The 72089-nt window shown below is 40.5% G+C and overlaps 1 protein-coding gene across 2 annotated transcripts; it reads left to right on the top strand.

Annotated features, from left to right (window-relative positions):
* The first annotated feature begins 17675 nt into the window (after positions 1–17675).
* Positions 17676–71246, top strand: kcnab2a (potassium voltage-gated channel subfamily A regulatory beta subunit 2a). Of its 2 annotated transcripts, none has more exons than XM_085354304.1 (14): positions 17676–18046; positions 46597–46640; positions 46860–46897; positions 47138–47217; positions 51797–51841; positions 52398–52442; positions 52719–52762; positions 54416–54502; positions 63663–63748; positions 63909–64029; positions 64698–64792; positions 65962–66082; positions 69104–69192; positions 71157–71246. In XM_085354304.1, the coding sequence occupies exons 1-14, from the start codon at positions 17676–17678 to the stop codon at positions 71244–71246; spliced, it is 1356 nt and encodes a 451-aa protein (XP_085210430.1). The 2 variants fall into 2 exon arrangements, with proteins under 2 accessions (XP_085210430.1, XP_085210431.1); XM_085354305.1 differs by lacking the exon at positions 17676–18046 and adding an exon at positions 31255–31466.
* The last annotated feature ends 843 nt before the right edge of the window (positions 71247–72089 follow it).

Here is a 72089-nt window from a genome sequence, read left to right as displayed (position 1 = left end):
TTCTTTGTGAGTATTTATTACACGGCGTGCTGCGGGAAAACGCCTGTTCTAACGTTTGAGTCTAAGGTTGTTTTTTTTTTTTTTTAGCACCTGACGACTCTTTTTTTTTTTTTTTTTTTTTTTTTTTTTTTTTGCTTCTCATCTTTAAGCACTCTGCGTCTTTCACGTGATTCAGTTTATTTTGAAAAGTCTCAACAGGATCTTGAGCTTTAATGTGAAAGGTTTATGTGGAACAAGCGGACGCACGGTGGTTTTACCGTCGTTGTTGCTAATGACAACTTATAAAAACAAACGCTTGTCTGTCTGTAGTGTGGTTATATTAAATATATGAGAAAGAGAACTTTTTAAGAAATTAATATAGTCACTACAGTGACCATCAAAACAATGAAAAAATATTACCGTAAACCGTTTATTTTGCGACACCACGAAACAAACGATTGCGTAAAATGAAACGATAGATGTTTTTATATCGTCATCCGATATATATCGTTATATCGAACAACCCTAGTAGTCACGTTAGTGTAAATCATTACCACGGGAGTCAAACATCTGAGTGGGAAGAGTGATCCATAGCGCTGATGTTTTACAGGAAAGAGTCTCCTTGGAGCGGTCTTTTCTCCGGTGTCTCCTCAGCTTTCCCTACAATCTCTACTCGACTGCAGTTTTCTCTTCCTCCTTTCTAATTCCTTATTGTCAGGCAGCGTTTTTCCCTATTCTGTCCTGTTCCCCAGAAGGTGTATGTGTTTGTGTGTGTGTGTTGCTTTCTAATCACTGCAGGCCTGCTCCTGCTGGGGCCACTCAGTCTGTTCATAGAGCCGACAGCCACTTGCTGCATTTGCGCCAGATTTCATTTGGAACTCTGGACCACGCTCGCTTTGTTTTCCCTGTCAGTTAGAAAAAGCATCCGTCAGAGTGGTGTGGAAGCTCCCAGAGGGAGACAATTTATTCCTCTGTGGCTGGAAAATACAAAACTAGAGGTATCAGGGCCTTTTATATGTGATGACTAGGGACGAACCTGTATATTGTGTTGGTGTAGATGCCGTTCGCTTTTTTTAAACTTTTTTTTTTCTCTCTATAGTTAAACTAGAAGAAGATTGGTTGGACACTAGGGAAGACATTAAGAAAATGCATAAAAGATTGTCTGAATTATTTAGCAGTTTATTTCAGTTACCATCATAATTGTATAAATGGAAAATGAATAAGCCGAAGATTGATATTGACCAGCTCCTATCAGCTACTCTGTTATCTGCGTAGGCACCGAGCAGATAACTTAAATACAACTACTGTTACTATGTCTGCGTTTATACCATAGATGATGTTACCTTGTAACCTCTGAAGATTTCTGATTGGTCTTCTCTCTGGGTTTATATTTGAAGGAATACTGTTGTAGTAAGCCAGTGAATGTCTCTTTTTTTAGTTTCTAACTAAGACAGAGCTGTGACTTCAGGCTCTATCTATCATTTATCCTTACACCCTAAGACCTGCTCTCTGTTTGGACGAAGCCAATGCAGTATTTATTAATAGAAATGTTAAGGTGTCTTTCTTTGGCTGCATCAGCAAAAAGCAAGGCCATTAGGTGTGCCACTGAGAGTGTGCACAGAGTATTGTAGTAGAGTGCCTGTGCAGGTATAGTCTGTTAAGTTGCATGTATTGTGAAGACTTAATCTTCTGGTGTCATTATATTATACTTTTAACTGCTGCGTGGGCTTTCCAAACAACTGCCCAGGTTTAGTATTGATCACCTCCTCCCTGTCGTTCTGCCCAGTTATGTTTTTGTGACGACTTAATGTTTTCTGCTCACCTATGCAGAACTAAATATTGAACTGTTCTGTACAGCCTGCCTGTGCCCATGTGTCATTACGAGTGCAGTGATGCAGACAGCCCTGATATCAACTGAGTACTTGAGCAAGGATACAAAAAAAAAAAAACCAAAACAGGGCAGGCTGGCAGGCTGTACATAGTGAATAGATGTTAAGATCATATTGGAGTCACTTGTCTTCAAAGGCAAGTCAGAAGTATTTGAACCTTCCAGAAAAGCAAGGACACAAGTCATTTCAATGTGTCTGTGCTTTGAAGTGGGTGTGGGTTAGCAGTTTTCCAGCCTGTAGTTCTCCTGCTTGGTCAGGTCTCTTCGGACATTTACGCATCAAATACCAAGTGTTGTGATGTAAAGCAAAGCTGGCACAAAATAGAGGTATTTCCTCACATCACACTGAGCTCTCCAGGCCTGAACTTGATTTGATTTATTTGTCTTTGGTTTCTAGAGGGAGAGCCGGGTTGGACTGAGAACAATAAAAATCTACCGGTAGTTTCATATTTCTACTGCAGTGTTCTTCACTGTGCTCCTGGTTCACTGCAGCATGTTCTCTCCCTGCAGTGCTAACAAATGCTTCATTACAGGTTCACAGGCCCAAGTTAGCTGCGCAGTCCCTTCGCCAACTAGCCTCACAGTATTGCGCTCATTCTTCTCATATTCACAGATGGTCTGAAAACCTGACTTGTGTTTGTAGTGAATAGTATCTCTGTGGGAGCTTTTGTAGCACTATGCTTTCATATTGGGGATAGACTACAAGTCAGCACAAAGGAACGGAAATGTTGAGCTGAGACATACAAAGTGCTGATTCATCTTCATGCTGTAAGTGATAAAAGCAGCCTGGCACTATATGTCTCATGCTGTACAATAGCAGGTAGTGGCAGGTACATAATTGACTTCAGATAATCCACAGCTAATTTATGTTCAGTTACAGCAGTGAAAGCATAATGATCAATCTTATTTTTGCTTTTTGTTGTTTTATTGTTACCTGTGTTTGACCAAAGTGTTTGCGTTGGCCAATGCCAGTGAAAAACAGTAATTGACTTTTGCTGGAAATAAAAACGAACACCATATATAGTATCAAAACTGAGGTTTGATAGAATTCAAGTCTTAAAGATTATAACTTGAGTGTAGAACGCCCTATATTAGACAGTTGCCTCTAAACTGTAATCTATTGAGGCCCAGTCACAGCAGCTGATGATGGACATGGCTTAAAATTTAACCATAATATGTGGGAAATGTCTGCGTGGACAACATCTGCAGCTGTCCTAGAATTTAATGACTCCTGACAGGAGGGCTCTCAGTTGCTCTTTTAGCTTCTTTTAACTGGGGGGAGGAGGATTTGTATCAGAAGTTTGCTGTATAAATAGGCTATTTATGCAAATTGCCTTAGCTATTTTTCCCCCCTCCCAGTTGGCAGGCAGTGACCTGCACTGTTTCTGTAATCAAGGGCCCTCCACAGCTTAACCGAGAGGAGGCCATTTATTAAATCATAAACTGTCTCTCTGATGATGAGGGTAAAGATGATGCACTAGCATGGATTCACATCTTTAATATGGGTTTGACTTTCATCCTTTGATGCATGTCGTTGAAGAAGAAGAGGAAATTCCATCTGAATCCTCTTTGTAGCCTGCCGGAGAACAAGGTTAGGTTAGTTTTTCTCTCTCTCTCTGCCTGACTGATCTCCCATGTAGGATATCCCCGGCAGTTCTCGTCTGTTAGCCTGTCTCCCTCTTCCGCAGCCATCTGCTCGGTTCTGTGTATATGTGTGTGTGTGTGTGTGTGTGTGTGTGTGTGTGTGTGTGTGTGTGTGTGTTTTCTGCAGCTGTCAACATACTAGACAGGACTATACTGTGCTTTCCAGGCCAGCAATGCCTGCCTGCTTGCCTTGCTCACGTAAGCCCCGTCTCAAGAGGGAGTTCACTTAGGCTGGGTGTAGGTGGATTTATGGATGGAAAGCATGAAGAACTGCCTTTTGTGACTCAATTTTGCATTTTGTTTGGAAAAGACCGGTGTATGAGGCCAGCTTAAGAGAGGCTATGTAGATGGATGTCTGTCACAAGAGGCACCATCTCTCATTTCAGTCTCAAGTCTCTAACCACAACCTCTCTCCATATTTTAGCATTAGCAGATTTTTGTAACCAGTGCTAAAATAAATATTTACCAGTTAAAATACATTTAACTCTTAATTGTTCTAAGCAGAAGAGGATGGATGATTGGAATACTTCATTTCTCTGGAAGTCATTTTGTTGGCCTCTTTTACATCATGTTTGGGCTGAACATAACATGGAAGCTTCTACGTCAAGTCTGAGCACTTAAGCACTGAGCAATAATAAAATTATTATCAAATCTGTCAATCCGTCAGTTTTCAGCAAAACATAGATTATGGCGGTAGTTCTGGTTCTACCCAGAGTGGTAGGAGGGACTCAAACGAGTAATCCACAACTTGTCAAAATAAAATAATTTTTAAACTGCATTGTTGTGTTATCTTAGTAAGGCCTCATAAATAACTACACATAAAAATGTGTAATTTATTTAGATTTTGTGTGTCTGAAGCAGAAAAATATTGGCTAATATCATCAAATATTGGTATCAGTGATAAAAACCCTGGTTTGGTCAGCCTGTATTTGAAACTAGCTGTGGGACTCAGTATAGTCAGTATAGGCCCCAAAATTATTGTAATACATCACAGTATTTGTTTAAAAAATAAATAATTAGTACTTTTGCCTTTTTTATGTATTTATTTGCTACAGTGTCTGTTTGTGTGCATTACCATTATCTTTCAACTGTAATATATGAATTCAGTTAATTACCTCTGTGATTAGCTTCCCATGCTGTTTGCTATTTGCCACTGAGAGTTTCTTCTTCACCATGGGTTGCTTAATTTAATTTGATCACCATCAGGGGTTATGAAATATTTCTTCATAATTTTATTTTGGGTTTTGTCAAAACGACAGGGAAATTTGTTTAAAAGGAAACATCCATACTGTCGCTGCAATGTATTTAATAAATATTGCACAAGGAAACCATAAGACATATTCCCGTATCAATAGTCTGTCCCACCACTGTTGTAAACATGTATTTGGAAAACGCATAACTATCGATGCTTCAGGCAGTGTTGAGATCACCTGAAACACTGCATCAGAAAAGCAAGGGGCTGCGTTGGTGTGGGTGTGTTGCTGCTTGCTACAGGGCACCACTGAAAAGATCAAATACAAACTAGGAAGTCTGTTTTGTTTGTTCATAATGCACATTGATTCCTTTGTTTCAAATGTACTTGGCATGAGCAGGAATTTTATCAGGAGCGTATTAGAGTTTGAAGGTTGTAGAGAGGACTTGACAGCAATCGTAGTAAATACTTCCAGACTTCGTCATACCCACAGTTTCTTTGCTTGTCTAATCTCGCTTGTTACAACAAGAGCCATCTGGGAAATGGGACAGTTTTTCTGCAATATCACCTCCTTTTTTTTTCTCCTTTAACACTCTTTCCTTGTCTGTAGTTTTAATCTGCAAAGTGCACCTTGGCCCATTAGTGCAGCAAATCCGAGCCCTCTAACTTGAGCCTGGATGAGTCTGTAGTGTACCGCATTGCTGCAGTCAGCAGCAGCATCCTCTCCAACTGCAGCTCTCTACAGGCATCTCTGAGAGACTGGTGCATTGCTCTACAATCTGCTACAGTCGCACAGTAAAAGTATTTTCTTAATGGGTTTAATATATAATAACCAACTACATAAAACTACAAGTCAAACCTCTGTTCCTTATTTCTGCTCCCATGTTTATTGAACAAAGCAAAGCATAGTAATTTCTGTTCCACTCTTCTATCACATCACTTCACAAATGTTTGTTTTGTGACGTAATGGAGCTTGCAATTGCTTTACATTAAAATTTGGAGGCTTAACCAGACAGTGGTATCCTGATCTAAACTAGAATAGCTACCAACTGTCTGAATAACTGTTACACAGCAGGTATGCATGAGTTCTGTGCTATTGTTATGATTGTTACTTTAATTGTGTCTGTGTGGATCAGATCACTGATGTCTTCAGCATGCATTATATCCTGTCCTCGGTGTTAAAGATTTGATTACTGCTGTAATTTCCTGTCTTCTCATATTGTAATTGACAATGATAACTGTGTTGCGATGTAGCATTTGTCATAGATTTAAAAAATCTGAAATGCTGCATTAAGTGTGATGCTTGCTTTAAAGGTTAACTGAATTACGAATGTTTTGCTCTTGTCTTAATGGGCATTTGCTATTTGTGCTTGTATACAGGTCAGACTCCTAGAATGGAGCGTTGCTTTCATTAATTTTTGATTGGGTTTGACTGGATTCATTGTTACAGTAAGAGTTATGGCCAGTAAGATATGAGTGCTTTGACGATGATGATGTTCCTACATGGAGCTATTGTTCTTTCCCTTTCTAACCATTAAAACAATCTGATTTCTGTTTATTATTTCATATAAACTCCAAACTACTCTCAAAGAATTCTGAGAATCACATAAGCTGTTTGCTGTAAAGGTTAGAGTGGAAAAACTGAAAAACTCTTACTTCTCCACATAGTGCAACATATAATGTACAATAATATATTCTTAAATAATGTTTTTGTCCTAAGCTTGTCAAATATTGCAAAATATAAGACTGCAATAGCATCGGAGTGGCTTTTTACAAATGCTCTTTACCTTCAACCTTGCTGGAAAACTTAAATGTTGATAATCATCTTACATGCAACATGTATTTATTGGCTGTCAATCCGAGTCAATGGGGTTGTGTGCAAAACAATGTGTACTCTGATCCACATCAGTGAGAGATGATGATCCCCAAGGACTTTGCTGTGCTGTTTAGTAAATCTACTGTCATGCGTTTTGCCCATCAGGGTCATGCCATCATCATCATCATCATCCGATAGCTGGAATGACCTGTGATCCACTGTGTCATGATCGAAATGAATGGGTAGGGAGCGTTAAACGCGTCCTTGTGAACATGGGACATGTATTCGCTGCCTGGGAAATTGATGGGAGGAGAAAGTCACCTTCACGTTAACATTACGATGTCCGTTACGAGCCATGAGTCACGTGAGTGCAGCCACTGGTGAAATAGGGTAACGTGAGGTTCTCCGCTCACAGCTCTGTCAGGGTGACATAGATGCTTCCTCCTCTATACCCCTCTTATGTCCACAGAAAACTGGGTTAACATCAGTGCCGCTCCTCTTCATCACAGACTATGATGTCAATGTGAAATACTTTCTTGTTTTTAACTTACGGTAATGGCTGTTAATTTCAATGTGTGTGTATACATAACAACCCACCCAGGCTTTGCCCAGCTCGCTTGTTACAGACCTCTTTACAGCAATAGCCTGCTTTTCCAACAGACATGTGAATTATTCATAGAATCAAGTTGCTCTAAGCAGTGAATCAGCTGTGGTTTGCTGTAGGGAACACTCAAATGTACAGTACGAAGCAGGTTGATGAACTAAGGAGTTAGTGTGTATGCATCTCGTTTTCTCGGCCTTAGTTTTTACTGTATTTTATCAAAGGACTAGGAGCATTTAATTATCCTGCTGTATGAACTGGTCATTTCCTGATTGCTCAAGATCTCTGTTAGGATATTCACTTTGTATCACTGAGCTGGAGGAAAATAAAGAGGTTAAATTGGTCTGGTGGTTTATTCATTCAGCTCATGTCTACAGAATGAGGACGTGACTCCATCTAGTGGTGTAGTTGAGAACAAATCCTGTGAAAATTGGAGGTGTCAGGCTTACCCAGCTACTTTGGGCGATCGTGGCTCAAGAGTTGGGAGTTTGCCTTGTAATCGGAAGGTTGCCGGTTCAAGCCCCGGCTTGGACAGTCTCTGTCGTTGTGTCCTTGGGCAAGACACTTCACCCGTTGCCTACTGGTGGTGGTCAGAGGGTCCGGTGGCGCCAGTGTTCAGCAGCCTCGCCTCTGTCAGTGCGCCCCAGGGTGGCTGTGGCTACAATGTAGCTTGCCATCACCAATGTGTGAATGTGTGTGTGTGTGTGAATGGGTGGATGACTGGATATGTAAAGCGCTTTGGGGTCCTTAGGGACTAGTAAAGCGCTATATAAATACAGGCCATTTACTTTTGTTAAGATTCTTGTTTTACTTAATACAGGATGTTTTCTAGGTTTGGGTTCAAACTGTAAGCAAAAGTGGCACATTTACTTGGCATGGGATAGTTGGGGCAAATCGGATCTGGAGAGGTGTTTATTCGTGACTACGTTTTACCTCCGATACACCAACCAGCTTCAGCGCTCAACTGACGTACTAATTGGATCATTCAAGGTCATTATCCAGTTATACGTGCTGCTGCTGTTCTGGGAGGGCTTGTGTGCCTTTGTTTAATTAACCTGTTTCCTCCTGATTCTTTCAGGGGTATGTGGTTTCAGATAAAATCTATTTGACCTCATACAGTCTTTTAATGTGGGTGGTCAAACAAGTGTAATAGGCTTCTGTAGCTGGAAATGTGGCAGTGAATGTGACATGTTGTGGATTATGTGTTTTATTTAGTGTACACAACCCAAGCATGCGGTTCTTATATTCAGCTATTCAGGGAAAAATAAAATGAACTGCAGTGTTGCAGTTACGGATGGTATTCTGTATAGTCCATCAGTTGTATGCCACAGCGCACATCATTTCCTTTTATCAATGTTGGCATGTTTCTCTGACACTGACAGGCAAAACAATCGCATCAAAATCACGGCAGTGATTCACATGGAACTCTTTTCTTTTCTGTTCTGTTTCTTAAATGTGTTCAGACACAGAGATAACAAAAGACTTGTACTGAGGCTGAAAAACTGTCTAGGCCATTTTTTTTTTTTTTCCATATAGATAATTGGTCTATAAGGGAGCTGATTAAGAATAAGGCCAGTTACTGGCATTACTATCGCTAAAAGAGTGCCAGTATTGTAGTTCATTTTCTGATTAGAAAACCTAAAGTTTTCTGAATTGTGTGCTTCAATTTAAACATGCAACGGATATCTGAAACATTTGAATTGCTGAGATGAAGTCTCAGTCTGATGTAATGGCTTTACAGTTAAATGAGGGTGGGATTTTATTTATTTATGTTTATTTGTTTTGTTTTTTTATTACTATTCTAATGTTGACAAAAAGCTTGTCAATAACCAGTGCACACGCTTGCTCTCTTTCAGAGGCACTGAGAAGTGATAGACCCTGTGGTCCCTGTGAAAGAACTCCACCCCCGGCAGGTTGGCCACATCCCCCTTCCCTCCTGCCTCCATGTATCCTGAATCTACCACAGACTCCCCCGCTCGCCTCTCCCTTCGACAGACTGGCTCACCGGGCATGATCTACAGGTAAGCTGATGGATGCGAACACAGACAGACAGATGCAAACACATTTTGTCACATGTAAGTTCATGTTTGTCAGTCAAATTAAGTGTATGAATTAGTATAGATATTAGACATGAAAGATTTACCTGTGGGCGTTTAATCATATTCCCTCAGACGGTATAAAAGACAAACTGTGACGTCACCTATTGGTTTGTAAAGCCTCAGGATGAGTGGTTTCACTCTTGCCATCTGGCTATTTTAAAATCAGGTGTGATGTAGGGGGCGGAGCTGAAAGTCAAGCTACTTGCTCATTTTCTTACAATTTGTTAATCGCAGGTTAGCTAAAGCTTGGGTAATTCTTCTTTCTGACACAAAGAATGAACAGTTTTACCAAAATGAACAGTGTTTCAGTTAGTATGAACCAAAATTAGTCACTTCTATAGGACTGGAAATCTTTTTGCAAACACAGATATCGCCTATGGTGGTTATTAGAAAAAATGCAGGTTTAAGGCACTTGCGCTTTCTTTAAAATCTGTAGCCTGTGTTATTGTTACCGAGAAAGTAAGTACACAAACTGTCCCCCATTTCACATGCATGTACACAGTTACCAGTATTTCCAGTTGTGGTCAGAAGTTTACATACACTCATCATGGACATGAATGAGTTTTAATGATTTCTTTGAACTGTTCTCTTCCGAAGGTGGAAGGAGTGTACAGCATACATTTTAAATTGACTTTAAAAGGCAAGAGTTAGGTGCATTTTGGATTTTAATTTAATCCACACAAGGTCAAAAGTATAACTACACCCCCACTAATGTTTGGTTATATGTCCCATAGGAGCCAAACACCTTTGGTAGCCTTCAGCAAGCTTCTAGCATATTTCTGGCTCGCTACGCTCAGCAAGCTCACATTAACCATCTGGAGTGACCTTCACAAAGCCCAGAGCTCAGTCCTATTGAAAATTTGTGGACTACAAATACTACTGCTGAGGTGGCTATAGTTCAGGTGGTAGAACAACTAATCAGAAGATTGGTGTTTCAATCCCTGTCTGCTCCAGTCTGCGTGCCAAAATATCCTTGGGCATGATAATAACTTATTAAGTTGCTCTCCGATGCATCCACAGATACCAAAAATTGTCCAGTCAAGGAGCAACTTGCTAAACAGTGGGGATGTATTCATGACCCTGTATGTGTACTTTTGACCCTGTGTGGATTAGAGAAAATCCAAAATATTTTCAGACTTGTGCACCCACTTCTTCTTCTTCTTCTTCTTTTTTCTTTTTAAGTCATTAAAGATGTAATGCTGAACAGTCTTTCCACCATGGTAAGAGAACAATTCAAAGAAATCATCAAAACCCCAAATTACCAAACATTCATGCCCAGCATGAGTGTATGTAAACCTTTTCTGACAACTGTATAATATGTGTGTGCATATATAACCTTTTACTGTTCTCTAAAAATGGCTTGTACACCTCTGCTAAAGTGAAATGGACACCTAATTTGTGCTATAGGGCACACACACACACACACACACACACACACACAGAATTAATATATATCTGTATCTTTTATCTTTTTTATATTGAAGTGATTTTAATCTAAAAATCTACATACTGCTAATGGAGAGATGCCAAACTGTCTTTCATTGGTCTTGTAACAGTGTAACAATAAAGATCTATTCTATTCTACTCTAATGGACTAAGTTGTGTGTTATCATGTACTATGGAACTTCACCAGCAAGTGGCGCCAAATACTCAAGCATTTCATTTGTTCATTTTCGTTAATCAGTTCTCTGTGTGAATTTAACATTGCATTCATTATGAACTGATAGGATGCAGGAGCTGTAATATTCTGCGATCTGCACAGCACAGAAGTTAAAGAGCACTTTTTGGATTCATGTAATGGAACAGTGGAAGTGGATGAGAGGAAATCTTTACCTACCATTTTTGTCTTTACTGAGTTTAACTGTGGTCTCTAACTAGCGCAGCTGTGCCTTTGAGCTTTTCACCTGTACTAGCTCACGTCCACAGTTTCACAATCATCAATAAGAGTCACTGCATAAGTATTGCATTTGACTAAATTAATGGCTTAAAATGGAGCAACAACTTCAGCTGCATTATTAGTGTTGCTTTATTTCTGATGATAGATGTAAAGTAATGCCATGGTTACACTGATGAAATATTGATAGCACATCTATATATTTTTTACTAAACGGTGTTTATTTTTCATCAGTACTTGTTTAATATGAACTTGCACAACAAAACAAAATGTACATGGTTTTTCAGTGTTATGTAGTCATGTAGATTAAGCAAACACATTCATTATGCATTCCTGCATAATGCTTCCATATAGCTCCCAACAAACAATGATTTATGATTTTAAACCTGGTGAAGGGTTACTGTGTAATTACTACTTTGGCCAAATAACTAAATTGTAATATATACTAATCAAAAATGGTAAATGGCCTGTATTTGTATAGCGCTTTACTTAGTCCCTATGGACCCCAAAGCGCTTTCAGGCATCCACCCATTCACACACTGGTGATGGCAAGCTACATTGTAGCCACAGCTGCCCTGGGGCGCACTGACAGAGGTGCCACCGGGCCCTCTGACCACCACCGGTAGGCAACGGGTGAAGTGTCTTGCCCAAGGGCACAACGGCCGAGACTGTCGGAGCCAGGGTTCGAACCGGCAACCTTCTGATTACAAGACGAACTGCTAACTCTTGAGCCACGATCGCCCCGCAGTAAAAAATGCTTCTAGTTCAGTTGTTTCATAAAACTATATTGTGTGTGTTAGGGGTTTTTTTTGGTTTGTTTTTCTTCCCCTGGTACTTGTTGGGAACAGTTTATTTCAAGGCGTAAGTCATGTTGCCTGGACTCAAAAGAAAATAAAGCATTAAGTATTGTATGTGTACATAGCTACAGTATGAATTTGTTATGATTGTTTTATGTTTTGTCCTCGAACTCGCATTAATAACGTCATCTCAATTTGAGTGTTATACATTATCTGTATACATATCCTCATTGAGCCAACATATAGAACAAACAATGTATTGGGAAAGCTCCTTATAATGCAGTATTTACTTTTGTTCCCTCTCTGGCTAACACTCAACACCATCTTAGTGTCTGCATCTAACTCTTTGCCACTGCTAACACTACTTTCCTTTCCTGCTTTTATTAACTAAAGCTTTCCTTTTTCCTCCTTTCCCTTGCTATCTTCAGCGCTCGTTATGGGAGCCCCAAACGACAGCTGCAGTTCTACAGGTACCTTTGTGTGTCTGACATTATTTTATTCTCTTATGTGTGCAGTGTAAATGGGGTTTTTTTTCTTAGTTTACTATAATATTAACCTTGCTGCAGAGACTTGCTGTTCTGATATTTAAAACCATACATCCATCCTCTGCAGTAGATAACACTTATCATCTACTATTTAGCTGGCAGTGCACTATCCAGTTTAAACCTGATAGGGGTGGTGATGGATTTCTTTGCAAGGTTGCGCATAAAACCTTTGAATCGACAATACTGGTCTTTAGTCTTTTTTTTCTTTTCCTTTCTTTTTTTTTTTCTTCTCAGCAGTGACACCCACAGTCTCACTTCTCAAGCTTCAACATACAATTACAAAGTTTGTTTTACTGCCTTTTTTTTTTTTTTTACTTTGTGCACAACATAATTTTTCCATCCATACTCTTCAACCTCTTTTGGACCCTTGAGAGCTGAACATGATGCGCCTTAGTCTAAAAAACACATGCTATAGATGCAGAGATGATGGTATTTGGTACTCACTCCGACAGTAGTGAGGTTTTAGATGGTCAGTATTTAGGCTGCTTTACTGTAGGATCATATTTTATGGTCTCATATCAGGCCATATTCTGCTGATCCAGTTATAAAAACCCCTGACTATATGGATGTGCTTGTAATGAGCTCCCTATCGGATTTTTATCTTGGCGCCTTCTACATTTCTGTCCTTTTAAAGTGCAAATGGTCCCTCTAGCTGTTCCCCTGGCCTATGTGAGGGTATTGATTAAGCCCCCCATCTTCATTTGTCAATCACTCTGACAGCCAAACGGCCTTATGCTGGGAAAGAAAGTTTCATTCCTGTCAGTAATCTCAACATTGTAGCACACAAACTGCAGGACTGGGACCATGATGGCTAGTACAACTTCTACAGTGGTACAGATGTGCTCTGCAACCTTTATTGTTGGAACCCAGAATACCCACATTCATAAGGTCACTGAATGGTTTAATGGAAATAATGTGACTTTCATAGTCACAGTTAAGATCTCAACCCAGTTGAATACCTATTTGAGATTTTGGAACAATATCTAAGTCTTCACTGTTGTCATCAAAACATCAAATTAATTAATTGTCACGTTTCTGTAGTCATATACCGTAAATGTCGGGCTATAAGCCGCTACTTTTTGCACAAGCTTTGAACCCTGCGGCTTTTAGTCAGGTGCGGCTTTTCTATGGATTGTCCGTGATTTTTGTCATATCGTAAGACGATTTGTTTTGTGTGTTCCGCTGTTGTACGGCACTACGTTGCCTGGCGGAAGGATCGGGGTTCAAGAGTGGTATGTTAGTCACATGTCCGTCCGCCAGGCAACGTAGTGCCGTACGAAGTAGCGCGAAAAACAAACTTCAAAGTAGCGCTACGCATTCAGCGGGAGGCGTGGATGATGAGCGGCGATAAACTTGCAAGTTATGCCCAAAAAGCAAGTTATGCCCAACTCCACCGGTGGATTCTGACAGCGTGGAAAAGTGTGAAAACATCCACGATCACCAACGGATTTTGAAGGGCTGGACTGCTGCATGATGGAGAGGAGGACACCGCCACGGCCCTTCTGAGGGTGTTCGACTCTGACACTGACAACGAGGATTTCTTTGGTTTTGAAAGTGACAACGAAGGAGAGAAGAAGAGTGGATGACGAAGCCATCCTGAGCCTGTTTGTATCCGACACTGGAGAAGAGGACTTTGGTGGTTTTAGTGCGCAGGAAGAAGAGAAAGATGGTGGTGAATGACTGACTTTTCTTCTTGTTAAAGCTGTGTCACTGCACCTGAGCCTAAAAGGTAGGCCGAATCTATTTTTCTGGTGTGCTGTAGGCTACTGTTATGTACTACATGTGCAAATATGTACCCATAACTTGTTTTTCAAAATATTAATAAAAGTGATGTCTCCAAACAGCCATCTCTTTCCTGACAATTCCCTTTGTGCATATTCTCTTACATATGATAAGTCAACATTGAAACACCTGCGGCTTTTGGTCAGGTGCGGCTAATGTATGTACAAAACAGGATTTTCCCCTGATTTTAGCTTGTGCGGCTAATATTTAGGTGCGCTTTGTAGTCCGGGAAATACGGTAATAACAATTCTGCTACACACAATTGATGCTGTTGATTAATATAGCTGTTAAAAACTTCCTTGTATCCACTAGTGCATGACTGCTCTGTTTTAATGTGTCAAAATTTTCTTCATTTCAAGCACAAGCTCTACTTTGTGCATACTGTTTGCATCTACTATAAGACTTAGCCAGTCCAGAGCTGGACTATGATTATATACTGAACATGCTTTTTGTTAACGCAGCAAAACTGAAAAAGATCTGTCTTGTTTTAAAGCATTTGACAGTGTTTAGCGGACTGAGTTATTTCCTGGTAAAGGTAAAGATGGTTGACTGAAAGAGAAAATGTAAATGTTTAATTTAAGCATGCATTACAGACTTTCTAAGAATATGTGCTATTCAGATTTGTAACTGGAGTTCAATGATTTATTTATTTATTTGTTTGTTTATTTTTATGAATTTTTAGTGACCCTTTTAGTTTGATAAATGAAGTTGGATAATGTGTTACTTGTAAGATCCTTTCAAATGATACGTCATGTGCATATGGAAAATGACAACATACATCCCATCCCCGGGGGACTTCACGTTTAAAGAAACCAAACAGAGTTATACATTAATGCTAAAATAAAGAAAATATTGTGTAGTGTTCAGGAGTCCATGCTCTAGTAAAAACGATCTGTTCCTTATTAGTAGTACTTACTTATAGTATTACTTATAGTGCAGTAGTGATTGTATGAAAACTTCCATATACAGATATGAGCCCCCCCCCCCTCGAAGTAAAACACTGCTTGGCTTCCAAAGTCGTCATCTTCAGTGGTGTCACTCATCTTATCTTTCGAGTCATTATGCCAAAGTAGCTCAGCAGGTAGATGGGTTCATAGTGGCTTTTTCAGAAAAATGTGTGACTACACAGTACAGAAAGAATGCATCCAGAGGCATTTGCATATTTTTCCAGCATATTGATGTGGATCACTTGTGTTTGCCACAATTGTGTGTGTTAAAATTAAAATTTCATGTTCCCTTGTTCTTTGTAAGGCAGACACAGATATCATTGTTTAGTTCTGTGTTCAGGCGGTCATTATAGTCTAGCACCCTCTAATTTTGCCTTTGGACTCAGCACAAGGCTACTGAGATGTAGAGAGATGCTGCAAGGGTCCTTAACTGGTGTGGTTTTCATAAAGCCTTTGTTAGAGAGTACTTGAACATGCCCGGTGGTTTGTTCTTTTCTGTGCATACACATATAGTCTGTGTTTGCTTGACTGTGTGTGCGTGTGTGTGTGTGTTTATGTTTTGTGTGCGTGCAACACTCAGCCACTCATTACTGTCCAGCTCTTAGTATTCTTTCCTGTGGAACAACAATCAGAGGCTTTTAGTGCAAAAGCTTTGGTGAATAATTCAGGGCTGATATTATTTGCTGCGGTGAGCAGAAACAAGACGGGCCACTAAACGACATAAATGGATTTCTTCTATGAGATCTCACAGGGAGGGGAAGAGGAGAGGTGTTGGTTGCAGTGATAGACGAAGGTCCAAATGGTGAGGGGAGGGATGCACTCGCTTATTCACTAATTGGTTTAGACGTTTCCTAGTAAGACACTCCCAGTTTGGGTGGACCTGCTCCATCGCTGTCTGCAGTGTGTGTTTATAAGAGCAGACTGGCACTCCATAACCTCGCTCATGAGCCGACCTTCAAGAAATCGGGTGAGTTTGAGGAAAGATTTGCACTCATGATCACACGAGTGCGTGTGTGTTCTGTGTGTGTGTGAGGGGTTCGTGGACTGAAGAGTGTGTGGGTGTGTGGATGCATGCTGCCTAGCCTGAATTGTCTTCCTATATTTATGTCTTAGTAGTTTAAACCAGTAGTTTAAGGGAAGAGCCCGAGATATCATAATGGTGTCAACAATTTGACATAAAAAAAAAAAAAAACTATATCAAAATCTCACTTATTGTTGATTTTGAGTTTGTCGATGATTAGTTGGTTTTATTGAGTTTGTTGTATATGGTGTGAGATTATTGCTTAAAAAATTTTAATTTTAGAATGAGGGTTTGTTCTTTGCGCCAAAGTGTGTCCAGATGCAAGGAGGCTACTCTTCAAGTGTATTTGTCAGTGAAATGTGATTTTTTTTTTTTTTTTTTTTTTGGTGGGGGTAACAGAGAAAGTACAATGACTTAGACAGAATGTAGTTAAGGATACAGAAAAGATCCGTTTGTAGTGTTGTAGGTTTTATTTAGTGTTTATTTATTTGTCCTATTAAATGTCACTAAATTACTTTTTTTTTAGCCTTTTTTTTTTTAGCCTTTTTTAAAAAAAAAATGTTTTTCAGCACCCATTTATTTACCACGTTGCTGTTTTGTGTATATCTAGTGTTGTTTCCTGCTTTCAGACCTATGTAGCAATAATGTTCATATAAAATTTCAGTCTGACAATGTGATACGTGGCTTTTACTGAGAAAAACTGCTTTGTGGTCATTGCTGACTGGTGCATTTGGCATTAAGTTACATTCTTGTAGTGATAGTGGACTTGATGCAGTGCTGCCCCCTGTTGATTAATTTCAGCATAATATTTTTCTTTAAGATCTGAATGATGCAGCAGTTGAATGGAGGATGAGGAAGGAGGACTGTGTATTTCCAAGGGGAGCAGAGTTGCCTTAAACTAATCTCAAGCACCTTCAATGAATCCCAGCTTTATATTAAGCATCTGTGGCATGTGTATATTCTGCAGTTGTTTCAAATTATTTTTTACATTTTATTCCAGTCCTGATCTCCTGCTTACACCTATTTTCAGTGATGTGCTCAACTTTATTGTGGGCTACTCAGAAAGCTTGGCTCTCCTTAATAGTCTTGCAAGAAGTTGGAGAAGGAATGTGCCCCCTCCTGTTGCTTGGTGCATGTTTAAATGCTTCCTCTTTTGCAGAGAGCATGTGCCCTCTTGCGTCCTGCTCCTTAATCACCAGCAAGTCACCTGAATGCTCCCTGTGTAACCCTGCCATTGTAAACCTGTCAGGGGAGGGTGGTGCTGGCTATGTTGTGCGACTCTGATTACAGGATGCATGGCCGTGTGCTGCCCCAAGCAGGAGTTCTGTTTTTTTTATGGGAGCAGGTGCTATTTAAGGAGGTGGCTGTCCCCTGTCGGCCCTTGCCAGCTTTGTCCGTGTCACTACTTTATTCTTCTCTGCACGAGTTGCCTCAGCATCAGAAGGAGGAGGCGAAGGAGGGAGGGGTGGCATGTTTGCGGGAGGGTACACCGGTGTCCCCCAGGGGGTTCCCGGCAAGCGCAAGTCCAGTTACTGTCCTCCTGAAAACCTGCAGATCACCAAACCGCCAGCGGCAGGCAGCGGTGTTCGGAAGAGCAGCAGCAGCGGCAGTGGCAAGATGCTGTCTATGTCATACAGCGAGAGCATCCGGAGCGGGATCAACCGCTACCACTCGGACCAAGGGCTGAATCAGCCACCGGTCAGGCCCACTGATCAGGCCGAGCTGCAGAGACTCCGGGAACAGAGGGTCGCCGCTCAGATTAAGAACATGGAAGACTTCCTGAAGATGAATGGCCTTGCCCTGGAGGAGTGTGTGTCCTATCAGACAGGCATGAAGTACAGGTAAGAGAGAAGCAGAGCTTGAGAGGGACTGAGATACTCACCAGACTGGGACAGTGGTGGGTGCTGAGAAGCTGCAGGTAAGAGCAGCTTTGCAGCTGGAATAGACAGATCAGGTGTGTGTCAGTGTGTGTGTGTGTGTGTGAACTTATAGCTGCTAGTGCTTCTGTCGAAGTTTTTTAAGTAGACAAATGAATTTCTGTCACCACAAACGTATATGTCTTTAGAAAGTGTTTATCTGCCGCTTCTTTGTTAGTAGCAGCACAGTGTTGCTGTGTCCTCTGGTCAGGCTGCATTCATGCAAAGGTACTGGGGCTCAGGTTTTATTTTAATAATCTAGGTCGGTGGCATATTTGCCCAACTGCATGGGAAGGACAGACTGCTCCGTAAGGAGTTACCTGCCCCCTTAAAATCTCACTCAGACTTCCTTTTCCTTTCCCTTGATCACATATATTTTGCCTTCTTCTTCTGTTAATCATTCCTGGTGACTGTGCAGAGAACTCTGCCTCACAAGCCAAACATGAATAAGTAACTACTTCAAGTGTGTTCAGAGTTACCTGGAGTTGCCAATTCTGCCCTTTTTAATATTTGATTTGACATTGTGTATTTGTTTTGGCTTGGGTAAAACGTATTAAATTGCAGGTTTAAATGTTTATAGAGTAATAATATTACCTTAGTCTGTTTCAGTGTGAAGTGACAACTGCCTTCTTGGCATGAGGACAATGCTGATTTCAAATTCAATTTAAAATTTCTATAATGTCCCTAATCTAAGCAATTTAAACCTTCTGTGGTATATGAAAAATCCATCCTACATCACAAAAGCTTTAAATATTAATATATATGGTACCATGCAAAATATTATCAGATTATCAACAACACTGTATGCAGGCCTTGTAACACAAATGTTGATATTTGTCACTGTTGGTCCACAGACTGACAAAAGTAGAAGGCCATGACTTAAATTTTAGAAATATTTTTATTTTTTGTTTCTAAAGTGTAAGCTTACTTATTTAAGCACTTCTAAAAGCTGTAACAGGAAGACAAAAAAAAAGAAAAATTTGGACCATTCGCTCCTTTTGTTCGTGCCGTCTGCAGAGTGACAGAAAACTATTTTCTGGACTGTTGGGCTGACAGCAGCCGGTTTAGCGGCTGTTGTGTTGGCTAATATGGCCTGTTAAGCTGATGATGTTATTGTCGCGGACACGGATAGGTTTCATCACACTCAGGCACGGCTGCTGTTGTTTTTGACTCTGACCAGTGACTATGCCTGGCTGCTGTTACCGTGCCTGGGGTGAGCAGGTTTTACTGTCGTCTTCAGGTAGCGTTGTATGTCACCATATCTGGCATGTTACCTTGCCTGTAGTTACCCCCGTGTTGTGTAAAAGTCAGTCACTGATCCATGACAGGCTTAGCTGCAGCTTTGCGAGGATGCATGTAGACAGGGAGTTTAGTCATGCAGACGGCGTGTGCAAGTCTTTGAGTATCAGGATTAAAGAACATCGGTACTGATTGTAAGTTGTAGCATTACTATATGAGTTGTTGTTGTTTTTATTATTTATATTGTGTGCAGTCCAGAAGTCTTGAAATATATCTGTGGGATTTATTTATTTGTGCTGTTGTATTGAATCAATATGAATGGTTAAACAGGATCTCAGTAGACAGAGGAAATCCTGCCAGAATACTGTGTTTCTTGTACTGTGATCTCCTGCAATTCCTGTAATTAGGAGTGTAATTGGGTCAGCAAGTACACACATCCTCTGACTCAAACTCATCATTATTTCAGGTGTGTGGCCAATAAGGCAGGCCAGCATTGCAACTGCATCACAGTTAAACTGTTCTTACTCTTAACTTTCTGACATCTGTACACACGATCCCTCTTCACGCAGTCGAATGCTAATGAAGGGTGGATTGTTTTTCATCACAAGACAAGGGTGGGGTTGTTGTTTTTCCCAGGTTTAAATTAATTTAACAAATATCTATGGTCTTAATCAATAGACTATTAATATGTTCAAATATCCTTACTAACAGTAATGAACTACTGTTCATCTTGATTATGGGGATTTCCTCAAAGTTGTCAATATTGTGCATTTCAACTTAAGGTAAAAGGTTACTCCATTTCCATTATGTTGCCCTTGAAACGTAATACTACCACTCAGCAGGCCCATTTGGACACTGGAAAACTTTACCTAGCGTTCATGTCCTCGGACTGAGAGCCAGCCAGTGGGTAAAGGAGCCAGCTTGAGCTCAGTGAGGCGAGACAGGAAGCCTGTGTATACGGAGCTATATGGAGGTTCACTGGATGAGTATAGATTTCTGGAGTGACCTAATACTAATGGACATAGTATTGACATCCACTGGGGGGTTCATACCTGAGAGTAACTGTTTCTTGATGTACAGTAAACCTTTCTGATTTGATATGGAGGATCGTTTTTTTTTTCACCTTTTTTTTCCCCACCTTTTTTTGTTGTGAATTACAACAGTTTGATTGAATCGGTTGGATAAAAATGCTGTGCTACATGTTATTTTATTAATGCCACATTGAACACTTGTTGGCCACCAGAGGGCAGACTGACATCAAAGCTGATAAAAGTGTATCACTGACACAGTAAGGTCAAGACCGTATTAAAAAGTAGGCATAGGTAATGCAGGTAATGCTGTATCAGTCACTTCCCTCTGTATAGATTTGGCAGATTTAAAATTTCTTAGGTGAATGTTTGTCTGTAGTTTCTCTTAGGAAAACTGCTTATAAATGCCAAACTTCAGTCTCCCACTTATCTATTTTTTCTATCTACTACTGTGACCAGATAGACTAAAGCCACACTAAGTCAACCACTTCAGCATGCAATTCTAAAATGAAGGGGGGGAATCCAGCTTCACTAATGAGCAGTTTAAGTGTTTGGTTTAAAGATGATTTCTATGCAACTCTTTTAATTTGAGCGTTGCAGAAGTTTTTTGAAAGGGAAAAAAAACAAGAATTTTATTTTTGTGTATATCAAATTTCTCCCATCGTTGGAAAAAATTGAAAAGCAGATCTCGGTGTAGTCATTGCTGTCCACCTCAGTCATGTAAAAACACTCTTCTAGATGTTTTGTTAATAGCAACAGATACCCACTAGGTGGTGGAGATGTTCCACTTTCATAGTGAAGTTGAACAGTAGCACAGATGCCTCTCATTGCACTTGATGTTATAATTCAGTCACTGAGCACAGTGAGAGCATCACTCTTTGCACTCCTACACTGCTGAACATTATGTCCAGCTAATGTCTGTCTAAAAAAATGTTTAAGCATAGCTTGGTATTAAAACCAGAACAACAGATAACTAAAGCAATTTAAAAAGCCAGCCTATGATGAGGTATATCACAGTGCTGGCAGTAATGGTAATTTCTTTTCTTTTGCCTCAAAGCATTATAAACCATTTATTTTTGATATCCAAACATTTGTGTCTCATTCTTAACCCACACACTCACTTATTTTCCTCTCATGCGCATGCACAAACCTTTTTGGTGATGAAAAGGCAAATCTGCACAGAGGCAGTCTAAACGCTTATTTTTGTTCTCAATTTCAGGGCATTGCGGCATGTGTGTCAGCCCGGGCATCTGTGACGTTTTTCTTCAGGCAATCCCCTACTCAAGTTCTAAATTTAGCAACAGGCTCGTATCCACAGCTGCAGCTGGAGGGAGATGAACAGGCTGAAGATTAACCTGTTCATCAACTGTTTTACCTCAAGCACGCTGCCTCACAGACTCAATTCTTTGATGAGGGTCATGCTACAGTCACAGGGATAGCAGCTGTTGTTTCGGTACTTGGAGTGATATGGATTTGGTTTCCAGTAGTGACCTCTCCAGTTCCTCTTTGAGCTATGCCCAGCTAGCCTAGTCTGACAGCTTGTCAAAATGTTCTAGTCAGAGATATAGCGTGGGCACAAGAAGTGAGAATGCCGGGGATTACACAATTGTCTTTTGCTTTGATTCATGTTATATTTTCATTTAATAGTCATTTATAGCAGCAAAACCCAGCTAAAGACCATAACTTGTGACATGTTAGTACATTATGTTTTTTTGAATATCTGGTATTGAAAGTTCTTCATTTAACAATACCATATTGCAACACAGTAAGGTCATCATATGGATTTTCAGCATTGCAGCTATCTAGTATGTAGGCTGTCGTAGATAATTACTCTTCTGTCTACTAATAACTGATTATCAGCTTTGTCAGTATAGATCCAACGCAGTAACCAGCTGGTATTCAAAGACTTTGAGTGATTTATGCCACAACATAATGAGCTACTTTTATAGAATTACGAGCAGAATAAAAAGTTACCTCTATCAATAAAGGGAACAGCTGTGACCCAGGATATTGACTGTGACCACGAATTGAAAGGTCAGTGGGTCGGTCCCCACATGTTCAGTCTGAATGTCAACACGTCCTCAAAATATTGAAGCCCCTGTTGTCATTTGTTTGCGGGTGTGTGGTGTGAGAATAGAAGATAGTCTTGAGTGAATGTGGCTCGCTGTTTAAAGCACCGTAGAATAGCTCTGTATAAAAGCTGTCAGTTTGAACTTTGATGTTTGTCAAGAGCAGTCTTAAATTAAGTAAGTGCAAGCCTTATCATTACCCTGTTGGACAATATTACTTTTATATAGCCTCTCTAGTTATTCACTATTTGTTAGAACGTGTTTTGAATTGTTATTACAAGCAGGATTATTTTGACTGATTCCTTTCTAGTTGAGTACTCTCTCATTCCTAATAACACCGCCCCGTTACTGTTACTGTTCTGCAAGTTAAATGGTAGGAACCGCCTGACATCTGTGGCCCTCCTCCATCATACTTATCTGGAAACCTTGCAAATGTGTTGCTTTTAATATTTAGTGATTATGCTTCTCCGTTCACATTGTTCTTTCTCCGCTATTTTGTGTCCTAACTATCTCAGCAAAAGTGTTTTTGCATTTGTGTTAAAGCTGCCAGGGATTAGTAAAAACCAAGTAGTGACAAGAGATAGTCCTCATGGTTTTAGACACTTTAGGATGTAGTCATTTTGCATCCTTTTAAAAATTAAGAACAATATTTGGCACACAAATCCTAAACTGTTGAATTTCATATCTAAATAAAATGTTCTCATAGAACCACGACCATTTCTTCCTGGTAAATCTCTCACTCCAGGTCCATAGGCAGCTGGAATAATGATGGGTATAAGACTTAACATTTAGTGTTACACGCATATTTTTGTGTGCCTCTATGTTTTGGAAATGCTTAACCAAAAATGTTTTTCATTCAAAGGGTACCCTATCCTAGTAAAGACTGAAAGTTCACTGAAGCTTTTAGTACATTTCTGTGGTTTTGCGATTGCTGCAACTTTAATGCATGGGGACATTTTCTGTTACACACCTGACTGACTTTTCAGAAACGCAGCAAAACTGGGTCCTCATTTGCAGGTGTTGCGGTATTATAAAATGTAAATCTCAGCTTTGACAAAATTGTCAGCTTACTTTGTGTTTAATTAAACCTTCAGAGCACATTTCTTTGTGTTGCTTTATGCTAGGACACTTCCAGGCCTTTTCCACATATTTGTCATGGTTGTAGTAGCTAAAGGTATGTGACTATGCTTTGCTCTGTTGGTTTGTCTTTTGCTTTTTAGAACAGTTATTTAGTTTCTATATCCACTGCTGCCTTAGTCTACTTATTCAAGCCTATGGATTTGTAGTTTACCTCAGAATCTTGTAATTTTTCTTGTTTTCTGCTGATAATATTTAACATTTGTGTATATTGCGAGCTATCATGCACTATATTTTTAGTTTATTTTTATAGACTGAGCTCTCAGGCAGAGAAAGGTTTGGCCTGTCAGGATGCCAAGATTGGGGATTTACTAACAACTGTCTGATAATATTATACTGCTTTATGTTCTAGGGATACAGCCCATTCAGGGTCAGCAAATCAGCAGCCAAGAATAAAATACAAACCATCTGTTTCATAAGCTCAGTTTAACTCCTCAGCATTTGTGTGACAGGACCATCAAATGCTTAACTTTGAGTGGCATTTGCTCGAAAGCGATGGTCTTTGTTGGTCTTAAGATCTGTGGATTTTCAGAGATGTCACAGTGCTCGTAGATAACTTAAAATGGGTCTCCAGTCGCAGCCTGTTTTGCATTTTATATGTCAGTGGATTTTGTGATATAATTTCAATGCACGTGTTAAATACATAAAATTTGCCAGGCAATTTCATCAGTATAGCTGCCGTTTGGAAGCAGAATGCTAGGCTCGAGTAGTACATCCTTCCATTGAAATGTGTGCAGTAGTGAATATTTCTGCCTAGCAACACTTGGCTATGTGAAGATTTCCTTAGGTATGACAAATGCACACAGGCAAGCGGGAAGATTTCCCATTGAACAGACCAGATTATTCTGCTTCCTCATCTCATCCCCTCTCTTGCCTTCTCTTTCCTACCAGATAGTGTGTAAATCAGCTATGTTTGGTTTAAGCACACCTTGTTACTCAAATTATGGGTTTGAAAGCCTCACATGGCTGTGAAATCGGTACTTGGTTTGTTTATTCCACAATATGCTCCAGAAACGTGTTATTTTGTTTTCTAGACAAGTATACAACCCATTATACACATGAGCATTGTACATGAGATGCTAAAGTTACCATGTGCCATATTTAAAATATAATAACGTGTTTTCCTGCAGAGCATTTTTTTAAATTTTAAATTTGAGCCACTATGACTATATTACATAAGAACAGGGATTTCCTGTCCTCTATTTTTTGATCGTCTTCTGCTCCGTTAGACGTGTCAGCGGGGACAGCTGAAATGACAACTCCTCCTGAGCCCAGCTGTCTGCGGGGAATCTGCCATGTTCACTGGAGAATTAAAAACTGCAGCACTCGTTGCTCGCAGATGTGACCATCGCTCTGCTGTTTCCCCAGGAAATCCCAGAATCGCCAAAGAGCTAGACCTAATTTTCTACATTTCTTTGTATTTCTGTGATGGCTATTCCAAATCTCCAGTACATCTTTGTCACAGTTGAGTTCATTCAGACCATGAAACGGTAGAGAAAGAAAACAAAGTCTTGATGCTAATATAACACATAAAGAAATTGGAATACTGCTGTTTAATTACATCCTCATCATAGTGACTCAATTAGAAATGTTCAGACACAGCCTCGGGATGCATTAAGCTGTTAGAAAAGCATCTGTCGATCAACACTGTCAATCTGTCTGACCTCACTTCTCTTTCCATTAACTCTGTTAAGCCCTTTTACACACACACACACACACACACACACACACACACACACACATCATCTTGGGGATGCTATACTTTTCACATGGTTACTCAAATCCTCACAAGTGTGTGGAGTTAAGTTACATATGATACAGGTGTGGCCATGAGCTGAGATCCCTGGTTAAGCTTTTGTAAATTAACAGTAAGATACTGAATGTGCATAGAAGAAGTCTGAGAAAGCATGAGATGAAACGCTTAAACTAGTTTTGACTTGATATTCTTAAGCTATATTCTGATTACCCATCTTGAAGGACTGGGTAATCAGAATATAGCTGGATAACAACCCTGTTTAATTGTACGCTTAAAGGGAATCCTTATCTGTGTTGTAGTCCTTATAGATGACTACAAGAAGCCTTTGCTTGCTAAACTAGCTTGGACGGATTAGGTCTATAGACTTGCTAGTTTACGTACCGATCTTGACTCGGCGCAGACTGTCTGCCCCTGAAAGCGAATTAGTGAAAGACTCCGTGTAACACTCACGCCAGTGACAAATGTCAATTTTGGAGGTCCCTTTCCCCTTTCAGCCGCCAAGGGCATTCTTTGTATTTTGTGCTCAGTGTGTGGAATTGATTTGGAGAGCCAGTGCCTATTTTTAGAGATAAGACTGCGGTTGTGCCGAAGAATCAGTGCTCACAACCGTACCCAACAGTACTTCTGTGGTCAGAGAAATTTCTGATGCTCCGTTCATTAAAGAAGTTGTCTTAGTTGCAGTATGTGTGCTATAGTTTGGAAGAAAGCAGTTGCCTGAGCTCCTGTACGGCCAGAACAGACTCCTGAGGCTTCATTATGGCATAGCAACATCGATGGGCCTAAGCCTCTTTCTGACCAAGGCTGTTGAGTTGAGCAGAACATAGTCAATAGTTTTGATTGTGTGTGTGTGTGTGTGTGTGTGTGTGTGTGTGTGTGTGTGTGGTCTTTTTCCAAGTTTTAGTAATAAAGGACATAAGATTGTAAGAAGTGGAATACATTTTTATAGCCGTTTGTGTGTATTTGCAGCTGTTACATGGTAAATTTGAAACTGAATGTTGTTCTTCAATCTTTTGTTTTCTTTGTCGTCTCTCGCCTGAAAAAAGGTGCTGTTATTGGTTTTGGCGAATTTTAGTCGACTGCAGTCGTGATCAGGGAAGCACACATGTTCTGCTCTGAACATTCAGCTTATCTCTCCTCTTCCTCCCCCACACACACTGAATGAGGGCCGTAGCAGTCCTCTGCATTCACTCACTGTGATATTTTAGACGCTCAGTAGATTTTCTTTTTTTTTCTTTTTTTGATATCCTCAAATCAGTCACTTAATCAAAGCGAGGAGATTAAGGCCCCCACACAAGAAAGGGCACTGTAATAAGATTTGCTCAGCACTGCTAACTAACAACCAACTACTGAGTCCAGATCTAACAGTAGGAACTTCAAAGGTTTTCAGGTGTTGTTTGGTTGTTTCCTTTAAGCATTAATCCAAAAGTAGCTCTTTACTCCTGCAGAACAGTTTAACACGGTTGGAGCCACCCTACTGTGTTCCTCCTAAACATATTGTCACTAATTAGCAATTTAACAGCCACACTCTAAGGCATTATGTGAAGATTAGAGTTACTTATTTTTAGTACATCATCTGTCACGACTGATTTATCTTGCAACAAACAATGAGTAGAAGTTAATTCATTACAAATGTTCTCTGTGATGAATGAGTACAAAGCAGTTAATGCTCAGGCCAGTTTTTGCTCGATAATGGTGCTGGGGAAAGAACCCCGATGAAAGTGTGCATGAAAGACTGCAGGAGATCCTGAAAGTGCACACATTTGTTCAAAATGACTTTGACTCGGAGTTCATTACCAAGCCAGTAGGCAGTGTGACCACTGCAGTGCAATTTGATGCGTCATCCAAGTGAAAACTTGAGTAATGAATTAAACACTGAGGTGGTTTATTAAGTTATGAGTAACTGATGAAGTCTTCCCCTTTGGCATTGTCTTGACTCTGCTGCAGAAGTGTTGCATGTTGAAAAAGTGGAACTAGGAAGTCTTTTTTTGTTTTTTTTCTGAAGAAAGGATTTACTTATCAGCTCTTCACTTGGCAGCAGTAGGTGTATACTCCTAAAATATCTGTCAGGCATGCTCACAGCAATGCCTGCTAACATTTCTTAAAGAGAACAGTCATGTCATCATGCAGTGATTAGGTGTCAGTCATAGTTAATGATTTCTTTTTCTCTTCTCCTTCTCTCTGGGCTTTTGGTCCTTTTTTTGCTTTCCAGATATAGTCAGAAGGAATAAAACACATACTGCCAGTCTAAAGAAAGTTGGCAGATGTGCCTGTGGCGAATTATTAAATCATAGTAAATGTGACAGGCGTGATTTATTGGATTGAACATATTTTTTGTTGGTGTATTTTTGTAACGGTTCGTAGATCCTGTTGTATTTGTTAATTAGAAAGCGTTGGTGTGTGTGGTGTCATTTTTAGTCTAGACATCTTACAGGTCTCTTAAAATGAACATTGAAAGTTGCAGTGTAGTTTTGATGGTGGGAGTTGGGCAGTCTGCAGAAAATGGCAGGAGGTGCAGTAAGATAAATATGATTATAGAGGATTATATTGATTCCTTTTAAAAAACATGTGGATTTCTAGAATTGAATAAGTAAAGTGTTCCCACTAACTTCCTGTGACTCTGGGAGTTTAGTCAAGGTTCAGTGTACATGTAAAGGATGATGATAATGATGATGATGATGATGATGATGATGATAATAAATTTTTATTTATGAGCATCTTTCAAGTCACCCAAGGTCACTTTACAATAGGATAAAACACTTAGTAAAACAATGGCAGAATAAGAACAATAAAACAAAAGCACAAGATAAAATTAACAAACAGTGGATTCACAGTGAATATGCAGATTTGAACAGATGAGTTTTGAGTTGGGATTTAAACTGGGGGAGAGAACCAATGTTTCTTATTTCTGGGGGCGGAGAGTTCCACTCCACAGCCTGGGAGCAGAGCAGCTGAAAGCTCTGCTTCCCATGGTGGTGAGGCGGAAGGAAGGTACAGTAAGCTGGATAGAAGAAGAAGATCGAAGTGAACGGGCAGAACAGGTAGTGGTTAACAGGTCAGAAAGGTAAGGAGGAGCCAGGTTATGAATGGCCTTGAAGGTGAGCAGAAGAAGTTTGAAAATTATCTGGAATTTCACAGGGAGCCAGTGAAGTTCCTGAAGAACAGGGGTGATGTGCTGGTAGGAGGGGGTTCTGGTGATAATGCGAGCAGCAGAGTTCTGAACCAGTTGGAGCTTATGGAGGGATTTTTGGGGGAGACCATGCAGAAGAGAATTGCAGTAGTCAATACAGGTAACAAGACTATGGACAAAAATGGACGTAGACTGGGTGGAAAGAGAAGGAAGCAATCTGTTAATGTTACGTAGATGGAAGTAGGCAGAACGGGTGAGCTTATTGATGTGAGATTTATAGGAAAGTGAACTGTCTAGGATGACACCAAGGCTCTTAACCTGAGGAGAAGGGAAAACTGTGGAGTTATCGATGGTGAGTGAGAAATGGTTTGCCTTCATAAGGTTGGATTTGGTGCCAATAAGGAGGCTCTCAGTTTTATCCTCACTGAGCTTTAGAAAATTAGAGGTAAACCAGGATTTTGACTCGGATAGACATTCTGTAAGGGAGGAAGGTGGGAGGGAGGAATCAGGTTTGCAAGAGAGATATAACTGGGTGTCATCAGCAAAACAGTGAAACTGAAGATCAAATTTGCGGAAGATGGTACCTAGAGGGAGGATGTATATTATGAAGAGACTGTGTCTGACAGCGTAAGCTCGTGTTCCCGGCCTTTCCCAATTGTCAGTACCTTCCACATGTCACAACTCTTGGGAGTCCTGGAGTAGAGCAGCGTGGATTGTGGCATCATGTTTCTACCACAGTGGTGGCAAATGCATAAACCATACCCTGTGCTAAAGCGGTGTCTTGGTGTATTCATCTGCTCTGTTAAAAATGAGCAGACATTGATGGTGAAGGGAATGTCCCCAAATCTCTTCCCTGTCACCCTGACATTGAGTATGATTAGTATTTTGTCACTAGAAGGTCCCTCTATACTTCTCACTGTCTTTGTGGCAGGAAGGAGCATTCACAGAAGGTCATTTGTTGCTTGTTTTCTCTGCTTTCTGTCCACAGTGTGAAACTTAAATCAGATTTCAGTTCAATTAGACCACCTTTTCCCCCTCAGGGCTCTATTTAAGTCTAGTAGACCAAAAGGTCGCCAATCTAAGAATAGAGCTGTCAGTTAGCAGCAGCCTGTTTGCTGGATTCCTTTGATGGAGGGTTTCTTCGTTGACTGCTACTGATGGCATCCCTTTTAATTATCTCCTTGGCACACTCGCTGATCCACTCAGATAAGCTTCAGTATTATATTACTGAGAGTGTGCTTCTCATCTACTGTCTCACCAAGCTGCAGTCAATGTGCTGTTTACTTTTCAACCTGCAACCATTATCGTGTTTCTACTGTTCACTCTTGCATGTTCCTCCTCCGTTCACCTGAGTGTGCCTGTTACTGTTAATCAGATCAGTTTCTAATACGTGGTGAATATAGATGAATTGATGACGTTTTGTTGTACTTAATCAGTTCATTCTTGATCAAGCTGAATTTACAGCAGTACACGGCTATGTGCGTCACATGCCCGTCTTATATTGTCATAGATAAAGTTGCATAATAAATGTTTCATGGGCAGTTGAACAGACCCACGTGAGAAACCCCTTTTCTGGGGCCATAGGCAATGCACAGTCTTGAGCATTCATCCTTCCTTTTTTTTTCTCCTGACAGAATAACTAAATGAAATCACACTGCAGGGCAACAGACGACAGAGAGGAGCACAAAAATGCACCACCCTGTCTTTGTAGAGCTGCTGTAAACACACAAGATTTCAGTGCATTGCTCTCTCACGCTGCCGTGGCTCTCTGAATATTCCTCCTCTTAGCTTCTCTTCATATCCCTCCCACCACAGCCCCCACCCCCCCTCGCTCTCGCTCTCTCACTCTCTCTCTCTCCCCTTCCATCTCTCTCCTGTGTGCACCGTGCTGCTTTATGCTCAGCACAGGGCATACAGATGTAAGTTTAATCCAGGCAACAGTGAGAGGTGAATATGAGGTTGCCCTTTTACTAACATGCAGTAGTATTGAGTCGAATATGCATCAGCCAGCGTAATTGCCGAGGCGGACCTAGAAGGAGAGATGAAAACCTCCTGGATCTGTGTGTCGTGTTTTATTCTTTCAATCTCTCTGTGTGGATCTACGCGTTGCTACTCTTAAAGCTTGGCACCAAGAGGTGCAATCTTTAGCACTAAGCTCAGTTTTAAAAAGGAAATTCCAAGACTCTGAATCTGCCTGCAAGCTTCTGATTAATAGAAAAAGCAAGAAGAAGACACCCGAGACAATCGAGGAAAAACTTAGTGGAGAATCAGCGTTTTTCTTTTTTTTTTTTTTTTCTTTCTTTCTTTCTTTCTTTCTTTCTTTCTTTCTTTCTTTTTTTGTTAATTTTATTATTACTTTAAAAGAAATTGTTGCTTTATCCACTGCATTGTGTCAGACTTGAGTTTCATGTCTAAAGTCTGCAGTGACTGCAGGTTTCTATAATGTTTTGCTTGAATTTGGACTTCGTTTGCCAGGACTTTATTTTCACCTGATCAGCAATCCATCACCATTTTCACACATTTCCTTTGCCCTCCCACCTCTTGTACCTTTTGTTTTTGTTTTTTCTGCAACATTTTGTGCTGGACAGTCACTCTAGAGACTGGGCAGTGATTTCTTGCAGAGGCGCAGTGTGAAGCTCGATTCTTGTGAGTGAACAGTCTCACATTCCCAAGAGGATCCTTGGGCTCTGCACCTCTTGGTGTTTTCCTCTCCTTATTCATAAAGAGGAGAGTTTAATTAAGGAATCTGCAGTTGGGACAGTCGGCCAGAAGCCAGGATGCAGGTGTCATTAGTGTGCACGGATCATCGTGGAGGGGTAAGCCGCAACACGGAGGACCGGCTAAATCGACAGAATGCCAACAGCCCCAGCACAGGCACCCGCAGCAAGTTCAGAGCAGTGGCGATGGTGGCTCGGAGTCTTGGACAACTCTCTGTGCAGAGTGTGCCTTCCTCCAGCGAGCAAAGTGTGAAGACTGGCATGAAGTATAGGTAGGGCATGTCTTAACAGATTTGCATCTGGCTAAATACCAAAACTTCAAGACATTCAGCATTTAAATTGCCACATCCAATCAAAGCAGATTTTGAATGATGGTGGCTGTCAAATTCTGTGACTCCACCAAGACTACTTCACCAAAAATGGATGTATTGTTTTCCCCCTTGATGTGCTAATTTGTTTTTGTTATTCCTTTCCGATTGATGACACCTGCCATGAGTAAGTTATCAAAATCAGTTATTGAAATTTACCCAAAACTTTAACTATTGAGCAATGAAGAAAGATTGTAGTTTTAACTGATTTTATTTCTATTTAAGATATACTGGAATACTCCCTCTGTAGTTAATTACTAGTACTTTCTAGTATTATCTCTAGTGCACTACTTAATACTTAAAACTACTTAAAACAATAATATGGTAGTTCCATAAGTATCACTGCAGATTGCTTTTAACTTGGTGTAACTAGGTTGATTGTATTTCAATTCACAAACTAAATAAACTGATGCCAGTTGTCAATTGTTATGGAAAGAGCATGCTAATGGAAATTGCCATTGACATCATTGAAAAATATTAACACGTTGCACTTTGGGTTCTGCCTGCAACATTATAAATGTTAATAAAATACTGCATTGAATTTTATTCCACCTCCCCAGACAGCTGATTACTGATTATGTGCTGGTAAAATAGCTTCTTCTATCACTTAAGGCAAATTATTTAACCCGTGTAGTGGACATGAAGACTGATGACTGTTTGTTATCTAACACAGGACATACTTACCATTTAAGCAAAGGTTTTCCTTTGGAAATGCCTTTAAATTAAAATGCAAATGTGTTCTACATGTGCAGTGAAACGTTCAGATTAGTCCAGCTTTGACAAAAGGGCTGAAAAAGCAGCAGAATAATAGTAAATGTGGAATTGCTTTAAATGCATATTGAAGCACTGAGGGTAAAAGAGTGAATTGCAAATTGAACCATAGTACAGAACAAAGAATTCTGCATGCATCAGTGAGAAAAAGCAGTTCACCTTTCTTTTCAGCACCGTGAGGTGCAGCGCATCATGTACTGCAGCAATCTGGTCATTAATGCAGTGGATCCACTTTGCATAGGACAGTTGATTCAGTCTTATTTTTCAGTAATGACTCTCTCTGTATATTTTCCCACATGTGACTCAAAGATGATCAAAGGTTGATAAGTTTATTTAAAAGGCCTGCAAGAAAAAGCAAGAAAATTTAAGAGCCGTATGAAAATTTAAAGAAACATTTTATCCATTTTAAATAGCAAGTTGCTGTTGTCTGCTATATATAAGCACCGACTAATGTACTTTCTTCATGTTTGTAGTCTTGTGTTGCTAAGGTATACTTTCTCTTTTTAAATGTTTTTTTTTTAGGTACAGTGATTAAAAATTTAGTCAAATACTTTTTTTGACTCAAGCCACGTTTGATACGATACGTGGATGTTTGATTTTTGCAGGACAATATAGGAAAGTAAACAATACCCTATCAAGAACATATTTTTCAATTCTGATCATTTTATTAGTATAATAACATTTTGAAGCTCAAATCTAAAGGCAAGAAAAACTGAAGGTAATGTTGTGTCAGTCAGTTTACATTTTCATTAAGAAATGTGAAGTGTGATTGTTGACTGACAACATGGAGAGCTGTTTGGAGGCAACACATCTATCCTCAGTACTGTTTTCAGAAGCCACATCACAATCCTTTGCATCTAATTTGCTAGCGGAAGCCTCGTCGTCTTGGCGTCATTATTGAGGCTAATGACAGTGAATGAGTAAAATCATTTTCAGCTCAGGGGGCCAGTGGCTGTTTGTGTTCTTGTCTTCCTCATTGTAGTCCAAACTACATAACAGGCTCGGTGTTTGTGAACCAGACCCATATCTGATGTAAACTGAAGGTAATGCAGGTCTAAATGTAGCATGAGGCTCAAAGAATCATGGACTAGGGCTGGGCGATATGACCCAAAATTCATATCTCGATATTTTTTAGCTGGATGGCGATATAAGATATATATCTCGATATATTTTTTTAAAGCAATAAAGTAAGAACAAAAAGAGAGTTCTTAGTCAAAGCTGTGTCCCAGATGTCACACAGGCACTTTTATTAACATAGAGCAGATGTACATAAAATTTACTCAAAAATAAATTATGAGCATTTATTAAATAATAATGCTCCATAAATAAAAGAAAACAATGTTGTTTTTGTGCATAACAAAAAGCTCACAAATGTGCAGTCAAAATGTAAACTAAAAGACGCTGAGCACAATAACAAAGACAGATTTCACAGCTGCTCTGTTCCCAACTCGTACTGCTTGACTTGACAGCCTGGAGTTTGTAATCCTCTTCGCAACCACGTCTCTTAACAGATGACATTTATGGTCCTTATACACAGTAGGGTAATATTACGTTGAAGCACAGTACGTATCACTCCGCGAGGCTCAGCCGTAATGCTCCGACAATCCATCAAGCGGTGCAGCTCCGTAGCTTACCAAAGTCGTACTAAAACATTTTTTGACAGATTGCTGAGCGCCGTGTTCCACATAAAATCGGTTCGCGGCCATCAAGCACAACCAGAATTCATACATAAGGCGCGCTGTCAACTTTTGAGAAAATGAAAGGGTTTTAGTCCGTGCAGCACCTCTGGGCTGCATGGCGTTAGCGTGGTTAGCTCGTTAGCGTGGTTAGCTAGCTAACACGTTGACGCCGTCCAGCCCCACGCACAGGGCGATGCGCAGTAACTCGTTAACGGAGATTTGCCGTGTCCATCTTGTCGCTTCCTGCAGGTGAAGCGATGGGGGAGGAGGGGGAGTTGTGTTCAGTGAAGGAGAGGCGAGGCCGAGTAACGTTGCGTAAAGACGAAAGTGGACGAAAGAGAGGCAAACTTGCGGCTCCGCAAGTATAATTATAACGTAACATAGACTATATCGATATAAAGGATATGGTCACATCTTATATCTCGTATAAAAATATATCGATATTTTTTTAAAACTCGATATATCGCCCAGCTCTATCATGGACTGAGGCTACAGCATAGTGTTTGTGGTTTTGTTTTGAAGAGATGCGACTGAAAGGGAAGGAAGGAAGAGAGTGAAAGCAAGAAAGGGAGATTGCTAAGGTTAATGCTGGTGTAGGCCCTTTGCCCACGAGGAAGTACAGTTGGCTGGAGTGATCTGTGCTCATGTCACTTTGAAACATGCCTCTTGGAGGTGAAGCTTGTAAGCCCTTTAACATGGCCTTGCATTTTGCTTTTTATCCTTAAGCATTTTCTCCTCTCTGTTAAAGGAAGATTGAATTTTTCATTATGCTGATTTGACAGCTGAAGAGGTTGGTGGTTTTATAACTGTGGCCCAAAAAGAATACAGTTAAAGCTGCCTTATCCACCCAAGAAAACTTCCCCGAGTATCCTCACTGCAGAATAGCAGTGTGAAATTCACATTAGCTTCATTTGCATGCTGTCCTCTCGTTTCCTTGAATGGCAACTTTGGACCAAGACGGTATTTGTTTGTGGGCAGGGATGCAGGTTGAGGAGTGACCTCTCCCCACAAGGCCAAGAAAATCATCAAAGTGAGCGTCTCCTTTCTCCGGGATGGAGGGATTGCAGCGGTTTTATTGTGCTGCCTGTAGTTCTGAAATGAGACACTTTGTCTGTCTGGTTAAAATAATCAGGCGGGACTGTGAGAGCCTGCACCTCTTCTAAGGAATGATTAAATGCCTTCAGTCAGGACTGAATTAATGACGCACACAAAATGGCTTGTGATTATGTAAAGTAGTTCTTCTCGAGGAATGGAAGAATATCTGTGAGACTGGGCAGGCAGTGCAGGTGGAGAGTCAATCCCATAAGATCCCTGCCATTCACAGTCCACTATCAGCTCCTCACTCAGTCACCCAAACCGTGGCTGACTCGCCTTCAAAAGAGATAGTTTTACATCCCACTATGTTGCAAATAAACTGCTGCAAAGTAATGCTGAGGTAAATGGGTTTCTGAACGTATCGCTTTTCCGCTGGGCTGCCATTTTTGTGCTTTGTGCAGTCAAACTAAGAATTCATCTTAAACCGTTGCGCTCTAGAGAGATATATTTCTAAGCATGCTCTTTGTTCTTTGCCACAGTCCGCATCAGCTACAAAACACTTGTGCTGTGTTGCACTCGGTGTCGTTTACTGCATAGGCCATGTAAATCAGAGCTGACTCATCTCCTCCCCTGGTGTAAATCTACAAGTAATTCGCCTTAGCCCAAACTGTCAGTAGGATTCCTCGCACGTCTGGAGGTCCACTTTTAGTTGTAAAGTTGACAGTGAATCCCAGCCAAAGTAAATAACTACTGGCAGTGTTGTGTAAGCGAATGGCATTTAAATCCCACAATTGCGTTGTGTGAAATTGTCATTATCGATAATGGAAAAAAGAAAAAGCTTGGAGCCTGGAAGCCTGGGGGGTGTCTTTGTTTAGTGCACCTTGAAGTCACTTAATGTAGCAAATGGCAGAGATACTGTTACAAAAAGCGAAATGTGAGTCGAGTGTCAATTTTCCGAGTTCTGAAAATGAAACATTTACACACTAATTATCACCATACAGCTTTAATGTTATTAGCTGTGACTGTAAGATTGAAGATGCATCCGCGGTGCTCGTTTCTGGCAACATTTTAGTCTGTGTAAGGATTTGTTTTTTGTTTTTAAGAATAATGAGTATGAGTGTTTCTTTTTTTCACTATTTCACTACACAAATACCACACCATGCATTGCTACGGCTCGGGTGACAAAAGCTGTGGGTGTGAGATTTGGGGCGTCGTGAGTGTGGGAGCCTGCTGGGACGTTTTCCTGCCTTCTGAGGGCTCTCGTCATCAGGGAACCAGCTTTCCACAGCCTGCACTCCCCCTTAAAATATGAATCATAAATAAGCCGTGGTGGTTGAACAGAACAAACATGCAGCAGTACAGTTTGGCTACTCTGAAGTAAATACTAAGCATAATCCACAGTACAGATTCGAGGCCACAGTAGCCACTTAGGTACCATCTTAAATGTGTACAGAACATTCGCCATCTGTTTGCTCTGGGCATGTGGGGAGAAACTGCCAAAGAGTGGCATGGTTCATTTATTGATGTACTCTCACATTTCAGTGTATGTACCAAGGTTTTGACTGTATCGGTGCACAGGAGAGTGAGTAAGCTTGGGCGGTGGGGGGTTTGTTGTAAGATATTTAGCCTATGTATCTGTAAGCGTGTCTTCATGTAAGCTGCTCTTTATTTGCCTCACTGATAGAGTTTAATTAGAGCCTCTGTGTGCGTGTCCTAGCTCCACTCATTTTCTCTGCATGTTATTTTCATAAATGCACTAGAAATAGCTTAGATTTATTAATTCTGGTGTACACTGCCAAGAAGAGGTAGTGTGCAACAGAATAGATTAGCATTAAAGTGTGGATGTCTTCTACTGTTTCCTGAAGTATGTTTGCAGTGATTTTTATAACTCCTTTCATTGTATTATTTTTTTTTTAGCCTGAAAGGTTAAGCATAACTGTAGGGCATAGTATAATACAGATTTAGTAAAAAGTGTGATTATATTCAGTATGTACATAGTGTTTTTAAGATTATAGATTAGCTTCCATAGCTGGCTGTTAGTGTGGATACAGTAAGGAGACGGTTTATATTTCCAAATTAAAAATCAACGGACTTGCCGTGGCAGTGAAACGGCATTTAATCTCGTGTTCTGGATTAGAAACATTTGAACTGCATTTTATGTAATATGTAAAAACAAACAAACAACCAAACAAAAGTATTTCAAATATGAGGATCCAGTACAGCACAAAGCTAGAGCTTTAGCTTACCCAGCATGATGCTTAGTCATGTGTATTATGAATATTTAACCTCAACATTTTTTTTTTTTTTTTTAAATTAGCCAGATGGTATGTGCCTGCTCCTAATTGACACAGCACCCAGTGTAATCTCCTTCTTATCAGCAACATCTTTTACCAGCGTGTTTTTAAAACCTCTGATTACAGTTTGACAGTCATTTGTTTACATTAATGATTCATCTCTTTTGCTTCTGTAAAATGTCAAATTTGTGAAAAATATGTCAGTTTTCCACATTTAAAACCCGAACATATTCAGTTTACAGTCATAGACGTCTAAGCTATACAAGTGAAATTTAAAAAATGAGCCATTGTTACAAAGAAAACCATCATATTTATCTTTATATGCTCACTTTGAGTCAGATGTCAGTGGCACACTTCAGAAAAAAACATTTGTGGCACAGTTTGACTTCCTCTTGTGTGGAAACTGATTAGAACTGTGTGCTAATTTTTGGAATACAGATGTTTATTCTGCCTGTTCAAAAACTTGTTTAAAACTACAAATTATGTAATTATTTATTAATTAAATGTCAAACTTTATTCATGTTTGATTTCTCTGAGAAGTCAGAAAACCTCTAAAATTAATGTTTCTGTTCAGGAATGCAAGGAAATGAATGCAATTTGGCATCCTAATTAAAACATTGTTTTTCCTTTTTTTCCCCTCTTGCTCTTATGGAAAATGGTAAATGTGAAAATTCTTGGATAACAACAATAATTATATTTTAGCATTAAAGATGTAATTTAAAGTTGAAGACCTTGTGCATACTGGTAGATTAACCATTACAGAAACATAAAAAGTGATTTTGGTCACTGTATTACTGTTAATTGTGTGTTAAATGGGTGGTGGTCTAATAAATTTGTTAAGCACCGTATGTTATAATGTTTGAAAAAATTACTGTGGGTTACAGGCCAGTTTGGCACCCAGATTCATTTGTCCACAAGTTGTTGTTGAAACACTTATAGCTCCAAAATGTATGTCATTCAGCATTGTTGGTGCCTTCACAGATGTTCAAGTTCACTATGCCAAATGCATTAATGAACCCCTGCTCATTAATGGTTGCTGTTTTTGAACTATGCATTATAGTTAGAATACATAATTTAAAGCAAATAATAATAATATTTTGATCAAATGCTTTCCACCTGTTGAGTTTTGCATTTGATGACACATTGACAAACTTTGTTCACAGATAATGGGTTTCAGAGTGATTCCTGAGCCAAAGTAGTGATTTCCAATGCAGATTGTCAGTTTTAATGCAGTGCCAGCTGAATTTGCATTTACACGTTTCAACTCCTCGAGAAACAGTGTTGTAGCTGCAACAACAGAATTTAGGCTTTTAGTTCTCAAAACGGGACCGATTGTCTGTGAGACATCTTTTAATCATCGATTTATCAAATAATTGTTGTAGGTGTGTTTGTGATTTATCTTAGGTTAAGTTGAGAAGTTATTACTTTTAACAAATGTTAAAATGTTAAATTCAGGGATGGCTCAAAGGCCGATACTGCTACACTTGAGTATCTGGTGATACCTAATACCATTGTTTCCCCTCTCTTAAACAACGAATCTGTTAATCATGCATTTGTCAATGACTGAGCTCACATATCAGCTGTGAAACCAATCATGGCAACTTTTTCCAAGGATCAGCTGTGATTAAAGAGACTTTTGTTACTCGTCTACGCTATGCTGTAATTTGGGATAATGGGTTGTTTTGGATTATGCTTTTTCTTCACTGATATCTAATCCCAGAATCGCAGCTGGTATCAGACCAATATTGGTTCTGAGTACAGCTTAGTATGATATTAAAAACACAGTATACAGTATGAACCATTGCTTGGACTTGGAATACCCCGCAGGTTCTGCTAAGCTCCCATTTGCTACTCTCCAGCACAAAGCAGAAGAGTTTCCATTCCTGTAGGCACGGGCAGATTTATCCCCAGACAAGAACCTCTGAAAATGCCTGAGTTGGATGAAAACAAATTCAGCCTTGGGAAAACCCTCTGAGCCAACAATCTGTTTAGGTCCAAGAAGAAAATAAACTGCCATTGACAGCTGTCTTAAAGTGCTTCACTGCCACTGGCTCTGTGTTTTTGGCTGTGGTGTGTAGATGTTTTCTATGCACAATATTAAATCAAATTTGACATCTTCTCAGGCTGCTGACAAACACGGCACTACAAGCAAACAGAATACAGTGTTAAACAGAATACATTCAACAAAGGAAGTTAACTCCATAAAAATGGCATAATATAATAAAATTGCAACTTCAACCTAAAAACAAATTGCATTTTTGACAGTTGGAGGAAACCCCGTGTTGGTTGCAGTTAATGTCATAAATCTTCTTATATTTTCTTGAGAACACACTAATTTTGCCTTGGCCACACGCATGGATAGTAAATACTCAAGTATTGCACCACTCATTGTACTGTTGTATGAAGACTTAAATTCATATTTAGCTGGGACGTCTATCCTGACCTGTTGTATATGTGTTTTTGCATGTAGATGGAAGGTTATGCTTACGGTAAGGTGGTTATTAAAAAGTTACGTGATAGAGTGATAGGTCAAAGATTGAGATTTGTAACGTAGATCTCTACTGTTGTCTGCTTCATGGTGCCTATATTTAAAAAATGTGCATGCTTTTAGAGAGCGTGGGGAAATTGAGTGCTGTGCTAAGCTTTTTAGCTTCATTATAAGAGACACCTATGAGAAGTTTGATGTTGATTTTCTCATTTTCTTTTAGATCAAAAATAGATTTAGCATATTGGCTAAAATGTCAGAATATTTATGTTAATTTTTTTTTTTTTTTTTTTTTTTTTTTTTTTTTAAATCCACCCGCCTGCAGTCAAAACTCTCCCTCACAAATCCATCTTTGGCTTTTTTCTGGAGCAACACTGTTTTGTTTTTTTTGTTTTGTTCCAAGAAAGGTCATCCTGCTAGCAGCAATGAACAAATCCTCAGGGTGTAGGAAGTGCACAACAAAGGACTGAACATTTTCATGTTTCATACCAGTAAGGTGAATCCTGAGGTAATTTGATAATTAGGCTTAACATGCTGTATACTTCAGCTCATACAAAGCAGATAATGGTAGTGTAAATTTTTTGGCAAACCAAAGTCCTCCATCCTGTTCCTCTCTTTGTTTATTACCTGCACGTGCAAGCGAAACCACTGTGGTGCAGTGGTTAACAGTGCTGCATAACAGGTTATGGGTTTTCTCCAGTTACTCTAGCTTCCTCCAAAGATATGGTTTGACTGATGATTCTAAATTGGCCGTATGTATGAGGGTGAATGCTTCTCTGTATCTGTTGGGCCTGCAACAGACTGGCAACCCGTCCAGGGTGTATCCTGACTCTCACCCTGTGAGATCTAGGAACCCTGAATTGGATAAGGTTGCTCAGGTTTGTGATAGTTTGCTATGTTAGCATCTCTGCATATGACAGTTTTGACTTAGATGTTTCTTGCACACAAAATATGCAGTTGCAAATGAGCGTAATGAGTGCCCTTAAAGCCCCCCCTTCCTCCCTCCAATTGTCACATAGACTTGAATGGAGGAGAAAAACCACCTGCAGCCAGTGCGAGCTCGTGGCATTCAGTGTGTGCTTTCTTTTGAAGTTGAAGCCACAGATGAGGTTGTATTAATAGTTCTACTCAGTTGGCATAGCTCTCAACACATTAATCTTTGCAGCTCTGTGACCTTGTTTCCTCATTCATCACTCTCAACTATGCTAGTAAATCTAAAGCACACAGTTACAGTAGGATCCATGCATTAAATAAGAATTGTATGTGTTGTACCACATTATCATATCAGTACATCAATATGTAGAGCTCATTAACAACTCAAATCTTGAGAATTGTGTTTTTGATCAGTTTCTTTTAAGGCAGTGGAGTTCTCTGCCTGATCTCTTGCTGATTTAATTGGTAAATGGTCTCCTGGCTAACTGGGTTTAGCAGAACTAATCTGGGATCAAGTGTTTCACATAGTTTGACTGCTTTGTGGAGGGCAGATGGGATGCATACACATACGCACATAAAAACAGTGAGCAGTGGAGAGGGCCAAAAATAGCACAGCTTTTTTCTTTCTTGTTGGTAGGGGGCTGTTTAGCCAACGTAAACAAGAAAAATACTGCAAAGACACTCTTAATAAGGCAGAAAAAAAACTAGCTACAGGGAGTGCAGAATTATTAGGCAAGTTGTATTTTTGAGGAATAATTTTATTATTGAACAACAACCATGTTCTCAATGAACCCAAAAAACTCATTAATATCAAAGCTGAATGTTTTTGGAAGTAGTTTTTAGTTTGTTTTTAGTTTTAGCTATTTTAGGGGGATATCTGTGTGTGCAGGTGACTATTACTGTGCATAATTATTAGGCAACTTAACAAAAAACAAATATATACCCATTTCAATCATTTATTTTTACCAGTGAAACCAATATAACATCTCCACATTCACAAATATACATTTCTGACATTCAAAAACAAAACAAAAACAAATCAGCGACCAATATAGCCACCTTTCTTTGCAAGGACACTCAAAAGCCTGCCATCCATGGATTCTGTCAGTGTTTTGATCTGTTCACCATCAACATTGCGTGCAGCAGCAACCACAGCCTCCCAGACACTGTTCAGAGAGGTGTACTGTTTTCCCTCCTTGTAAATCTCACATTTGATGATGGACCACAGGTTCTCAATGGGGTTCAGATCAGGTGAACAAGGAGGCCATGTCATTAGTTTTTCTTCTTTTATACCCTTTCTTGCCAGCCACGCTGTGGAGTACTTGGACGCGTGTGATGGAGCATTGTCCTGCATGAAAATCATGTTTTTCTTGAAGGATGCAGACTTCTTCCTGTACCACTGCTTGAAGAAGGTGTCTTCCAGAAACTGGCAGTAGGACTGGGAGTTGAGCTTGACTCCATCCTCAACCCGAAAAGGCCCCACAAGCTCATCTTTGATGATACCAGCCCAAACCAGTACTCCACCTCCACCTTGCTGGCGTCTGAGTCGGACTGGAGCTCTCTGCCCTTTACCAATCCAGCCACGGGCCCATCCATCTGGCCCATCAAGACTCACTCTCATTTCATCAGTCCATAAAACCTTAGAAAAACCAGTCTTGAGATATTTCTTGGCCCAGTCTTGACGCTTCAGCTTGTGTGTCTTGTTCAGTGGTGGTCGTCTTTCAGCCTTTCTTACCTTGGCCATGTCTCTGAGTATTGCACACCTTGTGCTTTTGGGCACTCCAGTGATGTTGCAGCTCTGAAATATGGCCAAACTGGTGGCAAGTGGCATCTTGGCAGCTGCACGCTTGACTTTTCTCAGTTCATGGGCAGTTATTTTGCGCCTTGGTTTTTCCACACGCTTCTTGCGACCCTGTTGACTATTTTGAATGAAATGCTTGATTGTTCGATGATCACGCTTCAGAAGCTTTGCAATTTTGAGACTGCTGCATATTTTTGACTTTTCTGAGCCTGTCAAGTCCTTCTTTTGACCCATTTTGCCAAAGGAAAGGACGTTGCCTAATAATTATGCACACCTGATATAGGGTGTTGATGTCATTAGACCACACCCCTTCTCATTACAGGGATGCACATCACCTAATATGCTTAATTGGTAGTAGGCTTTCGAGCCTATACAGCTTGGAGTAAGACAACATGCATGAAGAGGATGATGTGGACAAAATACTCATTTGCCTAATAATTCTGCACTCCCTGTAGCATCATAGCTGTGTGAGAAATCGTTGTGCGTTGAATCTGGAGATTCTGCTGAGATTAATTTCTGATATTGGATGCCACCAGCTCTACTTTTTGCTCACCCAAGTTTTCCCTTTGATTTTGTTATGTAATTTTCCCACCTTAGATCAGCTCTAACAGTGGTGAGCAGTGTGAGCAGATGTATTATTTGGTAAGAGTACAGCTTTTTTTCATAGTATGTTTTGTAATATTCTGTATCTCATGAAGGCGAAACAGTACAGGACTTAGTCTTAGTCTGAGCAGGATAACCCATAAACCGGCACCACAGTGTTGCAGGATGTGCTGGAACAAATCAAATCTGTGGCATTTACAAAGCACAACTTACAGGACTTGGGTCTGCATCTGCATCTTGGTTGCCGGATAACACAGGGCACCTTTAGAGGCTTCTGCAGAGCCAGGAGATGTTTTACTACATACAAAGGACAAATAGGCAGGGGGTGGACTTAATGTTTTGTTTCATCAGTGTATATGGCTGATATGATGTTATCAAATCTGACTTTAAAAGGCCTAAGGGTTGCGTGCCCTGCTCTGTATCGCAGGACATCTCTGTCTGTAGTGTCAGCTTAATTCTTAAGCTGATAGATGCCACTGCATAACATGTTAAATAATATTGATGTATAAAATTGTATTAATTGCCCCAGTGGGACCTCTAGAAAACTTGTGTTCAGGGAAATTATTAGATGGGACTGTGTTATTTATGGGAAGTTACCCATTTAAGCCTTGGCAGATAGAAAATGTGTGACTCCTTTTGACAAGCAAAGCTACAGTAACGTGACAGATAATTATCTTTTTATTTATTTAATTCATGCAATGAACACACAAAATAAGATGGTGCTATTGGAAGCCATAGTGTCTGCTGCTTGTTTTGTGATTGAAGATGGTTTTTTTCAGCTATATTTTTGTTGTGTTGCTGCATAGTGAGTCAGTAATCTGCAAATTACTATTTAAATAATTAATACACAACAAAAAGAGTCAGGGGTGGTCCAGGAGATCTCTCTGACTTAAAATTAACCTATAAATTGAAAGGAAAAATATCTGCAGTGATTAACATTCTCATCCAGGTTTTGTATCACGCTAATGTGTTGTGTAACACGTGTGTAAACAAACTCTAAACAGACTCCAGGCCCTGTTTAATCACACAAAGTGTGACACAGTGAAAAACCTTCCCCTTTCCACTTGGGCTTTGCGCATACTTCACATCTGTCCGATTCGGTGGGTCCTTTCTGGCTTTGTCCGTGTGGCTACAGTGTTGTTACTGTCCTGTACTGTACCTGTCTCCCTCATTATTGAGGAGGCTGTGAGATGGATGACTTCACTGCTGCGGTTCATGTATGCTGAGGCTCAGCAGGAACTTGACTCCTGCGTACCTGCAGGCCCTGGTGGAGGATTGTTGCCGAAATGCACAATGCAGTATTCAAGGCCACTCCAGTAAAATATTGAAGAGAACAGTGTGCTGACAAAGGTACATCCTAACAATGACAATGATGGAACGGTTATTCTTTTACTCCTCTCTTTTTGTACATTCACATCCACTGTGCAGTATTCATGTTTTAGCGTGCTCATGTGACAGTTAAGACAGAAAACTTTGCTTTGTAATACGCTTTAATGCACCTGATGGAAATGTTTACTTTGCATCTCATTTTCTTAATATAGTTGTGAACTCTAAAATCATTAAATACTCTGGAGCAAACATGCTCCACTGACAGTTTCAGTCAGGAAACTGCTCTTGGTGTTGGTTATCTCTGTGATGCCGCACAACAGCGTCCCGAGGGGCAGTTTTACTCATGCAATTAAGAGGCAGTTAATTGTTGATGGGCTCCAGTGGTTTGCCACAGTAGACTTGTACTGCGATGCAGCGTTAGGACACATGGACTCATTAGATCACGCTCTCTTCTCCCTCATGACAAACTTTGTTTGTTTATAAAGCAGGAGGCTCCTATATGTGATGTCATCTTGCTCTCTGATTTACAGTGTAACACGACTGCCAGACTTCACTGACCCAAACGGATCATTTTAATGAGGCTCTTCGTAGAAACAAGTGGAACACAAACGGCAAAATACACAAACTGAATTTTCAGTGTTGTTTGAGCTCACCCAAACATTTGATGGCTTAGAAAATTGAGCTTTTCTCAGAAACCAAAGAATAGAAATAAATAGACTCCATGAGCATCTATGTTGGTTTACTGACCCAGAAGTCGAGCCAATATTGTTGGATGGTAGTGAGCATGAAAGGTAAATCCTTAAGCTTAATTGTTTTGTTTTTGTTTATGTGCTAAACAAGTGTACAGTAACTGACTTAGATAATGTACGATAACAATGAGGTTTCAGCAGCTTTAGTCTCTGTTTCTGAACTTGGTGTTAAGAACACATTGAAGAAAGTGTGTTGTTAGTTACTGCAGCAATTTTATCAGTGCTTCACAGAACACCCACTCACATGCATGCACAGTCCCACTTGTTACAAGCAGCCATATAAAACGCACATCTACACACATGCACACCTTTGTCTCCCTCTCTACCCCTTTTTCATTTCAGCTCTTCTATACAGCCAGTCTTATAAAAATATATTAGATAGCCTCCCACATACTTACGTTGACTCCTGCACACGTTACATCATCTCTGCCACATTTCTTTTATCTTTTTTACACTGCCAGATTATCTCGTGAAGGTGTTTGACCAGAAGCAGCACGTTTGGTTTTGTATTTTTAATGTCTTAGATCAGAAAACTCTGAAGTAATAAAATATTGTAGTCGTCAGGCTTTTGCAGACCAGAAGAGATGGTTTGATTTCCTTGTGAAATGATTATATAACAGTGCTCATAACAAATCTGTTATGATACTGAGGAACCACAGGCATATTAGAAAACTTTAAAAGCTTGCACAAGCAAAAGCTTGCACAAGCTAAAGACCTAACCAAAGCTGTGATTGTCAAGCAGAGGGGTCTGTCTGGACTGTGATTGGCTCAGAGACGCCAGCTTTAGGAGCAAGTTGTTGTGTGTAGTCAAGCTTCCGCATTGCTGCAGGGGATTTTAGTCAGATGGCGGCTGAGGGATCCTGGTGTGCTGTGAGAAATTTCAGTGGATGTCATGGTGGGACTGCTTAATACTCACTTCCTGTCTCTGATTCCCCCCCCCCACCTTCTCATTGTCAGCTCATACGTTGATGTGCTTCGTTAGCCATCCCCTCAACATGTGTCAGTGCTGCACTATGTTATAATAATAATAATGGATTGCATTTATATAGCGCTTTTCGGGACCCCTCAAAGCGCTTTACAATACCACTATTCATTCACTCTCACATTCATTCGGGCAAGTTACAGATCCATACAAAGTCTTGTTCTTTCCAGCTTCTGTCACTCCACTGCAGCAACAACCTAAAGATGAGAGAACTCTAGTGAAGCTCGATAGGGTTTTTTGTTTATTTTGTTTTTCAAACAGTCATTCCTGAAAGACTGTGCTGGTCACAGCCACCGCCTGAGGACAAAAGATCATAAATCACTGCCACCTCAGTGCGGCATTAGTTTTAATGTATTTTCCTCTGTTTTGACAGAAACCTCGGGAAGTCGGGCTTGCGGGTATCCTGCCTTGGATTAGGTAAGATCACAAGACAAACTGTTTGTGCGTGCTGTAGACTCAGTATGACAGACCGGGGAGGCCAATATAAAACCTGTTCTCTATACAGAGAGAAAGTGTTATTAAACAGAGTGTGAAAAAATTGAGTTTAAGTATGTCAGAAAGAACAAAAAGGTTCTTATTCTACTTGCATGTTTGTGTACTAATTCTCTGACCCCACTTCTCTGTCATTCCCTTTAGGAACATGGGTGACGTTTGGTGGACAGATAACAGATGAGGTGAGAGCAGATGCATTTTGTCAGCTTCTATCCATCAAAGCTTTGGAATGGAAACCCTCCATATGATCTGAGATATCCTAGGTTGCTCAAGAAGCCTATTTTTACTTTTCTGACAGAGTCAACAGGCAGACTCTAGTCCTGTGAAGCCAGCTTCATAATTAAAATTTACTAACACCTCACATCAGTGGTCTCACCCCATCATTTCCCCTCTCTGTTCCTTCTCCCCTGTTCTCTCAACAGATGGCAGAGCAGCTGATGACTCTGGCCTATGAAAATGGCATCAATCTGTTTGACACAGCGGAGGTCTACGCTGCTGGCAAGTGAGTATATCCTGTGTGGCGAGTCACTTAGGAGTGAGTGGTAGCAGCAAACATTACCAAACTGCTAATGTGTGATTGATTATGAAGGCAAGCAGAGGTTATGTACTTGCAGACTCCAGTCAGGTGTTTGAGCTATAGTGGTGCACAAATATTCCACATTTAGAAGTGATGTAATACAGAGTCAAGGTGCCAGCATGTTGTCTTTACTTATGGTAACTTACCAATATGCCAAATATCCATCTCACATTTCCTGAGAGCACTGAATTGTTTGTCTCCTAGAATACATAAAAACTGTAAAGCAGAATTTCTTTAAAACTTAAAATCTGGACAGTCGTCTGAGGAGGGGTTCTCTGGGTGACCTTCTTTTTATATAAGTTCATTTAAATAAAAGACAGAAAAGACATGACAATCACAACATTACAATTTAACATCGACATCATATGCAGAGGCTTGGAGACGTTCTGCAACAGTCCCAGGGTGGATGAATTTTCTTTTGGTGTTACAGGATTCATCTCTCTTTACGTATATTTTCCACGTGTATCTTAATTGTTTTTTGTTTTTTACAGCGGACACGCTAGAGCTGTTTTGTGACAAAGTGCATTCTAAACAAACTAACCTTTATTAAATGAATATATGACGATGGAAATGCATAAATGTTTTATTTCCATCGTTTATTTTCACATGGTTTGAGGTTTAACTGATGCTAATAATTATGTCGTCTCATTTTACCCTCTTCTCAAACAATAGTTTAATGGCATTCAGCCTCTGGGTAAGCTCCACAGTATGTTTATCTCGATGAATCAACTCCTCATTTTCTTGGCTATTATTAAAGGAGGAGAAGAAATTAATGTCTGCCTGGCCTGCTTTTCACAACGAAAAGTGCCATTTGTCAGGGTTCGGGTATTCGTGGCATAAATTTAGGGGATGGGCAGTGATGATACTTTAACCTCAGAAAGCATGTTGCTTTATTGCTGGATGTAGTGGATGTTTAAATTCCAGTATGGATTAGTCTGGTTTTGTAGTAGCCTGGGTGCTGTGAAATAATCTAAGGGATTATCCTTTGCAAATAGTGTCTCTTATTAACGGGAGCAAGTCTCCTGTTTAAATCCTCCTGAGATTATTCTATTTTTTCCATTATGTTTGGGGAGATGCATCAGAGTCCCCGTGTCTCAGAAAGGGAAATCAAAAGATAACAAAAGAGGAGAAACAAGCTGTAGGTCTCAGTGGTTGTCCTCGTTTCGCATCTAATGCCTCAGCAGCTGTGGTCTGATGCACGTCATCACACCACGATGTTAATGTTTTGGGGAGTTTTCAGCAGTCTTGTTGATTTATTCATGAGAGAGGTTGATCTTTGACACAGAAGCAAAACCAACTCTGGCTTTGATCATCGTGCTGCCATAAACCAGAACCACACTTGAACAGAAAGGACAAGCCTGGCACGTGCAAGTGTTTGTGACAGCACGTCACACAGCTCGAAATGTGTTGCACAGGTGTTAATCCTGACAGCTTCCACTGCAAAGCAGCACCAAGGAGCTTATATTACACACAAACACACGAGAAGGAGTCGAACAAATCACACAGTTTGCGCATCATAATGGAAAAAGCTTTCATGTGAAGTCCTCTGTTGTGGCTTAGGATTCTTTCTATCAGTCGGGCTTGGAGGATGTGAAGTGGTGGTGTTGGTGGCTGCACAGTCAGCTGCTGTGAAGTCGATTCTGTGTGGTGAGCTTGGACAGATAAATAAATTAGATTTGTAGGCTGTTTGTTGTAGCTTAGCCCTCAACTAAAAAATTGGTCACGGAACAAAACACTGAACGCACAAGAATATTCAAATATTGATTGTGATGCTTGATTAGCATATCCATCCGAATACATGAGCTACTGTTTCTGAGAAATATAAACAAATATGTCTCTTTGCACAAACAAATGTGTTGTGCTTAACCCATGTAGCTGCTCTTATCAGCAAGCACACATGGCACGAAAGCTTTTCAAAGTATGGCAGTAATTGGCAGAACAGAATTTTAGTCTTTGTTTTCTCTCAGGCTCAGAGGCATTTTGCTGGAGATCAATATTAAATGTGTGACATGGTGAAAAACAGGTGGCATAAGCCCTGAAGAATGTGAAAGTAATAAAATATAAAGAATCCATGAGTAGTGCCGCATTACATCATTGCTTCCTGCCCTAAGTCAGAAAGCAACTCAGCATTGAAATAAAGCAAAGCTTTAATTAATGGGTGGATGAAGAAAGGCAACCTGCTCGAGGCTCAGTGAACCTTATGTTTGGTCACTCAAATTACTCACATTTCAAAGGGGCAATACTAAGAGCCAGAAAAACACACACACACACACACACACACACACACACACACACACACACACACACATATCATTGCTCTCAGGGGAGTGTTCATTGCTCGTTGTTTAAAAAAGATGTGAGTCCAGCTGGCAGAGGCTGAAATCACTCGGAGTAATAATGCAGTGTCTACTGTACTTGGGCAGCTGCTGTTTGGATCAGCAGAATGTACAGAGGCACAAACACACGAGTGGGGAGGTTGAATATTTAATTTAATTTATCTTTTAATAAATGGCAAACAAAAGGTGGAGATAAATGGTACAAAAATGTTATGCAGGATTTAATATTCAATTGAAACAGAGACAAAAGCGAAGCAAACAAACAAATGGCCCCTGAATATTAAAGTAAGGCTACATTCACACTGCAGGCGAAAGCGCATCAAAGCCAAAGTCTTTACATTAAGGGCCATCAGTCAAACAATATTGTTTGGTCTGGGTCTAAACAGAGCGCGTTGTGTGTGATGTCTTCTTTTGCGCATGCGGGCTGCTTTGAGGGTTCACACTAGTTTGCTGTCACATTTTATTTGTAGTGTGAACAAGCAGACAAAAAAATCGGATTTGATCAAAAAATCGGAATTGAGCGTTAAGACCTGCAGTGTGAACGTAGCCTTTAATCATTCATACATCCATGCTTTGCATACATATAGTAGCAAGTGGTACACATGAGCAGGACTGGTCATAGCTGTCGAATATTAGGATGCAGGGGAAAAAAGGAAAAAGGGTACAGCACTACAAAGTTTATTATGTGCTTATAATCTAATTTTTTTTTTGCGTTATGATACATAATAACCCATGGTTATCAATCATTGGTGTATCAATATAGTTATGATTTTAAAAAATACATAAATATGAATGATTTATTTGTAACTGAAGTGCAGATTTCTAGCTGTAATTTAAGAGATTTAACAGAAAATTGTACATTAATTGGAATTGCTGATGATTTTATACATTGTTTCCCTTTTTCAGAGGCCTAAGGATAATGGGCTAACCTGACAACTGATCCTGCCAACTTTGTACTTAATTGTTGTTGCTATTATTCTTGAAAGTTCAAACAAATTTAAAAGTAATTCCAGATTTACAAAAGTGTTCTTCCACTCAAAAATATAGGTAGTTTCCCCATTTATGTTTCATACAGAAATACCAGGATATTCAAGTAATGTATAAACATGAAAAGGTTTCAAAATTATTCTTTAAAAAAAAAAAACAACTTGCACATTATTCGACTTTATACAAACATGGTTGTGCCATTCTCGTTGGTATCAGCTGTCCTTAATACTTCCACATAATTAGAGCCAGCTTATTATTTTCTGCCAAGTAATCTTGTATTGAAATATTTAGGTTAGGAATTTACCATTTGTGGCCTCTTGTCTTTTTTGGGGGGTTGTGGGTATGCCATTGTGACTCTCACTGCGATTTAAAATGCGTGGATGATCAGTCTGCTGTGTGATCTGTGCAAATCTAAAACTCCTAAACTTCTTGATATTCTTGATATTTATAACCACCTCTGTAATATTCTTGATATTTATAATTGAGCTATTTGTAGATATTAGTTCCATTTCTTAAATTTGTAATATCTGAAACATATTGCACTATTTAAATAGTTTAGTCTGTTACTGTTACTGTCTTGGAGCAACTGTAACCCACACAGTTTCCTCGGGGATTAATAAAGTATTCTGATACCTTAAACTTTTGCACATTACTGAAACTGTTCAGACTGTCACACTGACAGGAGCTGTAATGTGCTGTGCTGTGGGTAAATTGTGGTCCTTGAATTTGTGCACAAATCGGATACTTGCCGTAATATTTGAAAACTGTGTCAATTAGAGGTGCTAGCTGTACTCATCGGCAAACGTAAACAAATCTTAGCTGGCATGACGCTTTTTCTACCTCTACAGCCAGTTGGATTTTATGTGAAACTGTGTCACAAGGAGGTGTCTCATTATTTGTCAGAGGGAGCTGGAGAGACATCCTGCTGACAGGTTTCTGCCCAGCCCTAATGAGCCCCGTGTTGAACGTAATGTCACTCATTAGCACCCCTGTGGCTGCTAATGAGTGACTTGGTGGTGGCTCGACAGCACAGCTGGGACCGGGCGAAGAATTGGACTGCGTTAATCAATTAAATAATTAAATCTTGAGACAGTCGGATATAAGTGCTCATATCATTTCAAGACTATCTATTATTTTTTAATGTTTTTTTTAATCATGCTCTCTTTCCATCTGTTTCATAGGGCAGAGGTGGTGCTCGGAAACATCATAAAGAAAAAAGGATGGAGGTATGATATGAGGCACACTTTAATTGCATTTTGTATTTTTTTATTTTATTTTTTTTATTTTTTTTTATTTCCTTCCCAGCCATCTGGCCTAATCTTGTATCATCTCGTTCCTCTGCACATATTGGGAGGCTTGTGTGTTGTAAACCGGAACAGTAAGGTGGGGAGATGAAAGATTAATGTGGGCAGCCTTGCCACACTCCAGTGTCTCCTCCTCAAAGATGATAAATAATGGATGAACTTCTAGTGGCTTGTCTTCTACTTTGTCGGTCCTGTATGGGTATTTGTATAGCTCAGGTTATATCAGATCAGGTTTATGTGCTCGCAGCACTCATTCACTGGCATTGTTTGCGTTCTGGCACAGACACCGTTATTGTAGGATGTGTGCGAGAGTGATGCTGATAGAATAAGGTAGAAACGCATGAATGACCTAAAGATTATAGTTTGTGCATGTGCATAAGCAACTCCAGTGCTTTTTTTGATGTAGTTCAGCATGTTTGCTTGGCAGATGTTGTAACAGATGTTTGCTTACTTTTTTTTTTTTTTTTTCTTTCTCCAGACGTTCGAGTTTGGTGATAACAACAAAGATCTTCTGGGGTGGAAAGTAAGTTTCATCCTTAACTCTGCTGTTTGCCCAAATGGAAAAACTACCCTCGCGTGTAATTTTTCTCGACTTGTTTGATCCTGATGCTCCTGGTAATGGGATCATGTGTCATCCAAACTGATCTGTTGTCAGGTGCTTTCAATAAAGCTGGAAACATCGCTCATATTTCATAAAGGATAAAATGATATTATGTTACCGTCCAGGAGCCGTACCAGTCACATTTTAAATAATGGTGTCAAACACACTCTCATTTCTTTTGTATTTGTTTTCATATAGAGCGGAAACTGAAAGAGGTTTATCCCGAAAACACATTATAGAAGGTAAGTAGCAGTGCTGCGTATTATTGGATTAAATGTTGACACTTCAACAACAAAATTAATTAATAGCTTTGGGTCAAGGGAATCAAAGCTTCATTTTAAAAACTAACGCCTCCCCTGGAGTTATTGGAAAAGTTTTGGCTACAGTCAGTAACCCATTTAAAGTAGAGCTGGGCGATAGAACGATAACGATATGTATCGCGATATAACTTTTACTCGATAGAGAAATTAAGCTATCGCGATAGACCTCGCCGCTCTTGTTCTCTTAAAAAAAAAAAAAAAAAAAGGTCAGCCGATCCAAATTCAGTAGCGCAGAGCCGAACCAATCACAGCCGCAGCGTCACGTCGCGTGACTTGTTACGTACAGCACAAGTGCCAAGCCGCACGTGTGTTTGTTTGGGAAGCAGCCAGCGGGTAATGGAGCCAGCGCGTAATGGAGGAAATGAGTGTGCCGACTAGAAAAATCAACCGAGCGTGACCGAAGAGAAAACAGATGATGGTTCCAATGCCGGAGAGATTGTCGAACGGAAGAGCCATAGAAGTTCCGTAGTTTGAAGGTATTTCGGCTATTTCAAGTCTGACAAAAAACAGAGTAGCGTGCACTGTAAATTGTGCCGAAAGCAAGTCTGGAAATACAATAAACTGGTGCATGCGTCACACTGTGCGCCACGTTATTGTTTCGGTGAAATGAATTTCTACAATACTGTTAATTCTACTCTCTGCAGTGTTTAAATGCTTACATATACACACAGTTACTGTCCGTCCACACATACGACTCGGTTCTGCTTCTATGCCCCAGCTTTGTTTACTTTTTCCCACCGAGGCTTCTAGACTTCTGATTGGCCAACATTTCTGCACGGTTAGGAATCTCGCTCCACCTGCTGCTTTGGCATGTTCATAGCAGCGTTTTCCTTCATTTCTGCCTTTATGTGTGGACGGGATTATTTTTTTAAAACGAAAACGGAAAATCTCCGTTTTCAAAAATACCCGTGTACGTGTGGACGTAGCCTCAGTCTCTGACTGGAAGCGCTAATTCGTCATTCGGCTTTTGTCAGACTAAAGTAACTGTTAAAACTGTTTGAAAAGCTAAGCTATACAACAAGGAGAGATTGAGAATTTTCTTTTAGTTCTCAGTTTATTTGATACTGACAAAAGTTAGTCAGTTTTGTCTGTTCTTCTGTAAAACAAACTAAGATTTATTTTTAGAATTAATACTTTGTTTCTAAGTGGAATTGACAATTTAGTCTGTTTCGTTTGTTCTATTTTGAAACTTAAACGCTTTAGCGGCTGTCTTTTGTGTAGTTTGCAATATTTGCCTTTATTTATCTGAAAAAGTCTCATGTTCCTTAAGTACATCTACCCTGTTGAACTTATTATGGGAAATAAATATTTAAAAACAAGCTGCTGATTATTTCACATTTTACTTGTGAGCAACGGCACATTTAAATCTTACAAATATAGTTATTTGGCTTATATCGTGATAGATATCGTTATCGCCTGAAATGAAAAAAACATATCGTGATATGAAAAAATCTCATATCGCCCAGCTCTAATTTAAAGTATGCAGTTTGATAATCCTCTGCACTACTTTTCTATACACTTTGATATTTGCAGTCACAGTACCATTGCTGCTCAACTGTGGTTCCTATTTTCCAGGTTTAAAAGCCTCTTTAGAAAGACTGCAGTTAGACTACGTGGATGTGGTTTTCGCGAACAGACCGGACCCTAATACACCAATGGAAGGTAGCAATTCTATTGTCTCTACCCTTTTTCTGCCTATTTATCACCTTTTTATCACTTGTTGTCATACTGTGCTTAGAGAAAAGGCATTCTTTCTGTCTCTATGACGACTGCAACGTGAAGACTCTGATATACAAATCTCTTGTAACTGAAACATCTATTTTTAAATGCTGCCTGTTGTCCTGGTGCTTCCACCTCCACACTCAGAATGAGGATGGATGCGGATGCTGAAGACCTTTAAATGGCAGAGTGCTAACTGTGTGGGGGCTCAGCTGGTCACACAGTATCCATCTGCTCCCGTGTTATAGTTCCTCTTCGGGTTGTAGTCCGGTCAGGGGCCATCTCTCTGCCTTCAGTTTGCTACTTCACTCAAGCTGGCTCTTCCAGAATACTTCAGGATCTTGTTGAGCAGAAGTAGCTGGTGTTGTTTAATGTAAAGGTTGAGGCAATTCTTACGCCCCTCTGCCCTTTAGAGATTGCACACAGTTCAAATGGGCAGTTTTGAATTATGCGTCTTCCAATCTGTAGTGGTAAAGCCATCTGGTGTATTTTATGCTGGCAGTAGCTGAAGGGGTAAACAGGGTGAAGAGGAAGTGAACAGCTACTGTCAGAGTAAACACAGTAAACCCCTTAAGACAAGCACACACTCCCAAGATGAGAGGCTTGGTCTATTCGACTCTTTTATGAGAAACAGTGCATCAGTGTGATGGATTATTGATGGGTGATAGGGCCCGTCTTATTATATGCGTGTTCCTTCTCTTGTCTGGGACGCTTCGATCGCTATCTGACATTTTTTATATTTGGTCTGCAGGCGAACCAAACAAGTTATCACTTAGATCGATAAAAAGACGGAAATTACAGTCAGATAACGCAAGATATTGCTCAACAGCACACACACAAGCCTGAGTTGGAGCTCTGTGATTTAATTTCTCACACGTGTTACACACACTGCACATGAAACACTACAGATGATTATCTTCATGCCACCTGGCTCCACACACCATTTGGGATAAGCATCTTTCATCAGAACTGCCGTTGAAACATGACCAACCCATTCAGGCCACCTTAAGGAAAAAAAAAAAAAAAAAAACCCACCACCACCTCAAACAGGAGAGGCAGCAATAAACATCTCAACATGCTGGTAGCACCATCTACTCTGGAGTCGAGTGTTACATAAGTTGAAACAGCCGCAATTTTCTTTGTGACCATTTATTACACGGCGTGCTGCGGGGGAAAAACTTTTTCTAAGGTTTATTTTTTAGCACCTGACGGCTCTTTTTAGCTTCTCATCTGTAAACACTCAGCATACTATTTCACGTGATTCAGTTGATTTTGAAAAATCTCAACAGGATCTTCAGCTTTATTTTGAAAGGTTTATGTGGAAAATAAACAAGCGGACAGCGGAGGCACACGACTGTCGTTGTTGCTAACGACAACGCATAAGAACAGTCGTTTGTCCGTCCATAGTGTGGTTATATTAAATATAAGAGAAAGAGAGAACTTTAAGAAATTCTACAGTGACCATCAAAACGATGAAAAATATTGACGTAAACAGTTTATTGACGTAAACAGTTTATTTTGCAACACCACAAAACAAACGATAGCATAATATGAAACGATAGACGTTTTCATATCGTCATCTTATATATATCATTATATCGAAAAGCCCTATTTAAAAGCAATAATAGTTTGTCACTCGCCTACCTATGTAACATCAAATAAATACATAAAAATAACTGCTTTCACCTACTACTCCAGCGGTCCCCAACCTTTTTTGCGCCACGGACCGGTTTATGCCCGACAATATTTTCACAGACCGGCCTTTAGGTGTCGCGGATAAATACAACAAAATAAAACTAGTACCGGTACTGAAAAAAAGAAGATTTATTCATAACAAACGTGAAAAGACCCAGGAAAACTGAGTTAACGATAAAAACGATAACAAAATAACGCTGAAAACCATACATTTCACACCTGAGCCTCAACTCACGCGGCCCGGTACCAAACGACTCATGGACCCCCCGGGGGTTGGGGACCGCTGTACTACTCAACTCACTGGATAACGATTTGTCAATTACAAGTCATTAGCATTCGCGCATGTGCTGGGTAATGTACCTTTCTGAAACACAGTAGTAAGTAAAAAGTAAAGTAAAATTTATTTATATAGCACATTTCACAGATAAAAATCACAAAGTGCTTTACAGTAAGATCAGACATACAAGTTAAAATTAATTAAATTAGTTAAAAGCCCGTTTGTATAAAAATGTCTTCAGCTGCTTTTTAAAGGAGTCAGTAGAGTCTAGACAGCGTAAAGACAACGGCAGAGAGTTCCACAGCCTAGGTGCCAGTGCCTGAAAAGCCCGATCCCCACGTGTTTTAAATCTAGTACGTGGGACCACCAGTAGCCTCTGACCTGAAGACCTAAGTGCTCGGGATGAAGCATGAGGTTTCAACAGGTCAGAGATATACTGGGGAGCTTCACCATGCAGAGCTCTAAAAGTTACAACTAAAATTTTAAAATGAACCCTAAAATTTACAGGCAACCAATGAAGAGAAGCCAAAACTGGAGTAATGTGTGACCTCTTGTTTGTACCAGTTAAAAGTCTTGCCGCTGCATTCTGAACAGACTGAAGGCGATCCAGAGCTGATTTGTTAAGACACGTAAAAAGACCGTTACAATAATCCAAACGAGAAGAGATAAAAGCATGAATAATCATCTCAAGTTCTGCCTTTGACACCAGTAGCCTGAGTTTAGAAATGTTTCTTAGATGATAAAAACAGTTCCGGACAAGTTGTTTAGAGTGTTTCTCAAGAGACATCGAACTGTCAAATATAACACCTAAGTTTCTGAGACTCGACTGAAATGAAGGGTCTAAAAAACTGATATGCTGCCTAATTTCTGAGAGCATGTGATCAGGTGCAATAATCAAAGTTTCTGTTTTATCTGCATTTAACTGAAGGAAATTGTCATTTAACCATTGTTTGATTTCTGACAGACAATTATTTAAACAAGACAATTTATACAACTCAGAAGCTTTGAAAGAACAGTACAACTGAATGTCATCAGCATAGAGATGATAAGAAATATTATTGTAACGTCTGATAATGTGGCCTAGAGAGAGTATATACAGCAAAAAGAGAATAGGACCTAAAACAGATCCTTGAGGTACCCCAGAAGACAGAACTGATGTTTCCGACAGCACATGATTTATACAGACAGTAAAGGATCTCTCAGATAGATATGACATAAACCATTTTAAAACAACGCCAGTAATCCCAAACAAGTCCTTCAGCCTATTTATCATGATGCTGTGATCAACAGTATCAAAAGCAGAGCTGAGATCCAACATAACCAGAACAGTGTACTCTCCAGAGTCTGCTGCCATCAGAATGTCACTAGACACTTTAAGCAAAGCGGTTTCAGTGGAGTGCAATTTGCGGAAACCAGACTGGAAAATGTCCAGAACATTGTTCTTTTCCAAAAAGTTTATAAGTTGTTCTGCAGCTATTTTTTCCAAAATCTTTGACACCAATGGAAGTTTTGATATTGGCCTGTAACTGCTTGGAAGAGATGGGTCCAAATTTGGTTTCTTTAATATTGGTTCAACAATAGCTTGTTTAAAATAGCTGGGAACTGAGCCAGTATAAAGAGAAGTATTAATTATTTCCAGAATACAGGGGCCAATAGAATCAAACACACTAATGAAAAATGATGGAGGAAGTACATCAAGGTGGCTTGAAGTCAGTTTCATTCGACCAAGCAGAGCACTGATGTCCTGTAAGGTAACAGGAGTAAAAGAGGACCAGGTATCAGAGGTAAGCAACGTGTCAATGTGATACTGAGAGGATGATGGAGAAATATTAGACCTGATAGCAGCGACCTTATTAACAAAATAGTTTAAAAAGTCATTACAGTCAGATTTAGTATAGACTGGTACATGAGGAATATCAGGAGAGACAATGTTTTTAATTGTATCAAACAATACTCTGGGATTTTTCTTTTTTGAAGCTATTAAATTAGCAAAATATTCCGTTCTGGCATTTTTTATCATGTTGTTAAGTGAGAAAATTGATTCCTTGAGATGTACCCTATGGACCTCAAGCTTGGAAGCCTTCCATAAACGTTCTAATTTGCGACAATATCTCCTAAAATTTCGAATACTTTCATTTATCCAAGGACAGAAATTTGAAGAATGGACAACATTTAGTTTCAGAGGTGCCACCGTATCTAAAATAGATTTACATTGATTGTTAAAAGACAAAATAAGTGAATCCATATCATTTTGAGCCATGCGAGGGACAAACATGGCAGAAAACCTTCTAGCAGCATCCTGGTTTATAATCCGCCTTTGGATCATCAATTTAGGAGGTGAAGGATCCACGTAAAATGACAAATTAAAGAATATACAACTATGGTCACTCACATGGACATCTTCCACACATACATCATATATATTTAAACCCAGGGAGAAAACAAGATCAAGAGTGTGGCCCTTCGTATGTGTGGGGCCAGAAACATGCTGCTTAAAGTTAAAAGACTCAGTGATAGTGATGAGCTCGGCAGCAGTGTTACAGGAAGCGTCATCAATATGAAGGTTTAAGTCTCCCAATATTACAACCTTCTCCAGTTTAATGATCGATGTCAGAAGGTCGTTAAATTCAGTTAGAAAGACCCCAGCAGGTCCAGGAGGTCGATAGATTAAAATACAATAAAAGGTTTTCAGAGAACCGACCTTCATCATCTGTGACTCAAATGAAGAGAAGAAGTCCGAAGTCACCAGTTTGCATATGAGTCTGTCCTGGTAAACAGCAGCAAGTCCTCCACCACGTCCTAAAAGACGCGGAGTTCCAATGACAGAACAGCCAGACGGGCAGATTTCATTCAGGTGGACATAATCCTTATTTTGCTGCCACGTCTCAGTCAGACACATAAAACCTAGAGACTCTTTGATAAAAAGATCATTTAAAATAAATGATTTGTTCGTTATAGAGCGAACGTTAAGCAGGGCGAACCGAATTGATGACGGTTTATCTGCGGAATCTACAGCTGACTGCAGCGGTACTTGAATTAAACACCTGTGCAAACCTGTGGACCTGCCGGACAGGGCAGCGACTCCAGAGTTGGAAAAAACCTTGATCGATGAGCAGACGTAGCTGTCACCAACAAAACGGGAAATGGATGACGGACACAGAGTGAGCAAACTGCTTTCGAGCCATGGGGCTCGGGTCCCAGGCGGCAGCGTAACATCCCCAGCAAACGACAGGAGAGGAACTGGTCGCAGACACCGAGAGTCACCCCACAGCAAAGCAGCTAGAGACCATAGACTTCTACAGATGATCTGATATCGTCGTGTTGGTGTTGTTCCTGGAACAGCATAGTAAATGTTGTTCCAGGATCAACATTGCAAGTGACCAATCACATTCTTGTGACGTTATTCTTTGGCGCGCCAAGCCATTTGTGCATTTATGAAATTCCAATGTTGCAAGGACAATATCAATGCTGCATAGTGTTTATTAAAGGGTTAGGGTCAGGGTCAGGGTCCGCTGATCGGCGGACAGAGGCGGTTTCTCGCAGCTTAAGTACAGTTTTTTTGTTTTACGGCGGTTTTTCCCGAAGTCGCAAAAGTATGACGTCACAACATTCTGATTGGTCACTTGCAATGTTGATCCTGGAACAACACCAACACGACGATATCAGATTGCGCGACTTCTACAGGGCTCAGTCTTTCAGTATCCACAGCTTTCGCCCCCTGATGCCCATTAGAGTGAATTTAGGCTTAGGCTACTTAAGGATCAACCTTTGCTTTTTAGACCTGGAAGCTACATCTTTTATGCTGTCTGTGGTGAGGAGAGAGCCATATCGTTAATTTGTTACATAAAATGTAACAAATTAATTAATGTTACATAAAAACAGCTTGTATAAAAGCAACCAAGTCAAACCAAAAACTGCTTTAAAGCTTTGCCTAGAATGAGGGTTAAAGGGCTTTTCATCAACTTCTTTGATGCTCACAAAAAATACTCATTATTTCTTCCTTCATGGCTCAGGGCCGTTTATCATGGATGGCCATGATGGTCGAGTGGTTAGCACTGTAGCCTTACAACAAGCTTATAACCGGCTCGATCCCCACCTATGCCTGTGTGCGTTCTCTCATGCCTTCTCCCACGGTACAAAGACCATTAGGTTAACTGGTGATTCTGAATATGCCGTGGGTATGAGGTAATTAAAGTGCTGTATAAATGTATGTTGCTTAATGGGGGTTAAAATGGGACTTTTAGTCATTAAGATTATAAAAGAACTGTATAAATGGGAGTGCATTTCAATATCCATACAACCACTGAACAAATCTAATCTTAAAGCTTATTTGCATGAATGTAATTTGACTTATTTACATCTTTGTTAAGGTTGCAGATGTGCAGTAGAAGCCTGTGATAGACTTCTACTGTGCCAATGCAACATTACCCACTGATTGGGTCGTATATCCTAGTTTCAGCTGTTGACTGGCTCTTTTATGACAGGAGCTAAACTGCGGATGTGTAATCAGGATTCTTTGAGTGCCATGGCTCTCTTATCATGCCTCTGCTAATGTATATTTTTATGTTATAATCTTTAGCATAATTATCAGAATCATTTGTTTATTCAAATCTCTCTTATCATACACATAAGCATGCATGCTTTAAAAACACATTCCCACCTGACGGCTTTAAATCAAATGCAGTGCTGTGTTGACACAGTAACAGGAGATTAATCTCTCTGCAACATCCAGTCATCACATTAAAGAGAAAAATAAATCACCCCTGACATATTTTCTAACCATCTGTGCTTAAAATAAATAAGCTGTAGTCCACTTTGTCAAACCACTGAAGAGGCACAATTAAAGATCTGAAGTGGTGCAAATACGGCCGTCGTCTCGTATTTATTTCACTGGATTTCCTTTCTGCAGCCCGCTGCAGATCGAAATTGACAGATTCTTAGGATTTTTTATTTTTTTTAAACATTAATGTCATTCAAGTGCCTTGTTATGAATAGATGTCATCCTCATCAGGGTGAATCATGCTCCATTCTGATTAACATAATCAGCTTTTCCACTTCTGTCCTGAATGGCCGAGGCCATTTGGATTGCAAATGATAACGAGTGCTTCTTTTAGAAGAAGAAAGAACAAGCAGATGCACATAAATTAGAGTACCAGGACACTGTTTGAGGTATTGTATGCTGCGGAAAACACCACAGGGTGAAACGAGTGTTAATGGGTTTTTTGTTTTTCTTTTATAAGGCCGGCTCTTTATTTTTATTTTTAAGCTACATTTTTTTTTTTTGCCTGTCCCATTTGGTTCTTTAGCCGTCAGAATTGTTGTCTGAAGACCAACAAGGATACCCAATGGATTTACTTTGCCAAATGGATCATCACGGCCTTGCCATATTGCTTCATTTGATTAACCTTTGTTGTTATTATTTATTTTATTTTATTTTCAGTTGTTACAGACGGGACAGGCATGACTGAGGGATAGGAAAGGGAGAAAGAAAGATGAAGGAAAAGAAAAACAGAAGGGAAGAGGGACAGTGAGAAAGGGCACTTAAAAAGAAAAACAAAAATCTCCTGGATCACCTGTTGAGAGAAAAAGAAGAGAAAACAAGCAAAAAAAAACAGAGCAACATACTAAACACAACACCATCACGTTAATCTAGCTAAGCGTAAACAGCAGTAAATACTAAATATTGAATGTTGTTGTGTAGCAAGCAGGACCGACAGCGCACAATGTGCTTGGAAATAGCAGCCAATAAAGGTGTAGTTTATGTCTATGAACAGTGAACACCCGTGTGCACACCTGTGTGGATCAGCGCGCTTGTATTCAAAAGGTTTCCCCATGTAATGGTCTGCTAGAGGATGTAGAGAGCCATAACCCCGTCCCCCAGGGCATGAAGCAGGCATGGAGGAGATCCAGGCTCCAGACATCCAGAGGCCCCAGAGTGCGAGAGCCCAAGGAGGACCACCGGAGGGGCATCCGTGCCACCCTCCTGGGAAGAGCTGAGGAGAGCCCCAGATGAGGGGTCACTCAGTAGCCACTGAGCAGAAGCCAGAGGGGGCTGCAGTGGCGTGCCCGCCGGCCCTGCCGGCAGCCAGCTGTGCCAGAGTGAACCGAGCCGCAGGCCCAGAGGCCGGAGGCCTGGGGGCCCCCCTTTGCCCCGGAAGAGGCCTGACTGAGCAACAGGCACCAGGCCCCGCCAAGTAGTCACCGGGAGCGAGCTGGTACATACCTGAGCGCCCAGCCCCGGACACCAAGAACCACCAACGCACCGACCCCTGAGGGCATCAGTTACCGGCAGGGACTCTGGTGAGGGGAGATAGGCCGTTGGAGGGCCTGGGAGTTCCCAGAGAGGTGGAGTGTAAGACCCGACCTGACATATAAACACAAACAGGCACACACAGACACAAACATGCATTTCCACCCTCATGCACACATATACAAATACTTAACACTCACCCAACGTAGGGATAGACATACATGGACACTGTACACACAATCAGACTCCCCAAACAAACTCTATACCCCAGGTCCAGGTACCCTCGCCCCTAGAGGGGGAAACGGCACCTAGGCCCAGGAGATGTTACCCTTTCCCCCGGGGTGGAGGCAAGCAGACCGCCCCAGGCTCCGCAGCAGCAGGGAGGCCCCGCATCCCAGATCCCAATCGGACGGCCAACACCTCCTCCCAGCCCCCCCGCCCCGATGGCCAGCAGAGAACAGGGGTGTGTGAAGACCCCAAACCTCCCTCCTCTCGCTCATGTGTAGCGTTGCTGCGTGTTGTTCTAAGGTGCATTTAAAACACGGGAGAGCATGGTGCTGCTGCCAGAGCTACATATTTTTATTTTTGGACTCCACTCGAGCAGCTTTGTTTATCTTAAACTACACCTTGATCCAGCATTGAAACAAGCCATTTAACACTCTACAATCTAACAATCTACCTTTATTTTGATTGGCTGCCCTTGCCTAAACACGTGGGTCGGGCTTTTGTGTTCAGATCCAGAGTTTTAACATTTTGCAGATCAAAAACCGGATCCACCAGTGGAACAGTGTGTTTATGTGTAGATGTTTGTATGTGTAACCAAAAATGTGGGAAACTTCTTGGGGTTTTTTGTCCTCATCTTTGTTGTGTGTAACTTGCAGAAACGGTTCGAGCAATGACCCATGTGATAAACCAAGGCATGGCCATGTACTGGGGGACATCCCGCTGGAGCCCGATGGAAATAATGGTGAGACTCAGTCCAAAATACATTCCTTCTATCTTCACAAGTTCCAGTTATTTCCAGCTTCACATTATCTACTATTTCTATTCTTGTTCAGTATTGTTCCCAATACAAAATGTTTACATACTCTGCTGTATTATGTAACTCTTTGCATGTTTTTCTCTAGGAAGCGTACTCTGTTGCGAGACAGTTCAACCAGATTCCCCCCATCTGCGAGCAGGCAGAGTACCACATGTTCCAGAGAGAGAAAGTGGAGGTGCAGCTACCTGAGCTGTTCCATAAGATAGGTGAGCAGTGGTGCGTTTGTGCCTCCACGTGGAGAATTGATCCATGAAAGCATTACAAAAGTTATTTTTTACACAAACCCACAGAGCTAGAGGGATTTTTGACACGTGGACACACAAGGTTAAATTGAAGCCAGGTGCTGGATCTCGGGTCTGATGAAAATAAAAGGAAGCATTTCAGAAATGTAACATGAGAACTTCTCTCTTACTTCCTGGAGCACTGGAGATCAGTGCAGTTCTGATTATAACTGGTTAAAGTCTTGTTTGTGTTGTCATATAACTTTATTAGCTTCAATTCAATGCAGACAGTCGCCTCAAGGAGCTTTATATTGTAAGGTAGACCCTACAATAATACATACAGAGAGAAACCCAACAATCATATGACCCCACTTGCACATTGGCGACAGTGGGAAGGAAAAACTCCCTTTTAACAGGAAGAAACTGCCAACAGAACAAGATTCAGGGAGGGGCGGCCATCTGCCGCGACCAGTTTGGGTGAGGGGAGGAAGACGGAATAAAAGACATGCTGTGGAAGTGTGTGAACAGTCAGTGTGATTTAAGAGAAGTAGAGAAATGGTCATCATCAACTCAGCAAAGTTCAGCCCTTTTTTTAAAATTTATTGAAGGCTGATAAAAATTGTTCAGTGGTGATCACATGTTTCTCTTCTCAGGTGTGGGGGCCATGACGTGGTCTCCGCTGGCCTGTGGGATCATCTCAGGGAAATACGATGGCAGGGTCCCTCCCTACTCGCGGGCCTCCCTTAAGGTAGACAAGCCTCGCTCGCTGTGCTCCTTCTTTATCCCACTCTGATCATCTGTGCCGCTGTCACTGTGCTGCGTTTCACTGCTGGTTGCTTATTGTGTGTGTTTGTGTCTTTCAGGTTCTGTTACTCACCACATACTGTAACCTTGTGTGTTTTCAGTGCCATGCCGACGCCATGCACTGCGTACCGCTTCACAAGCAGTGCTGCTACACACTGTTTGTCAGTTGGTGTCAGCTTAATATATTTTAGTCCACGCAAATGACCACAAAACACCTACGCTCACAACAATAATAGTGCGGCACATGTGCGTGCTGACTTGTGAATTTTTATTTGACACTACAGATACCAACACTTTAAAAATAAAAATGTTTCACTTTATAAATTGGCAGATGAATCGGGAATCAATTCAGTGTGTTGTGTCAGGAGAAGAAGAAAACAAAACGTCCATTTTTACTAAAAATGATTAAAGAGGAGACGCGGCTTCAGGGATTCAATCCTGTATTTGTGACAGATGAACTCAGCAGCCCTCACTTTCCATCATGTCATGTTGTGATGCTGAAATATATTTTAGCATTCAGCATGCAGACTTTTAAAAATAAGAGATCCAAGACAGCTCAACACATAAGCTTACACCTGATTGGTGTTCTGTCCCTCTGTGCTGGAGTGGCATGTTGTGTTTCTGTGGATCGTGTGTCACTGATTGTTGGTTTGAGCTCTGCCGGTTCATGAAGCAAGCTCTCCATCTTGGTGTCGTGCAGTACTTTTGGTGACTTATGTTGAATGTGCTGCTTCCCGTTCGGCTCAGTGTTGTCTGTGGATGTTTGTGGTGTTTTGGATCGTTGAGTCAGTGAATCCTTGTGATACTAATCACATCCTCTGTATTGTTAGATCTACCAGCTAGATATCAAAGCTACTGTATAACTCAGCTGGGACAAAACTAACACTTTTTTAACATATTTAATTTTTGTAATGTTTGTAAATCTGCTATAAATGAACTGACTATTATTATTTTTTTACAAAAGCATAGAGTGAGCTGTGTTTCCCTGGCTGAGGTGTAGACAGCAGGAGACAGAGTCACGTGTTTAAAAACAGGCCCTGGTGACACAGGAGCTGCAGCGCAGCGGTGTGAGCAGGGCTGTGTTTTTGAGCAGGTGTGCTGTGTTTTCGACAGGGCTACCAGTGGTTGAAGGACAAGATCTTGAGCGAGGAGGGCCGGCGTCAGCAGGCGAAGTTGAAAGAGCTGCAGGCAATCGCGGAGCGGCTGGGCTGCACTCTGCCCCAACTCGCCATCGGTACGCAGATACACTCTGCTGCTCTCTCTCTTTCTGTCTGTCTGTCCGTCCCTCTGCCTCGGACAGGCCGAGGTCAGCACCGCTCTCGCAGCTGTCTGGTTTGACACTTGGTGTGTTGTGTTGTCACGTGTGTGTGTGTTGTAAGTGTGCAGTTAAAAAAAAAAGTATATTTATGAGGAAAAACAAGAAAACAGGGACTATTTAAGAAATAAAGCAATAAGAAAGGTAAACTCACAGTATCAGATATAAATCCAGAGGATGACTCGTATCGATTCACTTGCCGGGCAGTAAATGTGCAAACCCCAAAGACGCAGAGTCCTGCAAGCGTCGTTAAAGTGGCAGTCGAGAGGGACGCGGCGAATAAATCTCGCAGTCGGTCTCCTATCTCAGCACAGATCGCAGCAGATTTTTCACCCACACAGTAATACACTGTCATAGATTTGGTTTCACGGGCCATTAGTGGACACCCTCGGTTCTCCCTCAATTACCATAAATCCTTCCAGCACTCCTGTAGGCAGCACGGGACATTTATATGCAGTCTTCTAGATCGCTGTGTCACTCCAGCATTAAATAAAAACTATAAAACAATAACAGACTGCTTCTCGCCTTGGGCTTTATCCCGAGACTCCTTGAGCAGGTGGTAAATTCAGGAATCAGGCTGCAAGTGTGAGAACAGAGTAAACAAATGTAGTCGGTATCTCAGCAGCCTGAGGGAAGGTCTGCACCTGCATCACTCCCGATGAAGATCTTCTTTTTTTGGCCGTATTCTCATGTTTATTGAAGATTTGTGTAGAATCATAATCCCACCATTTTTACAGCAGCATTCCTCATTCCATTATACTGTAATCTGCTTACCAGTGTATTTTCCTGAATTTCAAGAGCATGCAGTTGTACTGCATAATACAGTTCCCAATTACAATGGCAGACCAAGCAAGGATGGGGTGTGTGTGTGTTTGTATTTGTATGCAGTGATCACAAAAAGGCAGGTTTTCTGAACATTATTAGCAGAGAGCTGCTCTGAGATGTAGTTCTTTTATTCAGGCTTTGCACCTGAAAATGGTTCTGAAGTATTTGTACATGAGTTTTTTGCAAGTTCCTGCTTCACTACCTGTGCTTTACAAAGGGATGGGAACTTAGTCTTATGAAAAAAATATATATATACCAGGAAAAACAGATGAACATCACACAATAAATTACACAGTCAATATTTAACAAACCTAAATCCAGAAGCAGTGTTTGAAAAATTAAGTACACCCTTACTGGTTCTATAGAACTAAGATGGTAAGTCACCAACGGAGGTCGCTTATCAAAGGCACTTGATTAATTGGTCATTAGCAAACGTGATCACCTCTGTTTCATAACAGTTTGTAATCATCACACACGCACACAAGTGAATGTCCCAACACGTTTACCCCATAACAGACCATGCAATGCTCAGCAACACTGCAAAAAAAACCCAAGAGCTACATCTTAGACTCCATGGGCCTCAGTTAGCATTTTAGATGTTAAAGTTCACGACAGTACAATCAGAAAAAGACTGAAGAAGTATGTCTCGTTTGGAAGTGGTGACAGGAAAAAGACTCTTCTTGCTAAAAAGAAAATGACTGCATGGCGTAGGGCTCCAAAGCCACATCTGAGCAAAGACTTTTGGAACAATGTTCTTTGGACAGATGAGACCAGAAATGGAGATGTCTGTTCATAATACAAAGCGCTGCCTTTAGAAAAAAAACAAAACAGCACAAACATTTCATACCAGATGTCAGGACTGATGTGGAGGGATGATGATTTGAGCTTGTTTTACAGCCACAGGACCACAGCAAGTTGCAGCCGCTGAGTTAGCTATGAGCTCCACTGTATACTAAAGCATTATGGTGTTAAAGTTGGGGACGTCTTTCTAACGGGTAATGGTTTTGCTGAAATTGGGTCATGCAACAGGAGAATAAATCCAAGCACGGCAGTAAATCTACAACAGAATGGCTGAAAAAAGAGTCGGCATGTTGCAATCCATCAGTGTCCAGACCTGAACATGATTGAAATGCTGTGGGACAACCTTAAGAGAGCTGTGGATAAACAAATGCCTGCAAATCTCAGTGAACTGAAGCAACAATTCAATTCAGTTTTATTTATACAGCGCCAAATCACAACAACAGTCGCCTCAAGGCGCTTCATATTGGAAGGCAGACCCTACAATAATGCATACAAAGAAAAGCCCAACAATCATATGACCCTCTATGAGCAGCACTTTGGCGACAGTGGGAAGGAAAAACTCCCTTTTAACAGGAAGAAACCTCCAGCAGAACCAGGCTCAGGGAGGGGCGGGGCCATCTGCTGCGACCGGTTTGAGTGAGAGAAGGAAGACGGGATAAAGACATGCTGTGGAAGAGTCAACATTGTAAAGAAGAGTTGGTCAAAATTCCTCCACACCGATGTGAGAGACTAATGCTCATACAGGTGTTTCTACAATCTGCTGAATCATGATGTGTACTCAGTTTTTTCACACGCTGCTTCTGCATTTGGTTTATTTCATTTCAGCTAAATAATGACACAGTTCTGATCTGAGATTGTATTTAAACAACTTTAGAACCAAGTAAGCACCAGATGGTTTTTTCCATTCAAATCATTTAGTCATGGTGCAACAACGAGACTCAGTTTACCTGCAGTGAGCTATGCCAAGTTACATTTTCAACACGGCATGAGCTAAGGTATAGTACTGAAATTTGATGTAATGTAGGCGGGCATTGAGCAGCATCTGATCAGGAGTCATTTTTATATTGTGGTGTGTGCATGAGTGGGTTGGTTCTTCCATCGCTGATCCAGTGTTAGTGTAACGAGTGTCGAGGTCCTGATGAGTAATGTTGCCATAGTATAGCAGTTGGTTTATTTTATCAGGGAGCGGCTGTCATTTCATGTACAAATAGTAATCAGCGTGTGTTTGCGTCTCGGGTATTGTGTGTGTGTGTGTGTATGTGCGTGTGTTTAATCACGGTAGGGGTGTCATCCTTATTTACTGGTCTCCTGCAGCGTGGTGCCTACGGAACGAGGGGGTGAGCTCTGTCCTTTTAGGGGCGTCCAACACCGACCAGCTGATGGAGAACATAGGAGCGATCCAGGTGAGTGTGTTTGTGTGTGTACGCTTTGCTTGTGTTACCGCGAAACAAATCAGAAGCTTAATTTGTGAAAATGCAACCTGACCCGCTTTGTTGGGCTCGTATTCGTGCCTTACAGTCCATAGCGGCAGCCTCCTCTCCTGGGCACGGCTTGGCCTCCTGGGCAGTTTGCTGCTGCACGCCTGGGTGCTTTACTGTACTGAGTTAATAAGGTCAGAGGAGTATCAGTTGCCAGTGGGATTGGAGATGAGCTCACAGCCGCTTCCTCCTCTCCTGATAAGATGCACTCTTTAATGGGGTTTTCAGACCGGTGCGGGTTTACGTCCCCTCCTCACATTATGTCTGGCCCGAAGTAAAAAGCATTCTGACTCTCATCTACTCCGATGCTTTGTGTCTGCTCCCGTGTGTGTGTGTGTGTGTGTGTGTGTGTGTGTGTGTGTGTGTGTGTCTCCCAGAATGCGTTTGATATTTCGGGTTTGAAATGCTATGCTCACATTTCCCAAGGGCTCTGCAGTTTCCCTTTTGCCAGAATTTTATATCAGAGACGCTGAAATAGAAACGGCCCCTGGTGTGAAAGACTTTCTCAGGAAGTTTCAATAAAAATATTATTTCTTTCTTTTTATTTAATGTCTGCATTGTCGGAAGAGCAAATACTTTATTATTCTCTACACGCGAAAAGTTCCTGTTTAATTTGTACTACCATCTCATCTCTTTTTTTATTTTGCTTCTTTTCCGGTTAAATAGAAGATTTTACTCCTCACTTTGAAATTCAGAGTAAAACGATCTGTATTTTTATCAAAAAGGGCAAAATATCTTAATAAATTTTTCTTTTTAGTGATGTATTTTCATAAATCTTTATTTATACAGCCTTTTTGTTGAAAATAATTATTCTTTGAGTCAAGCTTCCTCAGTTATCAAGTTTAAAAGGAACAATATATTCCTCCTGTTTTCATATTTCTGCTCTGCTCAGTGATGCACTACTTTACTATAAATACTTTATGTAGTGTCTGTTTACAAAGTTCTACCCCAGTTCCAAAAATAGTTGAGATGCTGTGTAAAATATAAATAAAAATACAATGCAATGGTTTGCAAATCTCAAATATAAAACATTTTATTCACAATAGAACATAAAACATTTGACATATTATGAAATATGTTCTTTCAGTTGGTGGAAAGTTGGGCCTGTCTGCAGACAGGTCGAGCTTTGCACCAGAAAAGACGCCAGTATTCCTGTTTCATGTTCACATATGGCTTCTTCTTTGCATGAGAGCTTTAAGCTGCATTTGTGGATGGCATGATGAACTCTGTTCACAGACGGGGATTTCTGGAAGTCCATCCAGTGATTTCCATGACAGAATGCCTGATTTTAGTGCAGTGCTGCCCGAGGACGTGAAGATCATGGGCAGTCAGTACTGATTTTTAGCCTTGTCCTCTGCGCACAGAGATTTCTCCATATTCTTATTCAAAGGTTTCACAATTTTACATTAAAGAACTTTATTTTGAACTTGTTCCACAGTTTTGTTCAGACTGCTGAAACTCTGCCTCTCTAAGAGGCTGCTCTGTTTATACAGGGTCACGTTAGACCTGACCTGTTACCAATAAAACTACCTGCTGTTTCTTCAAAGTCTTCTTCAAAATGAGTTAATATTTTTCATGAAATACTAAAATGTCTGTTTTACCAGCATCCCAACGTTTCTGGAATTTATTAGAACTGAAGCCTTTTTACATATCGCTGTTTCTATAAAGATAAAAACTTGTGCATAAAGCTAATATATAAAACAACAAAGAAATAAAGTAAAAAATAAACACATGCCACTTCTGTTTTTGGATTTTGAGCTGGACTGGAGATTGCAACGTTGAGATTGTTTGTAAAAATCCTTTCAACACTCTATAGGTAGCGATGTGAAACTGCAACACACCATGGCGACTGCAGTGCGTTCACCTCTTGTCTTTCTGTCGTGTCGTAGGTTCTTCCAAAGTTGTCGTCATCCATCACACACGAGGTGGACAGCATCCTGGGGAACAAGCCGTACAGTAAAAAGGACTACCGCTCCTAACGCGTGGCACGGCCCCGCCCGGCAGGGCTGCACCCGGCCTGCAGCCGCAGTGCCCCACCTTTGCCTGATCCTCTGTTTGCTTGAGCTTTTACTGAGTGAGACCCTGGCGCATGAGTCTGGCCACACCAAGGCCACGCAGGGCACCTCATTTAGAGTTACAGGGATAAGATAAGAAAAGGGGGAAAAAATACAGTCACCTCCACTGGAAATGACAGGATTGACAAAGAAAGACACAAACATGGAAAAAGAGAGGTTAGAGATATGCGCTCATATTTAAATTAGTTATACATTCAATTCAGCTGAACGTATTTTAAAACTATAGAGAAAAATACATTTATTAAAAAAATTAAATAAGCACACGCTTGCTTGGCAGCCAGATTTTTTTTTTTTTCCTTTCTATTTTTTTTTCTCTTTTTAAAACCGAATACAACTAAAAGGAAGATGAAATTCATGCTGTATGAATACACGAGAACTATTGTTGCACATGTACCATAGCCATGCATTCGTTGTTTGGACGTTCTGTTTACAAACACCTGTGTACTGTCCAAATCCGTCAAGATTTCTCTGAAAGTGTTGTCGACATTACCAGAGCCTCCTCACGGGCTTCAATCAGCACTTTAGTACAGTCAGTAAAGGTGTTGGAAGGCAGTTTCAAAGAGGAGAGAGGATGGGTATTACAACAGTCTTATCTCACAGCCATTGCACTATAGAATCACATCGCCTCTTCATAATTCCCTCTCTTCATCCTCTGTTTCTTCACTGGCAGTGCGTTTGTCCAGCCTACTGCTCCGATGCTCCTCCTGTGTAAGCGTGGCTCTGACGTTCTGAAGTCATCAGGGCTTC

The sequence above is a fragment of the Diplotaxodon limnothrissa genome, linkage group LG5 (assembly GCF_057381915.1).
Source record: "Diplotaxodon limnothrissa isolate DT_005_m linkage group LG5, D_limnothrissa_male_GT1.1, whole genome shotgun sequence".
NCBI classification, from domain to species: domain Eukaryota; kingdom Metazoa; phylum Chordata; class Actinopteri; order Cichliformes; family Cichlidae; genus Diplotaxodon; species Diplotaxodon limnothrissa.
The sequence above is the reverse complement of the archived record's forward strand: the minus strand, read 5'-3'. Positions and strand labels throughout refer to the sequence as shown.

Coding starts and splice junctions, on each gene's coding strand:
- kcnab2a (XM_085354304.1), top strand. CDS start 17,676: ATGTTTGCGGGAGGGTACACCGGTGTCCCCCAGGGGGTTCCCGGCAAG. Junction 46,641..46,859: donor GGTATCCTGCCTTGGATTAG/GTAAGATCACAA, acceptor CATTCCCTTTAG/GAACATGGGTGACGTTTGGT. Junction 69,193..71,156: donor AGAACATAGGAGCGATCCAG/GTGAGTGTGTTT, acceptor GTCGTGTCGTAG/GTTCTTCCAAAGTTGTCGTC.